This window comes from Brachyhypopomus gauderio, chromosome 18 (assembly GCF_052324685.1).
Source record: "Brachyhypopomus gauderio isolate BG-103 chromosome 18, BGAUD_0.2, whole genome shotgun sequence".
Taxonomy (NCBI): domain Eukaryota; kingdom Metazoa; phylum Chordata; class Actinopteri; order Gymnotiformes; family Hypopomidae; genus Brachyhypopomus; species Brachyhypopomus gauderio.
The window spans coordinates 16,017,098-16,078,045 of record NC_135228.1 but is presented as its reverse complement, the minus strand read 5'-3'; the positions used below and the strand labels follow the sequence as shown (position 1 = coordinate 16,078,045).

The window sequence follows — 60,948 nt, the reverse complement described above, 5'->3', positions numbered from 1 at the left end:
GGTGAAAGAAACTCATTTCAAAATTTGTCATAACTTTTATCCAGTTGCAGATTTTCTACAAAGACGGTTTAAATTCGAAGTGGAAGGTTGTTCTTTTTGTGATAGTCCAGGTGAATCCTTAGAACATCTTTTCTTCACTTGCCCCATCACTAAAATTTTTTGGAGTGACATGAGAAATTGGTTATCATTAAAACTTGAGAACATTCCGGTCTTTAATCTTAATCATGTGTTGTACTTTTTCAGCGATCTTGATCACAAAATATCTGATTTGGTGAATATTGTTTTCTTGCTTGCTAAATACCACATACACTGCTGTAAATGGAGACGCTCAGCCCCATGCTTTGCAGGCTTCCTAGTTGACTTTAAGCGGTACTTCTCCTCATTAAAATGTGTAAGATCTGAGTATGCCAAAAAAGTGGCTCTTGATGTTTCTAAATTTCTTTTGTTTTAGTGTTTTTAGTGTTTAGAGTTTTTTTTCTTGGCCCCCTAGTCCCTCTTTGTTTTCTTGACGTTTCTGTACCTTGTTTTCTCCTACCTTTACGAGTGATGTGTATGTACTTGTTATTCTTCAATAATAAAAAAAAATAATAATAAAATTTAAAAAAAAAAAAAAAAAAAAGTTTATACTTTCGCGAACGTCGCGAGCGTCGCTGCAGTGTTCTCCGAAACGATAGGTGGCGATAGGTGGCAGTGGAGAATAAAAAACCCCTGCAAAACCGGGGAAAGAACATTTTTACCTGACCAGAGACCGTATTTAATAGTGATGGGATTTTCGGCTCTATTTTGAGATGCGGCTCTAATGGCTCTTCTTACTGTGGAGAGCCGGCTCTTTCGGCTCCCAAACGGCTCCCCATATATATTTTTTACATTATTAATTAATAGCTTAAACCTTAATTTTTTAACATTTTGTTTCATTATTGACATTGTTAAGCACTTCACTTGTGATGAGTAAAAATGCTGCATAACAATGCTTTATAAATAAAACTTTTATTATAACCAATTATTAAATGATCACAAAATAGAACGCAATACAGCTTGGCCAATTGCCTGCCGTTTCCACAAAAAAAGTGGAGACTTTTTTTTTCTTCAGTGTTTCCCCACCACATTATTAACTGAAAGATGTGTGATTGGTCAGATGTGTGGAGCACACGTTTGACATGCGGGCAGTGGAGACATTCTTTGCAGTGTTGTCCGAAACGATATGTAGTAGTATAAAGAAACACCCCTCAAAACAGGGGAAGGAACAATTACCTGACGAAAATTAATGTTGCATTGTGTTCCAGGTTTGGAAAGTGCTAAAGTAGGCTAAAGTATTTGAAAATGTAACTGTATTTTGTTTCACAACAAATAGATGTCTGACTGAATCGATGTGATAAAAAAGCGAATTATTTCGAGTATATGTATAAATATTTAAGTTTAAGGTGCTGGGAAATATTGAAAATGGCCTTTTTCAATATTGAAAAGTGACGTACAAGTGCTTGAATTCCACCTTGTAAAGGTGTATGAACACGGCATACATAACTTTGTTCATTGCGCTGAAGATGTGCACGACCTCGCTTCGCACGGGGGTCCTCACGCAGGGGCGGAGCCACCGCGATTGCGTCATTTTCGGCGCACGGACCCTCACGCTGAGGAAATAAACTCTCCGCTCTCTACCACTGGCAGAAGCAGAGGAGGGAGAGGGAGAGACAGCGAGGCACCGAAGGACAAATAAAAACGATGTTGGAAAAAAACTGTGGCACTTGCAGAGCACAAGCGCAATACTGAAGGAAAAGGCGGCTCCCAAATAGGATCCTAAAACGGCTCCCATTGCGGAGCCGGTTCCAATCGTTCACTTCAAAGAGCCGGCTCTTAGAACCGGATCGTTCGCGAACGACACATCACTAGTATTTAAACACATCAGGCATCAAACGTAAATATGGCTTTGCAGTGTTGTCCGAAACGATACGTTAACAAATACGAGCCTCTTGTAATTCCAGGGCGAAACATGAGAAAACGTGAAGACGTTAAGATTGGGCGTTTTGAAAATAAACAATCATAAACTAATGTGATAAAAAAAGCGAATTATTTCGATTCATTTAGAGTATATGTATAAATATTTAACTTAATTAAGTTTAACGTGCTGGGAAATATTGAAATGGACCTTTAAAGTGACCAAGTGCTTTAATTCCACCTTATAAAGGTGTATGAACCCGGCAAACATGACTTTGTCCATCGCGCTGAAGCGCGGCGCGCGCGCGAAGTTTATACTCGACGCGGCGCGAGGGTCCGCGCGGCGAAAATGACGTAATCGCTGTGGCTCCGCCCGTGCGCGAGGGCCTCGCGCGCTGTCGCGGCGCGAGGTCGTGCACCTCTCGAATTTTGTAACTTCGCGCGCGCGCCGCGCTTCAGCGCGATGGACAAAGTCATGTTTGCCGGGTTCATACACCTATACAAGGTGGAATTAAAGCACTTGTACGTCACTTTAAAGGTCCATTTCAATATTTCCCAGCACGTTAAACTTAATTAAGTTAAATATTTATACATATACTCGAAATGAATCGAAATAATTCGCTTTTTTATCACATTATTTAATGGTTGTTTATTTTCAAAACGCCCAGACGTCTAACGTCTTCACGTTCTCTCATGTTTCGTCCTGGAATTACAAGAGGCTCGTATTTGTTAACGTATCGTTTCGGACAACACTGCAAAGCCATAATTACGTTTGATGCCTGATGTGTGTATATATACGGTCTCTGGTCAGGTAAAAATGTTCTTTCGCCGGTTTTGCATGGGTTTTTATTCTCCACTGCCACCTATCGCCACCTATCGTTTCGGAGAACACTGCAGCGACGCTCGCGACGTTCGCGAAAGTATAAACGCCTACACCGCTCGCGCAGGGTCGCGCGAGGTGGGCGGAGCCGCGCGACCCTGCGCGAGCGGTGTAGGTGTTTATACTTTCGCGAACGTCGCGAGCGTCGCTGCAGTGTTCTCCGAAACGATAGGTCACCAGGCAGTATTAAAGTTGTTGAGGGGGTGGCGAACGTATACTTGAGGCGCCGCGAGCGGCGCGAGGGTCCGCGCGGCGAAAATGACGTAATCGCTGTGGCTCCGCCCGTGCGCGAGGGCCTCGCGCGCTGTCGCGGCGCGAGGTCGTGCACCTCTCGAATTCTGTAACTTCGCGCGCGCGCCGCGCTTCAGCGCGATGGACAAAGTCATGTTTGCCGGGTTCATACACCTTTACAAGGTGGAATTAAAGCACTTGTACGTCACTTTAAAGGTCCATTTCAATATTTCCCAGCACGTTAATCTTAATTAAGTTAAATATTTATACATATACTCGAAATGAATCGAAATAATTCGCCTTTTTATCACATTATTTAATGGTTGTTTATTTTCAAAACGCCCAATCTTAACGTCTTCACGTTCTCTCATGTTTCGTCCTGGAATTACAAGAGGCTCGTATTTGTTAACGTAATTTCAACATTTTAATGTACTTTAGCCTAAATTCCAGCACTTTTCAAACCTGAAACACAAAGCAACATTAAAATGCGTCAGGTAAATGTTCATTCCCTTTTTTTTGAGGGGTGTTTCTTTATACTACCACATATAGTTTCGGACAACATTGCAAAGTCATATTTACGTTTGATGCCTGATGTGTATATATACGGTCTCTGGTCAGGTAAAATGTTCTTTCACCGGTTTTGCAGGGATTTTTTATTCTCCACTGCCTCCTATCGCCACCTATCGTTTCGGAGAACACTGCAGCGACGCTCGCGACGTTCGCGAAAGTATGCCTGGTATATTTAATAAATACATAAGAAAATTTCAAGTACTAAATCTAATTAATTCAATTCATATTAGGATTGCGGGCGGGGGCGACAGAAATGTGTATGTGGTGGGCGGGTGCGGCTTTAAAACAAGCGATTTTTTGGCCGGTGCGGGCGGGAGCGGGATTAAAACAAGCAGGTGCGGGCGGGAGCGGGATTAAAACAAGCGATTTTTTGGCGGGAGCGGGATTAAAAAAGCAGTCCCGCGCAGACCTCTACCGCGAGCGGCGCGAGGGTCCGCGGCGAAAATGACGTAATCGCCTCGCGCGCTGTCTGTTCGCGAGGTCGTGCACCTCTCGAATTTTGTAACTTCGCGCGCGCGCCGCGCTTCAGCGTGATGGACAAAGTCATGTTTGCCGGGTTCATACACCTTTACAAGGTGGAATTAAAGCACTTGTACGTCACTTTCAAGGTCCAGTTCAATATTTCCCAGCACGATAAACATAATTAAGTTAAATAATAATACATATACTCGAAATGATTCGAAATAATTCGCTTTTTTATCACATTATCACATTATTTAATGGTTGTTTATTTTCAAAACGCCCAATCTTAACGTCTTCACGTTCTCTCATGTTTTTTTTTTTTTTTTTTTTTTTTTTATTATTATTATTATTTTTTTATTTATTAAATCACACTTCACAGAGGTAAGTATACAACGAACAGTATACAAAAACATAACATACAAATGAGCCAGACGAGCCAGGGGTTATCTACATTAAACAAACAGGTTATAAGTGGAACATACATTCAAAGTTCTGATCGCCTTCTTGTTTGTTGAATCAGCAAGCAATTTGAAATAATATTCCATTTCCTTTCTGAATACTAAAAAACAAGGGGTTTTCTTACCAAACTTACTTTTATGAATAAAAAATTTAGCTTGAAGCAAAATCAGGTTTAGTGAAAAATAGCATTTCCCCTCCTTCTTGGCATACTTATGAAAGCCAAAGACAACATTTTCCCAGTATAAAACAAAATCTTTGAGGAGATGATCAATGAAGAATCTGCTGAGGTCTCCCCAAAATTGTTTGCTCTGCGAACAATGCCAGAATAAATGAACCACTGTTTCTGGATGGGAGTTACAAAAAGAGCAATTTGTGTTGATGTTTTTCTTGAATTTTTGCATATAATGGTTGGCAGGGTAGCATTTATGTAAAATCTTATATGATACCTCCTTAACTTTGTTTGTAATTAAAAATTTATGTGGGAGCATCCAAACTTTTTCCCAATCAATGTTGTTGCTGAGGCGACTCCAATATGCAGTTATGTAAGGGACGTTCTCTCATGTTTCGTCCTGGAATTACAAGAGGCTCGTATTTGTTAACGTATCGTTTCGGACAACACCGCAAAGCCATATTTACGTTTGATGCCTGATGTGTGTATATATACGGTCTCTGGTCAGGTAAAAATGTTCTTTCACCGGTTTTGCAGAGGTTTTTTATTCTCCACTGCCACCTATCGCCACCTATCGTTTCGGAGAACACTGCAGTGACGCTCGCGAAAGTATCTACACCGCTCGCGCAGGGGCGCGCGAGGTGGGCGGAGTCGCGCGCTACGGTCGCTCGCGAAAGTATAAACCAGTCTTTAGACTGATTGGTCAATGGTGGTCACGGTTTTAGATCAGTTATACATAATTTATATTGTATACTAAGGATGGGTTGAAGAATCTACTAGCAAAAGTAGGTTTTGCAGCTTGTGTAAATTAATTACTTGTGTAGCTGGACCGCATCCAGGAATGCAGTGCAAGTGGAATCTTGTCCTTACGCCTTACGTGGGAGAAGATACTGATACTGGTACTTTCATTTGAGTCTCTTGACGCCTGCTGCATCTTCTCGCCAAGTTTGGTGTTTCTGGGCCTTACGGTCTGCTGCACATTATGCACTACGCGCTCGAACCCTAATACAATTTGTTAGTTATATAATTACTTATAACATGACTTTTCGGCAATTTGTAAGTGAAGCTATTTTTCACCACGAGGTGGCAGCATTGTCCTACTTTTGAGGATGTTGATCTATTGTTGATGAGTACTGATCAAACGCTGAAGAAGTTTTTTTTTTCTCCAGCGTCGGAAAGTTCGTTGTAAACTCCACGCATATCTGTCATGAACTGTTGAGTTCTTGAAACGGACTAATAAACGTTGAGAAGTCGGAGGAAAATACGTTTTAGCCAGATTTCTGGGAGCCTGTTGCATTTTGCTTTGAGTAAAGTGCGAGACGGCGGTATTGGACGCTTATTGCTGGATGCGGGTTTTCCAGTATCTTTGGGTGATTCAAGATAGGAGAATGTGATCAGTAAAACGGTTTTTGAAGATAGTTTAATCATTGTTAAAACCTTAAAGCCTCCGGATTTCAAGTAAACAGTTGATTCAGTCGCATCCTCCATCAATGGAACGCAGTCACTGTCATCTAAAAAGTCATTTCGTGTAGGCTACATGTGATGAAAAAAACGAGGCTCTTACAGGAAACGGTAAGTTCTCGAAACGATTTAGATACGTTTATTAGTTTATTATTTCCACTGTTGCAGCAACCATCTTTTCCAAATAGTGAGAATTGCAAGTGAATTAGCCCATTAGACTTAATACGTAACTTTGGCGTCTCAACAAAGCTGCGTTATGCACTGGCGTTAACTTCCTCGAATGGTGCGGCAAAACGTGGTCTTGTTTTAAGTTTCCCCCCTTATTTTTTATGTTAAGGTCAACATGGATTCAGTAAGTCTTGCTTGCTTATGCATCGTATGCCTTTGCTTCTTGAGGAGTGCAGCAGACCATCCAAGATTGAAAGACTTACGGTCTGCCAACGGACTATCAGGTGAGACATTTCTGCCTGTCTCTCCACGCGAAGTGCGAAGACTAAACATGTACTAAACATTGTTTTGAACATTACAAAAGCGCGTATGTTCACAATGGTATGACAGACTACACAACAAAAGTTAGATTTTTAAAATATAACTAAGTCGTTGCATCCATGCATCTGACTAATAAAATTCCTTGCTATGCCACCGTGCCCTGACCTGTGTAGCTACTGTCAAATACGTAAATTGTGGTGTAGGCTAATGCCAAATAACTAATCGATATTTTGTGATTTAAAATTAATCTTAAAATTAAGCAATCTCAGGCTTCTTTCTTTACAGGCCAGATGCTAAGAGAGTGGTAGGGTTATAGTATATTGAGTATAGTAGCGAGCAATATAGAGTATAGAGAGATTGCCCAATGTATATAACTGTGTTGGGTGGACTCTAGTAAGTGTTAACTAGTTTTGAATTTAAAGTTTGTATGGCAGTTTTGTCAATTAACCTTTGACTGACCAACAAAACATCATTCAAGGCAGAATGAAAAGTATTTTCAACAGAGGGCTCATTCAAGTCCAGTGTATGAAATTTTTACCTTAGTTTTTCCCATGCAGTTTAGTCATACCAACTGATCCACAGGTATGTGATCTTGAAGGTGTTGTATTAGCCTTGTTCTCCATATGGCTCGTTCTGATGAAGGACATGGATAAGTGTTATAGACCTTAAAGCCTTTCCTACCAGACTTATGCTAATAATCACAATGGTCCAGCTGAATCTACTACTACTGTTTGACAGCAAAGAAAAAAAGAAAAACATTTCGGACAGAGATCCTTCATCAGTTATGCAAGCTGATAGAAGCATATTAATGCAGCAGTTTTTTTCCTTTGAGTTTCATTACCGCAATATCAACAATTGTCGATGCAAAAATGCCTTAACCCCTGAAAACAACAGCTCTTTCATTCTGATGGTCGTCTTCTCTGGAAACTCTAATGGTCCTCTGGTTCTCTGGAAACTGTGATGGACCTCTGGTTATCTGGAAGCTGTGTGTACTTAACTACAGTTTTGAATATCTACATCTCCCATTACAGTCACTCACCTGGAATATAATCTAATAGGCTATATGTATTAAACATGTACCAATATAGAATTTCTTGGGCCTATACAATAACCGATAAAGCACATTGTTGTGCATATTAATAACTGATAACTTTTACATTTAGCCTATGCATTTATGCATTTTAAAGGAAGGTCCATAGTCTGTATGAAGTGCAGTGGGTGTGAGACATGTTAAACTCTATGGATGAAATTTAAACTTTCTCAGATGTTAAGGGCCATTTTAGGACTTCAACTGGTGCTGGTGCAAAGAAAACCGATGATTGGAAAGCACACAGAACAAAAACACGACTGCACCACTCCAGAGTTACCCACAGAACAAAAACACAACTCCACAGTCACCCATAGAACAAAACCACAGGACTGCACAACTCCACAGTCACCAACAGAGCAAAAACACAGCACTGCACAACTCCACAGTCACCAACATCAGGTACTTTGCTTAATGAGTAAACAGCAAAATAAAATAAAAAATATCTGATGTGAAAATTGTTCCAAACACAGGGTGAACTTTACAAAAGAAAACTAACCTATGATTATTAGCATGTTATGATTACTAGTAATATACAAACAAGACATAAATTAAACAGAAAGCCTAATCTGTTGGGTAGATGATAATGTGGTAATTATGGCCCAAAATCTCAATATCAAGGCAACAATGATAATGTAACGTGGAGGTGTGTAAGGCAGGACGAGAGCAGCTTGAAGCACTTGGCTATCTTTATTAGCTAGCTTGTTAGCGCATTCGCGCATAAACACACACAAGTCAAAACAAACCAACAACTGACAACTAACAACAAGACACACACTTAAATACCAAGACGACAACAAGGGACAGGTGACAGGTGTGAGACACACACGCACATACGCACACAAAAACATTAACGTCATCATGACTTCACACTTTAGGGTGCTATTTGACTAACCCAGAGTGGGAACACACACGGAAGTACATTTATGGATATGGAAAGACGCGCCAGCAAACGCACAGACACACCCGAGGGGAGGAGACAGGGGCTGCACCCTTACAGATAAATTCGAAGTTGTCCATATCAGCAAATAATAAACTGGCTTCCAATAGGTTTCCAGTTGTGGACCTCTAATACAGACACAATACTAATACTCACACAAACATATGTGTGATATATGTATATTTTGAAATTCTATATAACCCCTTTCTTTATTTTGAGTGTTGGATTTTATGTTTAGATAAAAAAAATTAAATTAGCTGAGCATAAACAATAATTTCTCAGTATCCTCAAATGTCACCTGCAGCATTTCAAAATTGCACAGATGTTAGTTTCAGTGTGGACGTTTTTAGAGGGTCCTGTGTACTGTGTGTGTAAGTGTGATTTGCATGTGTTGGCAGGTTGCATGCATGTTTCAACTCTGTTTTTACCAGGACATGTACTGCTTGCTATCACTGGCTAGTCCTTGCATTGAACAAGGAAATGTGTAAATTTGCCTTGCTGCTGTCAGACATCCTTATAGAAACACATGGTGCATGGATCACAGCATGCAGGACTGGAAACACCACTGATGCCAATAATGAAAAAAAACATGCATCTTTCATATAATATTTACCCTGTTTTCTGTGTATGTGGGCTGTAGTCAATTCTGTTTTCACAACAGCTCCAAGCTGAGAGAGTGATGATTAGCAGGTATTTTGTAGAATATGAAGTCAGTTCCTGTGTCTCTCTGAACTAGACAACTGTCTGCTGCTTTCTTGGAAGATTGGAAGAGAGAGCTAGCTTAATTCCATCTACATAACCTTACTAAACACCAGATTGACTAACAACTGTGTGTGTATCAACTGAGGTGCTTGATCTTATGATCCTACTCTAAATTGTAGGTACTGTGTTATAGGTTGCTGCAAAAGGATCGTTCAGGTTTTTTCAGTGGCCTACATTTTTTATGTTGTTTCTTATCCACCTCATTCACAGTCAGGAACTCTAAAGTAAATTATTACAGGTTTAGGTTTTTTTCCCCACCACATTGCATTTAAGATGTCAACATATCATCAGACACATCTGACATCAGAAAGCAACTTTCATAAGGTGCTGTAATGGGCACTAAACTGGCATGAAACATCTGAGTGGTGGTGCTGGGAGATTGCATTGTAGTGAACTGCTACATAATCTTAGCATTCACATATTACATTGAGCCTCCAGAATGTGTCTGTCTGATCATAACAAAAGCGACAGATACACAGCAAACAGGAATAACAGTGGACAAGTTTTATGGTACAATAAAAATCCAGTTCTTGTTCAAATAGAGTAGACCTGATCAAAGACTGTGGCATTCTCACCTGCTGAACTTACTTATTGGATCGAGGTTCTGTGGTGTATCAGCTGGAATATCTGCCATGTTTTCGTATCTTTAAGAGATAATAGCTTTGTCAGCAGTTGGAACAGGATTTTGGTCTTGTACTAACAACATAGTTAGACACTCTGGGATGCTGCTGAAAAATTAGTTCTTTATCCCTTACAACATTCTCTGTTCTCTCTTCTCTTCTGTATTCTTTGTGTAAATTGCTATTATCAGCTTGTAGTTAGCAGTCAGCTAGGTGAACCCTTGCAACATAATTAAAAACTGACCTGCATAACTTTCACCAAAATTATTTTTGTTTTTTAATGCATGCATTGATTCATCCAACTACTCATAAGATTGGTCAGGATGTTTGCAGCTCACAAGAGAATCTGTAATCTTTAAAGTCTGGTGATTTGTTAGGTGTTGTGATTTATTGGGATGTCTGTTTTACATGTTGCAGCCTTTCATTGATGTAGATATTGTATACACCATTATAAAATATGTGCAATTTGTTTCCCTGTGCTCTGAGCATGGCCTCCTTCTCTCATCAGTAGGCGAGAACTGTGTGATCTCGCCAGCACATGTGCTTTTTTCCACCAGATGGGTCAGAGGGCAGTGCTGAAGGGGCCTGTCAGAGCCGCATGCCCTGTAAATCCTAGCGGCTCCACGCGGCCCAGCTGTGTCCTCAGATCCTGTTCAAAGGCACTGGCTTCCTGTGCAGCGTACCAAACTCTTCTTGATTCCCCCCGTCTCTCCCTCTTAAACTCTTATCTCACGACATGGACCTCAGCCACAAAGGCTTTACTACTGAGACTGTGAGAAACGTGGCTTTGCTATTAGAAAACAAAGAGTGTCCCCTGATCAGTTTCCTTGATGAAATGAATGACTTCCCATGCATATAGCCACCCTTAATTACCATTGCATTCACAGGTTTCCATACAAACCAAATGTAAATGCAGTGTTCCCCTAATACAGTATATTAGCAACCTGAGGTGGTTTCGTAAAGATCCGAACTCTGGACAGCAGTAACAGAAAGGTGCCATGTTTGGTGCATGTTCTAAATAACAGTGGCAGTCATGTTATTTTCAGTGGTTATGCATTTGAAACGCTGTTTTCCTTTAGCAGTTCAAGTGGTTCTGCAAAATGTCATCAAAAAACACGTTCACACCTGTGCGGTGTGTAAATGTCACAGTACAGCCTTTGCAGACATGTTCGATTTGATGTATTTCTCTTACAGAGGTGACTTTGGCATGCCTACCTTCAGGATCTCTACTCATTGCTTCAGTAATCCAGCAGCTGTGTTGTTTCTGTCTATAAATAGCATTAAAAGTCTCTCTGTGGTTTTCGCAAGCTACATCAGTAACCGTACTGACTTTATCTTCCTGGGTTTTAGTGCAGTCCTTTTGCAGTAGGTTCTGTCAATACACTTTTACACAGACTGTAGATTCTATTTTTACAAGTACACCAGGCTTCCTCTTGTTATAATTAGTAGTGTAGGCAACAGTTAGAAATGTTAGAAAGTTAGGAACTCCTTAAAAATTTATTGAAAGCAGCATGTAGAATTAAATGATAAATAGATCAAACATTTTATATCAAAAGATCAGTTACAAAAGAGTGTAAAAAAATTATCATGTATTATTAGTTTGAAGTATTTCTGCTTTAAACAAATGCATTATAAAAAACAGAGGCTTCTTTAGATTGTGCGTGTATGATAGAGTAGTTTGTGTTTGATCATTTTATTTTTATAGTTTGCAATAGTTTGCAACTTCAGCTAGTCTACCCCGTTAGTATAATATTTGAATTGCGAAGTGGTTGGTTTAGAGGGTGTGAGCAGAAGGTGTTGGTTCAGCAGACCTACTCAAATACATATTCGGAGAGGCATGAAGTCTCATTGTTTTCCCTCTGCTTGATTTTTCTCTCTCGTTCAGAGCTGTGTGAGATCGACAAAGTCCTGTGTGAGGATGAGAATGCGGTGCTGAGTTTCGAGGCCATCCGTAGCATCCACAAAGTCATGGACGACGATGCAGACGGAAGTGTGGATGTGACAGAGACGGACGGGGTGAGGGGAGAAGCTTCTCGCCTGCTTCAGAAGAGTGTTCTCGCACTGTTCCAGTGAAGCATCTCACCTGCTTCAGAAGAGTGTTCTCGCACTGTTCCAATGAAGCATCGAATTCACACCACTCACTTTTTTTTTTTCCAAAATAGTGCAGACTAGTTCATGGCATATATGGTATTTTGCTCAGCTGTAGCTATGCAGTATATTCCTATGAGAAGACTCAGGAAGAGGGTCTTTCTACTACTGAGAACCTTATTTTCTTAAAATGACGATGTAGTCTAACATCATGTGTTCATAAACACTGTGTCTAGAAAAAAAACTGCCTAGCTAGGGTTTTCTCTGAGTGGCATTTTAACGAACTCTAATAACTAAATGATCATGGTATAATCAAGGCTATGGATTTGAAGCAACTCAGTCTTTCCTCAGCATGTTGTGTTGAGGGTGTTGTGGGTGAATGTAGGTCATGGCACCAAAATGTTTGTCTGCTCGTCCACAGTCGTTTTGCTGTTCATTTGGCAAGTTCAATAACTTCTCCTGCAGTCTCTGACCATATGTGCGTATTTCACTTAATTTTGCATTCACTTCACTCTGCTGAGAATCTCAGACCTACACAGATCAGCAAAAAGCACTTTATTTAGTTAATGTGCAAAAAAAAGACAGTGCTTTTTTGTGCTCATGTAAACACACTATATTAAGAGCATTTGATCTCATGCCCAAAATTACAGGATGTAAATGTTTTTTTCTCTCTGTTCAACAGACTAAACTAGAATGACATACTAAAAAACATGAAACATGAAAATGTTCATGATGTGTTCCTGTGTGCCTGGAGAGAGTAACACATTTCAGACCCATATGCCCAATGTGGGTCCTGTGCACCCTGGTGGTTGTGAGCTCTGTGATTGTAGCTCAGTGTAGACCAGTAAAACACACTGGGAATCTCGAGGACTGCAGTATCAGGATATAAAATGATAGAGATTTTAAAAAATACAAAGGCCAAAAAAATCTTAAATGTTGAAAACTGAGTTGTTTTTGTTGTTATTATTTGGATAATGCTGAAAGCCATTCTGTTTCATTCTTATACATGCATTATCCTAACAGGTAAAATCTCTAGATTAGGATGCTTAGGTTCTTGAAATGTGCTATATAAATTCCAATTTTTGTTTTTCTATTTGATGTTATTGTTGTTTTTAATGCTATTATTACATTTTGTGTTTTCCTAAAGTTTCTCAGAGAGGATCTGAAGTATCATGACCCCAAGGCAAAACACAGAAGTTTCCATGGAGCAGACCTGCTGATTACTGTGGAAGACATGTGGAACACCTGGAGGTCCTCTGAAGGTCTGCATAAACACACACACACACACACACACACACACACACACACACACACACACACACATACAGCATCACCCATACACAGTGCAAGATGGATACTGCTCATAGTGCTTCTACACACACAGCCAAACACTACAGAATCCTTCCTACCACAAATAACCAAATGTGCTAAATGTGTTCTTGAAGTCCTTTGTTAACTTCTGATGTCAAATGATAGCACACTGCACCTTGTGTGAGCTATACCAGCACTGTATCAGATCTGTATCTATACATGAGTGGAGCTTTGTAATATGACGACAGCCCCTAGTCCACCAGACCTGTTTTACCATAAAGATATTTGCCTGATAGTTATTAGCGTAGAGATTTGAAAAGGAAATTATGTCACAATTTTCTTACACGCATATTTTCCAGCAGTTAAGCGTGGCAGCAGTTATGTGGATGTTTAGACTGATCTGAGAGCAGCATTCTTACTATGAGGCCATTGATGAATATGACCCAGTGACTTCGGTGTAAATGTCTCTGTTAGTGTATAACTGGACCGTGGAGCAGGTGGAGCAGTGGCTCATTTGCTATGTGGAGCTGCCCTCATATGTCGAATCCTTTAAGAAGAATGAGATCAGTGGCAAAGCCCTGCCAAGGTAATGTACAGAACCACCTTTACACCATCACCTCTTTACATTTACTGAGTACAGGACCACCACCTTTACACCATCACCTCTTTACATTTACTGAGTACAGGACCACCACCTTTACACCATCACCTCTTTACATTTACTGAGTACAGGACCACCACCTTTACACCATCACCTCTTTACATTTACTGAGTACAGGACCACCACCTTTACACCATCACCTCTTTACATTTACTGAGTACAGGACCACCACCTTTACACCATCACCTCTTTACATTTACAGAGTACAGAACCACCACCTTTACACCATCACCTCTTTACATTTACTGAGTACAGGACCACCACCTTTACACCATCACCTCTTTACATTTACTGAGTACAGGACCACCATCTCTTTACATTTACTGAGTGTCCCAAAGTCTAGTACTCTGGGTTTTTAGCAGTGAGTTTTTTTTTCTTTGTCTGTATAACTCCAATTAGTCCTCAAGATGTTGATCCACAGTGTGGCGTTTACCTTTGAAGTCTGGCACAGGGCCTGGTGGGATGGGTAGTGTTTCTTTTTAAACAGTACATGGTGTCCTCTCTCCACTGTGCTACAGGCTGGCCGTGAAGAATGCCACCCTGACACTGTCTGTGCTCAAGATCCTGGACCGCAGTCATGCTCAGAAGCTGCAGCTGAAAGCTCTGGACACGGTGCTGTTTGGCCCTCCACTGAGTAAGAACCCTGGGGCCCCTCTGAGACACAGGAGAAAGGATGCGAGACAGATGGAGGAAACATCTAAACTTAAACATAAACACTGATTAGACAAAGAAAATAATCTACAACTAATCAGTATTAATGAGAAGGTTATGCAATATGTTTAATTTGTAGAGGAATATTGCAGCTGTATTAAAAAACACCCTGGCTTTTCAACTGCTATTATTGATTCAGACATAGTTACCAATACCTTTAACATAAGTAACAGGCCACTGACATTTACCATAGAGTCTTTTGCAGTGTTATAGTATTTTACAGTACTGTAGTGGTGTAGATTAGCCTACAGTGGGGTTAGTAAAGCAAACCCTCCAGAGAGGGATTTATGTAAACCATGTAGACCAAAGGGAACAAGAGGTTTGCAGCTTCAGCCAGGCATAACCCGATTCTATTTTTGTGCTCAGAGAAAACATGTTCAGTGGTGTTTTTGCACATGAGTGAATTTTTTCAAGCTGTTTGAAAATAGCCAGGAGTTGTTCAGGGAAAGAATTGGGAGGACAAAGATGTGCTTCATTGTCATCACTCAATTCAGTGCGACACTCCAACACAAAGACGTGGATGAAGGCAGAAATGGGTGGAATTTGTGGTGTATGGCCAATTACCATGGACTGTCACATTTGTACACAGAAATTAATGTAAAAACCTACCGATGTCAAGTATACCTATAATGCAAAGCTAAAGGTCTTAGACATCCATTAGTCCATTAGTCCATGAGTCAAAATATTCCACTGTTCTTTTCTAAACCAGCGTTAATATTATTGTCCATCTTAATTAACTATACACTACAGGTGTGACAGAGCTTGAATAACAGTGGAATATTCCGTTAATATGTTTTGGCTGAAGTCTATATTGTTGTTTGAGACGAGGCACAGTGTACTGAATACACAGCAGCCTGTTCAGGCCATTGCTCATATATGTAATGGGATCACCATGCTGAGGGACTAATGAAGGCCATAGTAGTTTCAGCAGCCAGAAAGCACCTTAAAGGAGGAACATCTTGTGAAATATCAAATGGGCATGCTTGACGTAACCTGTTTGAGAGGTCCGAGCTGTCCATGTCGGTGTTGTAGTGGGCAGTGCGGCCGCCTAGAACAGTTTGTTAACGGTCAGGAATTTCAGTCGTGTATGCTATCCTGTCACATTATTGGACTCTTTGCAGAAGACACATGCTCCAAAGTAAATCTCACTTAGTCCCTGGTCCTCACATTTCCCCTGAGCATATATTTGTCAGTCCAGAGTGTTTTCATGTTCCCATGTCATTTCTTGGTCATTCTTTTCGAAACTTAATAATAAAGAATGTCCTTTGTAAACACTCACACATAGAAGGGCCTGAGTTTATTTTACCGGTAGGAGCATAATTGAAGATGAAATCCAAATAGGATTCATGCATGAATGGCAGAGCAAGTATGTGCACCATGCTGCCAAACTCCCACTTGCTTCCTCACAGAGAGCAGTGAGTTCAGGGCTCCCTGGTGGACCGTATGGGCCGCGGACAGGACACGTAGTCGAAGCACACGTAGCCCTGTATTAATCTGTACATCTTAACTCCACCCTTATGCAGTCACCAGAAATCCCAGAGTGCACGTTGGGACACACTTCCTTAGCCACAAACTGCATTTGAAGTAAAGCTCTAATACTGTATGCAAGAAAGTACACAGAGAACACAATATAAATTCTGCATGCCTTAATCAAAAACTAAATTTCTAAAATGTACAGTGGATTTTTGAATTGTTTAGGCTATGTTCCCTGCTTTTCAGATGTCAAAGCTGCACCGTTAACACAAGCATACCAAGTAAACATTGGTATTTTAAGCAACTGTAAACAATTTAGACAGCTGTCAGCATCGTTATGGTCTATCACTTAAGACCACTACGAATTTCAGCAATGTCTGCCTATGTTTCCAAATTCCCTTCCTGCCCTTTACTTTGTATATATGCTCACCAGGTAGTTAAGTGATTAACATGCATGTCTTTGGAGAGGGATGGAGTGAATTTCACTAAGCTTAGCAGAAGCCAGCAATGACCAAAATCATTTATAACAGCCTTAATGTTTTTTCAGAATCAGTTTGCTCCTGACTGATTCTGATTGGTTATGTATGGGCAGGTTTGCTTTTCTCAAAAGAACCATGTCAAAGAGTTGCATTATTGAATTATGATCTGTTCTTTTTTTTTTTTACAGCAAGCAGGCACAACCCCTTGAAGGACTTTGTACTGGTGGTGTCCATCATCATTGGTGTGGCAGGGTGCTGGTTTGCCTACATGCAGAACCGTAACTCGAAGGATCACATGGGGAAGATGATGAAGGACCTGGAGGGTCTTCACAAAGCTGAGCAGAGCCTCCTTGACCTCCAGCAAAAGTGAGGGTCTCATTCAGACTCATGACATGAACCATATTACTTCCTCAAATATATACAGGACCTTTCTGCAATTGTTAACTATTGAGAAGTGAGCCCGAAGCTGATGGCATTCCCCTTTCAGCTCTTCCTCAATGGATGAATGCTTTGTTTTTAAAGATTGCCCTTTGTGCAATGTTTGTGGTGGAGGGAGCGTCCTGTTCGTATCCTTGTCTTTCATACAGTGTGACGTGTGTTGTACGTGTTTCCCTATGACGCAGAAAAGCGTCACAGCATGGCTGGGAGCCTGTCCACATGGCTGTCTCTACACAGCTGCCAAAACCATGGGAACACATACATGGGAGTGCACCCCAGGGAATAAGCTGAGTGGTGTGTTGTATTTCTGGCTGCTCTCTCTCTCTTGTTCACAGACACACTTAAATGTACAGCTGAATTATTCTGGGGACAACCGTTGCTTGTGCATTCAGCTGTTGTTAATAAGATAAAAAACTTAAGGTTCCACGTGCAGGAGACCCACTGCACTGCACCCTTGGGTCCCAGCTCTGTTTAAAGAGGTGTGAAATGCTTGGCGCTGTAGTTATTTTCAGTACAGTAAATTGCACTAAAGTCTGTTTATTTCCTTGTAGTCATGCTTAATTTGCTCACCCACTGGTGCTGATAGAGTCAGCAGTCTCTGGCTCGCATGTAAGCCTCCTTCACAAGTCCTTAAATGGCCAAAAGGACAGAAGGCTCTGCTGTGAATCTGGTCTGTTTGTCTCAGACAATCACGAAGTCTTGTTTTACTGCTCATTGTGTCCAGCTGAATGTTTCTGTAGGGCGGGCTAAGCCTTTTATCAGGGGTCACAGATCCTTTAAAATCTATGACGCGAACATCCCTTCCTCTGTGCTCTAAAAGTGCTCTAACTTAAACTACCACCCTTATAGGGCACAGAACTTGTTCCCAAGACACTAGATAGTGTACAATCTTAATTCCGTTGTAGGCCAACGTGTTCCTGTCAGCCATGTTGTTTAATTTCAGCAAATTCTTTTTGCAGTTTTGCTCAAGATGAGAACGCATGAAACAAACATACACCATGAAATATTTCTGTTGTTCATGTAACATCGACTCTAGTTAGTCAGATTTTCTTAATACAGAAAGATTTCTGCGAGTCATGATGGGCCATTTGAGCCCAGCCCTGTCTGGAACGGAGCCTTAACCGCTCATGTGCTCTGACCTTCACCCAGTGCTGCCGGGGTAAAAAAGCTTTTGTGGTTTGTAGGGGAAAGTACTTGCACCCACACTCTCTTTACTGCCATCTGCCTTTCACTCTTCCCCTTTACCCGTCATTCTTTCTCTCTTTGAGTGAAATACTTGGCATTGTCTAGTGCCGTGGAGCTGTCAGTTTGATGTACGCCTCACTTCCTGTTCTCACTGTGACCACATCAGCACTGTGAGATGACAGAGCAGCACTCCTGTGCTGTACATTATTTTTGTTGTCTCATATACTCTCTCTCTCTCTCTCTCTCTCTCTCTCTCTCTCTCTCTCTCTCTCTCTCTCTCTCTCTCTCTCTCTCTCTCTCTGCTGCCATCTCAGTAGAACTGTAGATCCTGCATAGTGAACCTTTTACACATACTCATAAGAGTAACATTTGGAGTTGGTGTTTTTGTTATGTTGTGAGATCGACAGGCCAGCTGGTTGCTAGCCACAACCTTCCGTAGCAGGAGTAGCAGGAGTTAAACCAGTTGCTACAATGAACAGGTCTCAGCTTGTTTAGACAGAGTTGTTCTGCTCTCTTTCACTTTCTAACCATGAGGCAAAAAGAGGAAAGATTTTGAAGTTTGTTTACTATATATCTTGTAGAACTTGTAATTCGAAACCTGACAAGCATTTGCTTTATTGTACAGCTTTCACTAGGGTCCCCTCTTTTGGTAGACCTATGTACTGCAGGCATTCCTTTACAGAGAAATAGCTCAACCTTTCAGTGTATGAAGTATAATCATATACTCGGTGTCCTCATAATCAAAACAAGTTTTTTGGTCTATTAATGAACTCATATCATTCATGGCATATGGCATTATTTTTATGGTTTCCCCTACATTGTCTATTTTTTTAAATGATTTCCCACTCTAGGTTAGTCAAATAGCAGCCTAAAAAATGAAGTCATTATGATGTTAACATTTGTGTGTGTGTGTGTGTGTGTGTGTGTGTGTGTGTGTGTGTGTGTGTGTGTGTGTGTGCGCGCGCAGGCTGCAGAGAGCGCAGGATGAGCACCGCTCAGTTGAAGTGGAAAAGGTGAATCTGGAACAGAAGCTGAGAAATGAGATCAGTGCGGCCAAGCAGGAGGCTCAGAGACTACGGGAGCTTCGCGAGGGCACCGAGAACGAACTGAGCCGGCAGACGTACGCTGAAGAGGAGCTGGAGCAGGTGTCACATGACACACCAGCACACTCGCACACAGGGCCCTGTCTCTACATGGCTGTCTGATTGGCTCCACCAGTGTAAACATCCCAGGTTTAGACCGTTTGGCATAATTGATTTGAAATAATTGAAACTAATCTCATCTTAACACTGAAATTAAAATCCCATGTTCATTCATGTAATTCATGTTCATTCATGTAATTCTTTTTTTTCTGTAACTGTAATGGAATACAGATAATTTTCCTGTGTCCTGACTACCACTGAGTTCTGTTACTACTCAATCCTGTGCACTCGTATACACACACATGCATGACATTCGCACACACACACGTACACCTTAAATACCAGCAGTTCATAGGGCATAGGTTGTTTGCATATTATTAACCACAGAATACAGTTATTCACTGAGCACTCTCAGTAAACAAACAAAATACACAAACACGATTAATGCATTTTTCGTGTGTGTGTCTGTGTGCGTGTGTGCATGCGTGCTTGTAGGTGCGCACAGCTCTGAAAAAGGCGGAGAAGGAACTGGAGATGAGAAGAAGCTGGTGTCCTCCTGAACCTTTGCAGAAGTGGCTCCAGGTTACACACGAGGTGGAGGTACAGTACTACAACATAAAGAAACAGAGTGCCGAGAGACAACTCCTGTCAGCTAAAGAAGGGGTGAGACCATCGTGCATCGCAACTACGCTCATTCATTCACAAGCATGTTTACATTTCTCGGCACACACAGTGGAAAATATCGCTGCCCTCTCCAGTCCGAAGTGTTAATGTATGTGTGGCTCTGTTGTCATGGTAGGCAGAGAAGATTAAGAAGAAGAGAGGCACGCTCTTTGGGACCTTCCATGTGGCTCACAGCTCCTCTCTGGATGATGTCGATCACAAAATATTATCAGCCAAGTAAGTCCTTCATTGGTGGGTGCATTCTGGGTAGGCTCAGGGATTTTCCTGTCAGAAAGATGCTAAAAGAATTGTCTACGTTGTTTTCCCTTTGTATTTCTTTGTATTGTTATTTACGACGAGAAAGTATACAATGAGTGTAAAAGTAAGTGTAAAAAAGGAAAGATGATATTTTAACTCCCTTTATCTAGATGCTTTCAGTCATTAATGCAGCCTCTGGGATAATTCAGGAGACTTTCATTTCAGGAGACAAGTGAACTCTACACGTCTGCGTGTGTTTTCCTGTCTCACTCTGCTGTCTGCAGACAGGCTCTGGGGGAGGTGACTGCAGCCCTGAGGGAGAAGCTCCATCGCTGGCAGCAGATTGAGACTCTCACGAGCTTGACCATTGTGAATAACCCAGGCCTGCCTTCCCTGGCTTCATCGCTCAACCTGGACCCCGTCTTCCTGGGGATCCGGCCCGCCACCCCACAGCACCTGTTGCTGTCGGACGACCTGGATGACATGGACGAGGATATACTGTCCCCTGGAACCCTACGATGTGAGCTTCCCCAGCACATTTATCCTCATCGTGGGATTTGAATAGAGTTTGAATAATTTAAATGCCTGAGTCTTTTAAGTCTTTTAGGGAAGAAGTTTGTTTAAAAAACAATCCACATTCTGACCGGCTCATGTCTACAGATGCCGCCTGGCAGATGGAGCGGCGGGTGAGCGACCTTTGGCCTGTAGCCACTGACAGCCAATCCCTGTGGAAGCATTCTGGTTGGCACCGCCCTTCTTATTTTCTCGAGCAATCCTAACAGCTTCATCCGCATCCCTTCTGCTGCCCTTTTTGTTGACCGTCTTCCTTGATCTTCTCTGTTGCACTACTAACCCTGAAGCAGGCAGAACGATATTGGAGTGCTTTTTTATTATTAGTAGAGGCATTAAAGGCATCCACCTCATGGTCTTCTGACACACTATGCCAGATCCAGATGTCCTGGAATTCATAACTGCAGGAACAAAGACTACATGACTCCATTTCATGGGAGCTCAGTTGTACATCATCATTCAGAGACACTAGAAGGGGGGGGGGGGGGGGGGGGCAGTGGAGGAAGTATGACTTGGCCTACTAGTCTTAATTTCAAGCAAAAATAAAAATACTGAAGTGCTGATCCTAGGCCTGCTCTCATAACGACACCCCCACCGTCAAAGCACAATGGCCACACAAATTAGTGACCATTTATGCCTCATGGAAATACTAGTGTCTTCCATCTTCTGAGGAGACTTTAGTGTGTATGTATCAGTTCCGCTAACAAATGCTTTGATTCTCCTCAGTCCTTCACATAGCACTACAGCACTAGTCCAGTCAGAACACTAACTTCTACTTTTTCCACAGCAACTAAGTCATAGCTAGAGCAGCAGCTGATCACTGAGGACAGTTGGACTCCCACCTGCCTTCGAAAAAGCAATATTTGTGTGTGTGTATATATATATATATATACACATACATACACACACACACATACATGTGTGTATACATGTGTGTGTGTGCATATATATATATATATATATATATATATATATATATATATATATATATATATATACATACATACACACACACACACGCACACACACACACACACACACACACACACACACATCTATACCTACTGAATTTTGCAATTTCAGTGCTTCAGTATTGTGGTGCAGTGTTGCTGCTACATTATGCAGCATTGGGTTAGTACAGAGCACTTCCTCTTTGTCAATAACGTTTTCCTTCCTGTAACATTTCATTTTTTCACAGACAAACCTTTGTGACTCACTGCAAGAATCACACCTATGGCCTTCCAAAGTAACCATGTCTTCAGCTGAAATATTTGTATCATACAGTGGGAGGCTGGTCAAAGTTATACTTACAGCACAGATATAATGCGCTCATAAACATTCCAATGTGGGTACAATTCTTGAGTGTCTCAAAAAGGTGTTGTAAAAATCACTCATGATGATGTTGTCTTTGTGTATCGCTCTCTGTAGCTCCCAATCTGATGTCCCTGCGTCCACGCCATGGAGACCCCGTGCTGAGCCTCAGTCCTCAGAGGTTGGTAAAGGACAGTCAGGGTGAGGCGGGATCCCAGGTTGCCCCTCAGCCCCCTCGCCACCCCTGTGCACGACGGGCTCGCAGCCACTCCATAGGCCAGCTGGAGTCCCTGCCCACGCCCTCTCTTTTTTCTTCGCTCTCTCATCCTGCCATCGCCTCTACCTTCCCTCCTCCTTACTGGCAGTCGCCCTCTTCTTCCTCTGCCTCTCATGTCGTTGGCCTGCTCTACTGCTCTACCACTGGGTCTAGCACTGCTCAGCCGTGCCACAAAGTGCAAAGCATCGGGTACCTCACAGTTCGCCCACACTCGGAGTGTGTAACTCGCCTGTTGTGGGTGATTAACACCTAGCACTATGGTTGTTTTGCTGTACTCAACCACACAAAGTGACAACACTCTGTCCTTGCCCCATTGTCTTTGTTAATGTATGTCACGTGTCATGGTTTTATACATATCCAGTTAATGATACCACTTTCTATAAGACTTCATGTGTCTTGCTTCAACACTGCTTCAGATCTACATATCCCCAGTCACGCTGTCTCAAACCCTGTGTGCTGTCGAAATTCACCTGGGCTTTCCACCACTTCAGCCCTTTATACTCAACACTTTTGTACACATTAATTCTGTGGACTGTTTGTGCTCTCATGAATAAACTAAACTAGATATTTTTTACATTATTTCTACTGGCATCTAAAATGTGTTAATAATAGTTCCAAACTTCTTGAAACGTAGAGATTCACGAATGTACATGGAACAGTGTAATAAAACACAACACTCTTCTGTCTCATCTGTCCAGAGATCTGAACCTGTCCGACTCCGATTCCTCCCTGTCTGCGTCTCAGCATGGCGAGAGCCAGCGCTCCTCCTCCATCCTGTGGAGCAGCAAGGTCCCACCCTCCAGGTCCAACGGGGCGGGCGCCAGCTCCTCTGACAGCTCCCTCTTCCAGAAGAGGCCCTTCGGCATGGAGAAGTGCTCCAGCCTGGGGGAGATCCGCACCCAGAGCGGTGGCTTAACCACAGCCATGTCCACCAGCTCCCTCAGTCCTTCCAGCGGTGACGTAGACGGGATGTCACCAGCAGGAGGAAGAGGCCGCCTCCCCCAGCTCTCGGGCAAGAGGAGCCCGGGTGATGAGGACAGTGGCTCCCCAGGAGAGGACACAGAGACCTCCAGCACCGGCCGAAGAAAGCACGCCTTCCCTAAAATCTTCAACAAGCAAAAACATAAGAAATAGCAAAACGGAAACTTGGCTTCACCTGGGAAAAGTGGCTTGTAAAAGTAATAGGAAATAAATAAACAGTAACTATACAGTCACACTCAGAAGGTCAATTTCTTTCAAACACGTTGGTACTATTTGAATACATCTAGGGGAGCATCGACTGTATTGTGGTTTGATTTATAGAACATTTTCAAAAGACCAGAAATATTATTTTGGAAAAATGTGTGAATGTGATTTTTATGTAAAATTATTTATTCTGCAAATAGGGGCACTTTTAGGTATCTCATTTTTAGCTTAAATTATTGTTTATATTCTAATACCAACTTTACAGGCCCAGTTACATTGAAGAGATTTAATGTTAAAAAATATTAAAACTATGTATAAGGAGCATGTTATCCTAAACAGGGGAGGTACAATAAACGGTTTCTGATCTCAATTTTATTCTGATTGCCCTATTCAATGCCATGTCAGACCTGTATCCATACTGGGCATTAAATGTTTGTTTGATCTATTGAAACTGGGCACCTTGTGTATAAATATCAATGTGTCTTCTTGTCCATGCAAAAAAGTCTTGTTGGACAGTCTACATGCCTTTATTGTAATGATTTCTATTGCTGATATCTGTAAATTAAGTCAACCTCAGTATTCAGTAAGTTAAAAAAATGAATATGCGACAGATGCTTTTAAACATGCGTATGTGAAAGCCCCACCCATTCATTGTGCGTTAGGGGTGTAGTCAGGATGCTTTAAACAAGCTGTGTCTTGTTATTATCGCCTTTTTTGGACACTGTCAAAACCTAAGTGACTTACAGCAGGTGTGCCCGACACCATTACCATTCTGGAGAATTTTGTTCTGCCACACCTGCGTGTAAAACTCAGTTCCTACTGAAGGTCTTCATTAACTGGATCTGCTGTGTTAGATTAGGCTGGAACTCAGTGGTGGTGGTGGTAGATATGGATACTCAGTTGTTACTGGATTATTTTAGTTTAGTAATGTAGTCTTATCCCACAAGTTGCCCAGTTTCATTACGTTCAATCTTCTTTTTTTTTTTCAAAACACCAACACAATTATATAACAATATAAAGTTATATGATGAATATTTCAGTGATGTATTAATGTCAAAACACCAAACTGAACAGAATTAGTGCAAAGTTCAAGATACACTTGTGCATTTTCTTCAGTGGAGCTTTGCAGTTCCACTCAGTTGCTGTGGTATTCAAAATCCCTGATTAAGGAAATTCCATTCATTCAGATTATGTTGGAATGAAAGAGACTGAACCACAGGTATTAAAGGGAATGCTTCATATTTCTCTGGTACTTTGAATACAGTCTGCAACAAGACTGATGTTACATTGTAGTGAACAGCAAAGCACCATCTTGGCATGATCACATGGGTTGAGAGAGAAGCACTGAAGAGAGTTCCACGTCAGCATTCTACTGGCAGAGCCACGTTTAGAGACGTTTCCATGGAGCTCAGAGTAAACATACATAATCTCCCCTGAATCTTGTGTTGTCTCAGAGGAGGAAGGGCCACCTACCTCATGGCATCTGAATATCACACTTGCATTTTAGAATTATGAAATCATTAAAACCCTGTGCTCATAGGTTTACAATAAAAAGGCAACTCTAAATAAAAAGTATTCCTTAGTAACTGAAATTTTTGGATAGCATTCTGTAACATTCATCTCCATGACAGAGGTTGCTTAAAAATAGACCTAATAAACATAAATCTATAATTAAATTAAAATCATTCTTCATGTATTGAACTCTAACATACACAACCAAAACAAGACGCATCACTAGACTATGTACACCTCTATAATGTTTTGGTCAATTTTAAAGAGGTTTCTGTCTGAACATCTTAGTAAAAGTATCGTTACATTTTATTACATAAAATGTAAATGATCATAAATAACAGCATATGTATGGGAACCATTTAAGCAATAACTGCAACTTTGAAAAATCCCCATTGGGGAAGAGTCCTAGCTGCTCTCCACAGACTGGATGAGGGCAAAAATTATACAACCAATGGACCATTATATCGAGATTTTTGAGAACAGTAGACCGAGTCCCCCCAAAAGGAAAATACCAGAAATTGCACTCACTTCCATTTAGTCAAGTACAACTCTGACAACCTCTCAGAGAATATGCACTATTACTGCACTCCAGAAGTCCATAGTGCAGTTAGTATGGAGTACATATTTTTAGTCATCACAAGGCAGTGTGCTGTTGCCTGTGGCCATGAAACTGGGAGAGCCTTCTACTCTTCACCAAGACAAAGGTGCAGTTCACCCTCCCAACACTAGAGGCTGTAGGAGGGCAGTGTTATGCCTCACTACTCTCCCAGGCTATGCCGGTGAAGTCCATGTCAGTCAGGTTGACAGTGAAGGGTCCTTCAATCCTCTCGGGCTCCACACGCTGTTCTTGACTGCCGTTGTTCAGATTATTGACGCGCCAGGAGTTTAGCGGACGGATGGCTTTCTGAAAGCGCTGGGGAAGCACACACAGAAACGACAGTAACAGACTCATTCCTGCTTTGGCTGTGTGTGTGTGTGTGTGTGTGTGTGTGTGTGTGTGTGTGTGTGGTTAGATTTTGTTCGCTTGTTTGTGGGTGGGGGGGGTGTCATTAAGACTATTATAAAATAATAGGGAAAGAAGGTATACTATTCATATGAACACTTGGCTTGTTTGTTGTATAAGCTAGTAAAATGAAAGGTTAAGCAACTCACGTCTTTCAGAGTGCCGGACTCCTTACAGACAGCCACAGTGGCCCAGATAGGGATCTGAATGCAGCAGATAACTCCAATACACACTCCCAGTGTCTTCCCCCACAGCGGGTACACATAGGAGCCGTAATGGAGTGAGGTTCTGTACATCTCCAAGAAGATGTAGGTCAAGATAAACTACACAAAGAAAAATCATAACTCTTCTTAGGACATGCTATCACTAGGACACACAGAAAGATAGGATTTCATGGGAACATTGAATTATTAATGCTGCACGATACATAGACATGGTGTTACTTTCAAGTCTCAGCAAGAGGCACTCATTTATTATGGTTTCTGCTTACGTTCAAAAGGATATGACCCCTGTACAGTTTTTCTCAGGTTTGCAGTTTAACAAATAAAGGGGACAATTTTTAACTACACTCGTAACGGAGTGTTTTTTTCAATAGCGCTGAAATAAATGCTCCGGTTTAAAATTAATTCTCCCGTCAAAATTAAGAAATATTTTAAACAATTTATTCTGGGTCCAGATGGGATGGCATTTCGGTCCGTATTCAGTTAATCAGGAATGAGATTGGGTCCGGGCAGGACTGCGTTCGGGTCCGGATCCGGACCGCGGTCCGCCTGTTGGTGACCTCTGGGCTAGGCCATATGTGAAACTCTAACATGGCACAGGCTATTTGACATCTTATCCAGTGTATAATTATAGCCATAAGTTAGCAGGAAATGATAACGTAAAGCTATGGTCATTATAAAAGACTTTTACAGTGACATCAGGCACAGACATCAAATGTCTAACCACAGACACTATACTCACCAGTAACAGGAAGGGTGTGCAGAATACCCAGCATGCTTTGAAATAGAGCAGCAACTTGGTGCACCATGGTGGACAGAGACAGATCATGTCCACTATATCCTGGCAGAACTGGTTCACGCCTTCATCAAAATAGAATCACATGCAAATACCCAGACATGCATAGGAAAACATTAACATATTTCATAAACATACATGTTCATGTTGAACATGTCTTACTCTGTCAAATACAAAGTAATCCATCATGATCACTAATCCACAATAATTATGGAACGTTATGACCTCTGCTACAGTGTTGGCATGAGATGAAGAGTGATGAAGAGCGCACCATAAAAGAATGAGATGCCCAGACACATGAAGAGAGCGATAATGATGAGACCAAAACTGGTGCTGAATGAATCTATCAGGGTGAACCAGTATATCCCTCCCTGTTAAGAACACATGCACATGCAAATATGAGGACAGATACACCCGTGTAACAGCAAAATGTACAGAATCAACACGTTATACATTAAGAACAATGCACATGTTGCGTAGTGTCTCCCAACAAATGCTACTGCCATACATCAAATGAAGAATCTCAGCTAATCACTCACATTAGTGACCAACAACAAGCCCAGCAGGTAGAAGGCAAAGCAGAGCAGAGCCAGGAACAGAGTCTTGTGCTTCATATTGGCCCTGAGCTGAGGGAACTCATCCAGTACTGCTGTGGTAATCCCCTCCATGTTGCCAAACTATGCAGGTGAGCAATGGGACAGAATTCGAACAACAGGGAAGACATTTAGTTAACTTTGTGTTGCATAAGCAGTTAATTGCATGTAGTAGTTAATTGCTGTTAACTGTGTCATGATGATACGATATTGGTAAACATAGCAGGCCATTAAGTGACACAAAAAGTATGAAGAAACATTTAGCAGAAATGCATGCTGCAATGAAGAATGTCACAATATGATGTGATCATACGATTGCTGCTTGCAAACCTAGCAAGTCACAGGTTTACCACAGACTACCAGTGGCATTCTGACAAATTTGGTTAGACAAAAGAACATATTTGAAGGACTCTTACCAGTGTGTCAACTCCTAGCATAAAGAGCATGAGGAAAAAAATTATGGACCAGAAAACAGAGCCAGGCAGAAGAGCCAGGGCTTCTGGGTAGGCCACGAATGCCAATCCTGGACCTGATAGAGGAACAAAGACGCGATCAGTGCAGAAAACAGCACAGAATCAGCGCACCACTCTTAATGCTATTCTCCATGCCGTGCTTCAGACAAGTCCCATTCTGAACTTTAAGAATCTTATGCTGGCATATATAAAAGACAAGCTGGACTAAATTTACCTGTGTCTGCAACCTGCTCCACAGGCACACCCTTCCTCCATGCCATGTGACCGAGGATGGAGAAGATAGCAAAACCTGCAAAGAAGCTGGTCCCACAGTTCCCTAGGGTGATCACTAGAGTGTCCCTGGTAGAGGAAATTGGCGTTTAGGATTTAGACATTAAACCTGTCCATAATATTCCTAATTAAGAAATAGTGCAACACAAAGATAACAGTTATTAACAAAGAATTAACCTGATGACATTATTGTCGAATTGGTTGTAGGAGGCCATAGACAGAAGGCCTCCTACTCCAATGCCCAGTGAGTAGAAGATCTGCGATGCTGCGTCATTCCATACCTGCACAAGCCAGATCACATCATCTCACAGATCCATGCACGGTTCAGAAGCAAAGCTCAACATGCAGTTTCTGGATGCATCTGCACCACTCCTGTACCTGTGCGTTAGCCAGGCGGCTCCAGACTGGAGTGAGATAGAAGGTCACCCCTTGGAGAGAGCCCTCCAAAGTCGCCCCTCTGATGATCAGAACGATCAGCACGATGTACGGGAAGGTGGCAGTCACATATACCACCTGAGGGTTAAGAAAGGGATGCAATCATCAGATTATTGCCCGAGCATTATACAACCGACTGGCTGAGAAGTTACAGCTATAATTGCACTGCTGCATTGTGAATGTTTAATAATGTTTCTATTGCTGATCGACATGAAAACCAGTTTAACTAACAAGTACAGGATTATTTGAATTTATACAGGATTCAGCCTTCCAGTCATCAATTTGTACTGTCTGCAGACTCTGTATAGTACTAACTGCTGGTAAATATTAGATCTTACATTAATCCTGCTTCACTAAATCATCCCTATCCTAAATGAGCTGGAACTGTTGTGTACACATTACTTTTCCTGAGCTGCGAATCCCCTTCAACATGCAGAGGAAAATGATGAACCAGGCAGCTAGTAAACACAGAGCAAGCTGCCATCTGACTGGCCCAGGGTCATGCAACCCGTCACTGTTCACCACACCCAGGACACGCTCACTGCAAGACAGACAGATGAACACACACACGCGCATTTCAACCACTATTTCCTGCAACGCATTAACATCTAAAAATATCATGTGGCCTGGGCCAGCTATGCACTTGAGTGAAGAATGAGTCTGTGCTTCTATGACCTGAAACATCCTTTGTGTTTACATTAGTTTGCATTATTTTGAATAGCAGGAGCACAAACAAACTAATTTGTGTATAGTATGTAGACTTCAATTTAGTTTACAGTTTAATGAGTGGTTTATTGCACATACATTTTAACTTGTTAAATGTTTCACAATATGGTAGACATGTTACATTTCAGTCAGTTACTCTGAGAAAAACTGAAAAGGTACATCAAAACAGCATGCTTACTTCCAGAACACCTCGGGGGGACTGAGGTGGTTTGTCCTATTGGTGGAGTTCTGTGAATTAAAGGACAAACCATATCATACAGAATTTATTGTCTATAGATTCGTCCCTGCAGATCTCTGCTATTTTCATTATTCATTAGTGAAATGAGGTGGTAACTGTTTATGGTAAACAATAGCAAACAAGTGCAACGTATTCAAACAAGTACAGTGTGTTCAAAACATCCCGTTAAGTAGTTTGATATAAATATCTTATTGACCGGTGATTCTGCTGCACTCGTGTCATGCTCGGTCACAACAAACCCGACATGCAAAGTCACTTCGTGATTGCGTAACACTTACACACAGTGGAGCATTAGCAGGAGCATCGCAGGACCATGGCAGTGGGCTCTGGAAGGAGCTGCCCAGGTAATAAAAGGTCCAAGCAATGATTACATTGTAGTAGAGACACACTAATATGGACACACAGAGCATTCCTATGCCAATACCTGAAGACACAGAGAGGAGGAAATAGGTGAGATTCGCATTGTTTTAAACACTCGTCTCATCCCAGCCACACAGGTGCTGGTTTACTGCACATTATGGTGGTTTACTGCACAGGTGCTGGTTTACTGCACATTATATTGACTCTTTAACACATGCATGTCAGAACATCAAACAGAGGACCCTTACTTACACAAAACCTAAGAGGTACTTAAAAGGTAAATAAACCATGAACACTATACAAGAACCCAAAACAAACACTGTAAAATGAATGGATGCCCTGCAGCATGCTGGTACCTTTAAGCAGCGGGCAGCATTTCCAGACGGTGATTGGACCTGCAGATCCATACTGACCCAGACTGAGCTCCATGAGGAAGAGGGGCATGCCCGTGAAGAAGAGCATGATGAAGTACGGGATGAGGAACACACCTGTGGCACCACAAATGACACTACTCTCTCACCAGCATTCACACCATCATGCAGCAACCACTCCGGTTGCAATGTACATGTAGCGTCAAGAGATCAACAGGGACAAATACCTTCCACAGAATCTTTACTGTTATACAGTTATCAAGAAAACATTAGCTGATGCACAGTTCAAGAATCCTCATTGATGACGCTGTACCTCAGACTATTCAATATTCACTGTATCAGATGTATCATCAAACTGTACTGCTGTAAAGAAACATTTAATTCCTCAGATTCAGCCCACAGAATTTCTGAATGAGTAGTGTGCGTGTTTCTTTTTCAATTAGTGCAAATTCAACAGGGCACCACGAAAATCATTTAAAAGTAAAACCGCAAAGGAAATGTGACTTAGGATCAATGCTTCTTTGATCAGTGAAGGGGCATCTCCATTACATGTGAGAGGCTCACACCCAACACATACCAAAGGAGAACTAGAACTTTATATAACTAGAAGCTGCCAAAACCTTTTCAAAGGATTAGAGCTACACAGCTGTAGGTGAGTACTGCATATGGGTGTGTGTGTGTGTGTGTGTGTGTGTGTGTGTGTGTGTGTGTGTGTGTGTGTGTGTGTGTGTGTGTAGCTGACTATAGTCTTAGGATCTGCTTTCACACACTTCAGGCTATCATTAACTTACTTTGGTTTCAAATCTGGTACTTTCACACAGCCTGTTAGTCATATTAGCTTTATAACCGTTAGTTTAAAAAAATTGGCATATATTTTTAATAACAAAAGCACTGTTTTGGCATGAAAATAAAATGTACATAAAATGCAAAAGCGCTGTTTTCACATGAAGATAAAATTTACATAAAATGTTACAACCACTATTTTGGTATATGTATTTTCCACAGTGTTAATGCATCCTGTAATATAATTTTAGACACCTAGTAAACCATATACCTTTTGGTGTTTAAAAACCTGGCTACAGCAAATTCTTTTCTTGTGTGGGCACAGCTGTGTAAGATTTTATAATGATATTGATATCACATACTACTTATGTCACTTTCCACTTGCACTTCGAGATATGGAGCTCACTGCCCTGCAAATGTATTTACTGCACACCATTGCAGAGTACTGCTTTATTTGTGGGCACTCCACTCTCATTGGTAATAACTCTCTCCATCTCACACACACACACACACACACACACACACACACACACACACACACACACCACTTTGTCTCTCTCTCCGCTCAGATACAATTTCACCCCTGCTGGCAATAACTCACCTCCACCGTTGCGGTAGCACAGGTAAGGGAACCTCCAGACATTTCCCAGTCCAACACAGTAGCCGATGCAGGACAGCAGAAATTCATTCTTGCTACCCCATTGCTCCCTGGGAAGTTGGGATTGTTGTGGAAGGACTGGAGAAGGGGGGCGAGACCCAGTCTGTGACTGGGAGGCCACACTGCTGGGACTCTGTGGGACAGTGAACCCATTGGGCTGGGTTGCATTCTGCTGAAGACAACATAAGGAATTCAGTCAGATACATTTCCATATTAGCTGGTTTTCAAACCTTTCTCTCCTCCTGAGGGTTAAATGCTTTTAAGATTTTGCTTAAAAATATCAATCAATACTAGCACATCATCACACAAGTCATCCTTTTTTAGTCTTTCATGAGTCACCTAAAATACTACCAAGCATGTTGAGAAGAGAAATGTATTTTTGACATGTGAACTTCTGACACAAACTAGGAATCACATATGAAAATGTTTAAACTGATTGCGCAGGTTGAATTAAATGTTATAAATATTACACTTATCCATTCAAAAATTATAACTTTAGAAACTTAAAACAGTAGCCTATTGCCTAATGGCATGAAAAAATCCTTGTTTTAAAATGAACAAGAATGATCCTTGACATTAGCAAACGATTTACATGGCTATGGCGAGCCACTCAGGGTTTGGTTCAGCTCTGTAATGAAAAGGAAGTAATTCTGGTTGCTAGGAATATTGATGAGGACAGATTACAATGAGAAGAGGAAGCTTGTTACAGTCATTTCATACTGGACACACGTAGACCTGCAAACTGGTACACCAAACCAAAAGCAAAAACAACTGTCATCACTATAGATTTGTATAAAGTTGTAGGTTTAAGATTTTGGAAACATTGCACAGTAAGAGGAAGAATCAAAAATCCTTTGTATGTCATTACGGGATTCTTCCAAAGGTTTTTAATACAAGCTGATGACACGTCTGTGTCATACACTAGGTAAACAATAGCCACAAAAGTGTGTGGGCGGCTTCAAGCTTATTTGACAAGGTTTGAATTGCTAAGGGAATTGCAGTTTGAAACGATTGTTGATGAAGTGATATTATAAATAGCTTATATTAATGCTACAGTCTGCAATTACAGTCCCTTGTCATTAAAATAACTTTACATTTTTGAGTTTGCAACTTTACTGTTTACCAAAATGCAAACCCCAATTGTGGCGCCAATAGGTAGGCTTTTTTCTAGAAGTTATAATAATTGCCGAAGATAACAGCCTTAAAATTATTTTATCTTCCGAGGAATGTGGACAAACAGGTTTAGTTACTATATTAACAAACCTGCTAGGCAGGGTTAAGAACATGGAGAGAATATAGCTCGCCGATTAAACTGACTTTTCAAAAATGAAACCGCAAATGGTTTGGAAAAAGCAGCAGTTCGTATTAACGTTTGATTTAAACTCAGTTTCCACCTAAACCTAAACCTACCTCTCCTTTGGCTCTCGCGTTCGTCCTCCCAGGTACTGCCTGCTCATTCGGCATCTCCCCAAGAGATGAGTCGAAGCTTTTCTTCTGATGCTCGTTACATAGTTCCGGTAAAGGTTTCATCGAAACGTCCGACGGTGCAAAACACTCGCCAATATTTTAAACGTTCTGGTTATTTTAAGGAAGGAATATACAGGTTACATGAGACTACAGTGAAAAAACGCATCAACAGAAGCAGCGCAGGTGTACTTCAGATCGCCATGTTGTCCAAAAGGTGAGGGGGGAATGTAATGGGCGGTTGTGTTCTCGTTTCAGTCAGCTTACCTATGTATAACTCGCCTCGCCTGAAGTACAGCCACTCCTCCTGGATCTCTTTGTCTTTCTCTGTATGTCTGTCTAGCTGTTTATATCCTACATCGTGTCGTGGGCTGTGTTTCAGTGAATTGAAGTGGGATTTCATTGTGACCTTTATAAACTATTTATCTGTGTAATATATATCCTAAATATAAACCGAAAAAGAAAAACTCAACTGACCCAATGTAAAAATGTAAAATTCCAGGTTGTCTGTTTAAACTTTCACATTAAAGAAAGGCTCTTTAAATTTGCTCTTATTTCAACAGGAAACCACAGGAAGGAAACTGCTATGTAACATGTCCTTACAAGAGGACCATATGAGAACACAATTTTTGACTCAGCTCTTAGTTTTTATCTTATAGTATTTTCTGGCAGTAAAAAGATCAATAATTAGTTTTATCATGTTTGCAATTGTAAACGATTGCTGCACATGTAAAAGCACTGGCCTATGTGCACATGCACACAATATGCCCACCCAAAAACACAAAAATATTTTTATGCCCATTTAACTTCTAGGGCATCGGCCATTACATTGTCCACTCTGTTCTTATGTTGTATGTCAAGATTGAAATCCTGTAAAAACAAAAACCATCTCATGAGTCTTTTGTTGTGGTTATACATCATTGACAAAAACACAGTTTGATTGTGGTCAGAATAAATTACAGCTGGGGACTACAAGGGACTAGAACCAACATAAACCTCAAAAAACTTCAAGGCTAAAAGCAGACAGTTCGGCAGCTCTAGGAATCAGGGGAACTTGCCAGTAACCTTTTAAATTATCTAGACACAAAAAACGTGCTGACATTATCAGTGCAATCATCAATGTGTGGTAGAGGATATAAACCGGGTACTGTGTTGGCATTTAATCGATGGTAATCTGTGAACAACCCATCAAGTGTCATCAAGCTTTGGTACCAACAAGCATGGTGAACTCCATGGGCTGTTACTAGGTAATGCTAAACCATGTTTCAGCAAGTATTCTACTTCTCTCTTCATGATCTCCCGTTTTTGAGCATTCACACGGTATGCATGACGTTTCAAAGGCAGTAACTACTTTGATGTCATGTTGACCAAAAGTTTGTTGAGGTACATCACCAATTATGGTTGGAAACTGTCGAATCAGAGCCATAATATCTGCACGTTGTAAGACAGGTAAATATGGATGACATAGACAAGGTAGGAGAAAGTAGAAGGAATAAAACTATCCCCAGGACCAAAATGGCGAGCAGCCGTCTTTAAAAAAAAAAAAAAAACACTGGAGGAACAAGCTGCTTTGATTTGCCAAGTTTATCTTTTGACAAGTATCGCAGGAACAACATCTTTACGCAAACCAGGACAAACGAAATGCAATCCTTGCATTAGTAATTCCCAAATGACCCGACCAATGATGATCATGAGCAACACCTAAAACCAATGAATGAAAGTCAGATGGTACTATAACTTGAAACACAGCATTTTCACAGCTGGTGGTACAGGTCCATTTACACATCAACAGGCTATTCTCCAAAAAGAATGCAACCCGTTTATCTCTCGGTTCATCAAGGCTACACGCAGACTGAAAATAATTGTTTAAACTGGCATCACTGGTAAAGTTATCTTGATTTTCAACTAACTTATATAACCTTTTTTCCACTTCTAAAGTAGGTAGTTTTGAAGAAGACACCACTGGGACTTCTGCTAGAAATGTATCTGATAAACCAATTGGCTCATTGTCACTTCTAGACAACTTTTGGGACTTAGTTACTACACAAGCAGGAAATATACTGCTATCAGTGACACACTGGGCTTCTGGCTGTCCTGAAACTACCTACTACCGACACAGGAATAACTCTTCCTCCTGCCATTTCCCAAAATTACATCAACGGCCTTTACAGGCAGTTCATTTCTAACACCTATCTTGAAATAACCACATACCAGATCTGACTGTAAAGAAATATTATGCAAGGGTACCTGCACATAACTCATTCCAATCTCTTGGCAAAGTGCATAAGACCACTAAAAGACTTATCAGTTAGGAGCAATACACCTTCTCGAATAAAAGACTGTGCTGTGCTAGTGTCACATACCATGACAACAGGGTGGACTACATCAGAGTCTAACACAGAGTCTAACTCTGTGCCAGGCTTCTGGCTCCCCCTCCCTATCTGAATGAATCGCGCCTTTCACTGCTTGACTGTCTGTGTTATCAGTACTTATATGTGCTATGGGGATTCTTTGCGTGCACAAAGACTGTTGTCCTGTTGTGAGAATAATCTGTGATCATATATTTGTTTGTCTCCTCCTAATGTTTATCTCTCTATGTTTCTCCCCCATTCTGTGGAGGCGGCGCAATACGTTGCTGCGGCCGCTCTGGGTTCCCCGTGCTTTAACACACCTGGGCCCCAGGGAAACAGCATTTCATCTTGTACTTGTACAATGTATGACAAATAAATTCTTTCTGACTTCTTTTCTGACTTCTGACAGAAACTGAGTTAGAATAAAATAAAATAATTACAATAATAAAAGGATGGCAACATTCATCAGGTGAGCTTACAGAGTCAGCAGGACCTTATTTGGTTTACCTTGTTTTTCCTGTCTCTCTTGCTTTCACTTGACTAAAAACAGCTTTATGACCCAAATTGTGGCAATCATAACACTCCAGCTGCTCAGATCTCCCCTTTTCTCTGCTATTATGTGTAGGGGACCCAGGCCCGTTGACAGTCTTGCTGGGGCCCGGGACAAGAAAGATTCATGTGCCCCCCCAGCGCCAGCGGCGCAAGGGTTCGCGCGAAAATGACGTAATCGCAGTGGCTCCGCCCGTGCGCGAGGGTCTCGCGCGCTGTCGGTTCGCGAGGTCGAGCACCTCTCGAATTTTGTAACTTCGCGCGCCGCGCTTCAGCGCAATGAACAAAGTCCTGTTTGCACGGTTCATACACCTTTATAAGGTGGAATTAAAGCACGTGTACGTCACTTTAAAGGTCCATTTCAATATTTTCCAGCACGTTAAACTTAATTAAGTTAAATATTTATACATATACTCGAAATGATTCGAAATAATTCGCTTTTTATCACATTATTTAATGGTTGTTTATTTTCAAAACGCCCAATCTTAACGTCTTCACGAGAACTGTTCAGTCAGACAGCTATTTGTTGTGAAACGAAGTAGTTACAATTTCAAGCATTTTCAAGTACTTTACCCTAAATTCCAGCACTTTTCAAACCTGGAACACAATGCAACTTTAAAATTCGTCAGGTAAATGTTTTTCCTTTCTTTTCTGCGCTCCAGATTTCTGTATTTACTTTAACTATCCACCACTGTATTTACCGCTGTTGGGCGGATACCGGCCGGCTACAGTCGGTGCTGGATCAAACCATTTTCCAGTGGGAGGCGGGGGTGTATGCACTTAATGGAAAATATGCAGATAGGTAAAAAAAACATATATATTTGAGCCATTGAGCTTATTATGAGTACATAATTTTATATTAATGAAATATTTCAAGATTATTTAAAAATTATAGACTTTAAGTAAAAAATAAATTGCTGGGCTCTTTGATGGGCCCCCCTGGCCCTAGGGCCCGGGACAACAGACCCGGTTGTCCCCCCCTGTCGACGGGGCTGAGGGGACCTGTGAACATGCTTTTGCACACCGGATGGGCAAACTATAAAGTTGTTCTTACGAGTTAAAACAAACTCATCTGCTAGAACAGCAGTTTGAGACAAAGAACTCACCTTGTTCTCATTTAAATATATGCAGATTTGATCTGGCAAACAATCTTTAAAATCCTCCAACATCATGAGTTCCCTCGACGACTCCAGATCGGAAACCTGATGTGCGGCAACCCACTTATCAAACAGGAGAGATCTTGCAAACTCCACATAAGAGATTTCAGATGATTTTTTAAAATACTCAGCTAATAGGAATCTGAGAGAATGTAAATGGCTCAAGCCCAGTAGGACGAGCTGGAAAAAGATCCGACTGGATCCTCGGGTAAAAATCCTTTTCTCTCTGTTCCACCTCAAGCAGTTGAATTTCTCTCTCCAGTTCTATTTCCATCAAAGCGAGCCACATCTTCAAAAGAGATTTATCTCTAGACCCAGATGAGAAAGAAAGGGCCTCACACCTAGGCAATGTTGTCTGCACTTTAGGAACTGTACCGACACCCTCCTTCACAGACACAACTGGAGTACCCATGTCTCTCTCATGCTCCTTAACTGTGATACCAACAGAAGTGGTAAATATTTCTTGTTCAGAGTGACAAAGTACATAACTCCATCAATTGATCAAGCACAAGTTGTCATATTACTCCTTTTCTTACCTGTAGTAGCTATAACCCCAAAATGTTCACAAATGCTCAGCAATTCCACCTTACAAAAACTAATCTAATTGTAGCAAAAAAATGCCTGTATATCAAAATGAGCCACGATAAAAACTGCATCACAAACACCACAAACTGAATCACAAACTGGCATCAACCAACAATGGGACCATAAAAACAATCCCAGACGAGCCCCCATATGTTACAAACACTTCAAGCTTTGTCTTGAGGGGGGGGATAAGAGGAGTATATAACAAGTGGAGGTGGGCAAGCAGGTGAAATAGGTGAAGGTGAGACTCTGAGATGGTGGGGAAGAGAAAACAACCACAAAAATACCTTTTTACTATGGAATATTTAACACGTATATAGATAGATATAAATATTCACAAAAAAATGAAATATTTTTGATGACAAAGCAAAGAACATAACAAATCAAACTAGAACTCTAGAAAAGAATATCTAAATCTAAGAAAACAAAAATAATACTCTGATAATCAAAATATACAAAGGTTGGTGTCCGCCCCTTACCTAATGTTCTGTTCTGCCCCAAAACCATTAAAAACAACATAATTGTAGAAGAACACCAGTTATAACTAAAGTCTAAAACTAATTTCCACAGAATCAGAATATAGCTGACAAATCAACCCCCACCATAGGTATCTCTCTCTCTCTCTCTATCTCTCTCTCTCTCTCTCTCTCCCTCCCTCCCTCCCCGCCCTCTAGTGGTATCCGTTTAAAAATGCAAGGCTCCACACACAGGTCGCACCTGTAAAAACACTGGCCAATGTGCACATGCACGTAACAAACGTGATAATAATGTGAAAGTAGTTCACATTTGGCTCGAACATCTGATTGGTAGATGAGGAGAGAAGAATTATTTACAAACATTTTTTGGAAAGTGATGTACGACAGAGTCCAGAGATTTTACTGAATGCAAAAAAAACCTTTTTGGAAAGCACTTATAATTGCAAAGTTGTTTGGAATATTACAAAGAATCACATTAATTTAATGTTATAAATGATAATAAATAAATAAATAAATAAATAAATAAACAATAATGAATACACGTCATAAATGAAAATATGTAGTTTATACTGTTTTTTATGAATACCACCACCTAGTGGCCATTTTAAGAATCTCAGAGAATCTTTATTACTCATTGCATATAAATTTCATCATGATTGATTGGTCAATGCTAAGCCTACCGAACACTTATTGTCCAGTGGCGTTCAGATTTAAACATATCAGGTAACCTGATATTACTACAGCTCAACCATGCAACATGCAAAGTTTCAGTTTATGGTGGTAAAAGTCATGGTCTGGTGGTAGGGAACTGGTCTTGTGACCAGAGGGTCGTGGGTTCCATTCCCAGACCTGAAGCCATGACTGAGGTGCCCTTGAGCAAGGCACCTAACCCCAGCTAGGGCTGCCCACCGCTCTGGGCATGTGTGCCTACAATCACTAGTGTGTGTGTTTGTGTGTGTGTTCTAATTGCACAGATGGGTAAATGCAGAGGACAAATTTCGATTGCGGTGAAAAATCACAATTGACAAAATATGGCACATTACATTAAAAACATTGCAAAACTTGAGAGCTTGAAGAACCTGATTTGAGAACTTGTAAACCAATATCTGTACTTGTATTATTAATCTGAGAACTTGTAAGCTAAAACTCGCACTTGCATTTTTGATGTGAGAACGTGTCAACTAAAATTTGCACTTGTATTTTTGAAGCGAGAACTTGAATAAAAACCAGAGTGTGAATGCTAAAAAGTCACTCACAAAAAATCTGAGGTGAATATTCCAGGTTTTTTACTCACGCGTGCTGGATTTTCTAATTAGTGCAAGCCAGGTAAAATTAGTGGAATCTACACAATCCAGGAAGCCTGAGCAACATCTCGATGAGGATTTTTACTTTCTGAACCTGGAATGTCCACTTCTGGAGAAAATTCAGTGCAACTTTGACTTTTATATCATATGGGGAGACCGGGTATGGTTGTAACATGGGGAGAGTTGTAACACCATCAGTTCCACCAATCACGGATAAGATAGGAGTCATATGATCATTCCAGTATTTACCCAATTCCTCCCTGATCCCACATGGTGAATATCAAGGCTGGAAACAGGTACATGCAGATTCCATTACGAAAAAACTGATTTTGAGGTGAGAAAGTAAATTTTTGAATCAAGACGATATATTGTTTAGTACTTATACTATTGCAGATAAAACCATATGAATTATATTACATTAAACTGTAGTTTCTCAGGTAAATTGTGATGCATTTTCCACTGTTAATTTCAAATCACCTTGCTAATACAGCTAGTTAAACTATGGCTGACAGGGGTGGGTTGTAACACAGCTTTAAAAAGTTACAACCATCACCTTACATACAACTAAGAAAACTTTCTTGATTTTAATAATTTTAAAGAATGTATAGGCAGTGGAAAAGAAAGACTGACAGAGGTTTGCCTGATGAGGTCACAGCATCTGATGAGGTCACAAAGAATGGCGAGTCAGTCAGATCAGTTGCAAAGGCACATGGTATCTGTCATGTAACACACACACACACACACACACACAGACATTGTTTATTATTTGACCTACATGCTCTTTACACAGGTACATTGTAACATTGTATTAGTGTTCCTTAAGCATAAATATTGTTAAATAAGTTTGTTCTAGTACACTAATTTACACACACACACACACACACACACACACACACACACACACACACACACACACACACACACACACACACATTGTCATTGTTTATTATTTGACCTAAGTTCTTTACACAAGTACATTGTATTAGTGTTCATTAAGCATAAATATTGTTAAATATGTTTGTTCTAGTACACTAATTTACACACACACTCACACACACACACACACACACACACACACACACACACACACACACACACACATTGTCATTGTTTATTATTTGACCTAAGTTCTTTACACAAGTACATTGTATTAGTGTTCATTAAGCACCACCAACTCTGCCCTTTATCAACGAAAGTGCCCTTTTGAAACTTCGTTTTTTTTTTTGTTTTTTTTTTTTATTATTATCATTTTACTGAGGTCGGTTTGAAATGATCTTTTGAAAACCTGAGCGATTAAAAACAATGCCCTGAAATGCCACCTTGCACACACCCGACCTCTCTCTTCCTTTAACATCAGATGCGCTGCAGCAGCAGTTCAGTTCAGCGAGTGGAAGGAAGCGTCTTCAGCACAGCACGCACGGTCACAGATAGACTTCTTCTCCCGTGCCACACCAGCCAGGTCACATACACATCAAGTAAAATCGTACCGTTTGCCCTCTAAGCCCAACGTGAAATCATTTTCTTGTGCAGTAAAATGTCTCATACAGCACCAAACTACTAAAGCCCGGTTCACACTACACGATTTTAGGCTGGTCTTTCCGTCGCCGACTGATCGCCGACAAAAACTGTGGTCGGAGGCTAATCGGCGATCACTCGTCGCTCGCTCAGTCGTGTAGTGTGAACTGCTGAAAGACGCTCGCTGAGCCGTCGCCGACTGGTCGCAGACGACTGGCAGATATCTAGCATGTTTAATATCTAGCAGTCGGCGACTGAAAGTCGGCAGCAGCGTCTAGCTACAGCCAATGGGAACGCGGAGAGAGAACCGCGGCACCGCTGAAGATATCTCTGAAGAATGTAAAAAACTTTCAAGAATGCTTTCAAAACAGTAACCCAGCAAACACACAAAATCCTCACCTTTCTTACAACTTTACTACAACACTGTGTTTAAGTTATTGTGACAGCACTGGAGAAATAGTGCGATTGATTACATGTTCACTGCAACGGAGAGATGAAATAGTTCTGGCAACTTGGGACTATGGAGTGTATAAACGGTAAAAAAATAACAATAACGAAAATGTGGAGTACATGTACATTGTTTTTTTCTTCTACGTGGTGTTGCTGGTTCTGGGAGAGTTTCGTTTTCGTGTTCTCATGTTTTTGGACGGCAGCCAGATGAGTCGGCGATTCCCCAGTCGTTCCCCAGTCGTGTAATTCGTGAGCCCGCGTCGCCGATCAGTCATGTAGTGTGAACGCCACAACAACTGAAAGACTCGCGATTACAGCACGACCAGTCGTGTAGTGCGGACGGCACAAAAACCTGACGACTGAAAAGTCGTGTAGTGTGAACCAGGCTTAAGCATTTTTAGCCGACTGGTCGCTTTAGCCCAAATCAATGAAAGATAACGTGAGGACGACCACATACAAATAATTAAGGTAGAGTTTGCAAATCTATGTATTAATGTCTTCTGTTGTATAGGTTTTGTTAGGCAACATAAATTAACACATACATTTGTGAAAGAAGAAACGGGAAGTTCCCCATTACCTGTGAAAAATACCCATCTGCATTCATGTAATGACAACTCTCAGTAGCCTATAACTCTTTCTCGTACTTTTTGGTCTTTTTACTGTTTTAATTGTAGGCCTATATTGATTTACTAATTGCAAAATATATGCAACAAGGCCTGCAGACAGTGGAGGGTAAACAAGTTAACTGAAGGACATGACTGTATAGTTAATATTGGATATGAATTTTATCAGTTGGCTGCCTGACTTTTTTCCATTGAAAACTCACAGAGAATGTGACAAATAAAAGTCAAATTTAATTCAACATGTGCTTGTAATTTGTAATTTTTTTATAATGAAGTGTTCCACGTGCGCTAAAAAGTGCCCCCCCCCTCCCCGGAGCACTTGCCCCCCAAAATGTCTGTGCACGCCACTGTTCTGGATTGTTATTTTACTTCAATTAACCACTTTTTGAAGCATATTGCATGGTGTGCCCTGTTTTTGCTTCTTTTGTCTAATTGTTACAACTTACCCCAGCATGTGTTACAACCTACCCCAGTAGTGGGGTAGGTTGTAACAAAGGAACACCATGTATTTGACATCAACTCACGAGGGCTGTGATATTTGAATTGGGGTTTGAATTGGTGCCATTTGTAGTAAACAAATGTGTGTACTTTGTATAAAAGTTTGAGAACTCTAGCTCAAGCTCAGTTACAGGTGCTGAAGCAAAAGTGTTACAACCATACATGGTCTCCCCCTATCTCGTTGGACTTGTTACAACACTGATTTGAGCACTTGTAGGGATCCGAAGTGGGCGGGGTAGTGGGGTGTGGGCCTTAAAATCATGACTCATCAGAAATGCTTTTAAAAAAATCTTGATGCAGATAAATGAACCCTGATCAACCATCAATGATGGCAAACCAATATGACTGTACATTTGTTTCATGTGCACTGTTTGCTAATACCGTAAACATGGCAAACGGCTGGTTCAAGCTGATAGAGCAGCAACCAGACTGGATTGAGCTGATAGAACACTAACTCAAATAACCAGTTGTTACAACCGAGGCATGCAGAAGAATATGTCTGAATGCACAACACATCAAACCTTGAGGCAGCTAGGCTACAGCAGCATACGACCATTAGTACCAACTGAGCATCATGTCAAAGCCACAGCCTACCTGAATATTGTTGCTGACCATGTCCATCCCTTTATGACCACGGTGTACCCACAGCCATCTTCTGTTGGCTGCTTCCAGCAGGATAACGCGCCATGTCATAAAACGCAAATCCTCTCAGACTGGTTTTATAAACACAACAATGAGTTCACTGTACTCAAATGGCCTCCACAGTCACCAAATCTTTTGGAATGTGGTGGAACGGGAGATTTGCGTTATGAATGTGTAGCTGACAAATCTGCAGCAACTGCGTGATGCTATCATGTCAATATGGACCAGACTCTCTGAGGAATGTTTCCAATACCTTGTTGAATCTGTGCCATGAAGGATTAAGGCAGTTCTGAAGGCAAAAGGGGGTCCAACCCAGTTGCAACTAGCAAGGTGTACCTAATAAAGTTGTGAGTGTAGATTGCCCAGACCACATTGCCCACATTATAATGTAGTTGGCCTGTCTAACAAAATGTGAAGGGTAACTAACCAGCTGGCAAAGATAACAAACTAGCTAGCTAACTATAGCTAAAAAAAACCTGCTAGCACAAATTGATAGAACAATCCCATGGCAATATCTCATTACACGCATTTGTATGCTATGTATATTTAAAGATAGATTTATATAGATAGATTCAGTGACTTGGAAATAGTTTCATATCAATCCCCTGACTTTTCGATAACCTTCTCCTCAGAGTTGTGTGGTGTGCTTTTGTGTTGATGTCAAGGTGTATTTGTAGTTAGGTCAGGGGGTAAATATTCACTAATTATAAATGTTTAATGGTTTTTTTTTATTTCTTATAAAAATTATACATACATACCAGTGGCGATTGCTCTAAGACTGCAAGGGAAGCTCAGCTTCCCCTAAAATGTCAAAAAATAAGTGATCAAACATATACTGTTGTGTGTACATGTCATTGACTAAATATGCGCTACAACACGCTCAACTTTTGTTCAGAATCAGCTTCTTGTCATTGGTAACGACGCGGCTTTCCTCTCACTCAGTCCCGCAGCTTCACGGTGCTTTAAACGGTGTGGACGCTGAGCGCCTACAGAGTTCAATAGCGAAGCAAAGAGTGCAGCAAAACGAAACGAGCCATTGGATAAATGCTGGGCTTTGTCCCGCCCATCGGACGCTCAGCGTCTCTGGGGGTCTATGGGGCAGTGGGCTGGCCTCGGCTGGCCCGGACGCTCAGAATCCCTTTTTGATTGACAGCGAAATGAGCGAATCAGCGATCTGAGAATAGAATAGAATAGAATAGAATAGAATAGAACTTTAATGATCCCACGACGGGGAAATTCACGTGTTACCGCAGTGTTACAGGAAAGGGAATTTTTACATATAGTTTATATCTATATACACATATACATGAAAAATAACACTTATGTGGCAGTGACAAATAAATAAATGTATGTTTCTGTGTGTAAAAAAGTGCCCTGTGTGCATACTGATGGTGGTGAGGTAGAGTGTCCAAGTGACTCATAACATCATGGTGTGTTATGGAGTCTAACTGCAGTTGGGATGAAGGACCTGCGAAAGCACTCCTTCTTGCAGCGAGGATGTATTAGTCTCTGACTGAAGGAGCTGCTCAGCGCACCCACGGTCTCATGCAGAGGGTGGTGGGGGTTGTCCATGATGGATGATAGTTTTGTTAGCATCCTCCTCTCACCCACCACCACTACTGACTCCAGAGGACATCCCAGCACAGAGCTTGACCGCCGCACCAGTTTGTCGATCCTGCACCTGTCCCTTTCAGTGCATCCACCCCCCCCAGCAGGCCACAGCATAGAAAAGTGCAGATGCTACCACTGAGTCATAAAATGTCTTTAGCAGAGTCCTGCAGACCCCAAAGCACCTCAGTCTCCTCAGCAGGTGGAGTCAACTCTGGCCCTTCTTATACAGGACATCTGTGTTTGTGGTCCAGTCCAGCCTGTTGTTGAGGTGAACACCCAGGTATTTGTAAGACACCACTGTCTCAATGTCCCTTCCCTGGATGCTCACCGATGTTGTAGGGGGTGACTTCCTCCTGAAGTCCATGACCATCTATTTCGTCTTGCTGGTGTTGATTTGGAGAGTGTTGGTCTCACACCAGCTGACAAAGTGGCTGATGACCCCCCTGTATTCCTTGTCGTTCCCGTCCGATAAGCATCCGATGATGGCTGTATCATCCGAGAACTTCTGTAGGTGGCAGTGGTCTGAGTTGTATCTGAAGTCTGATGTGTACAGACTGAACAGAAAGGATTATAGGACCGTACCCTGTGGCGCCCCCGTGCTACAGACTACCACATCAGAGACACAGTCATGGAGCCTCACATACTGTGGTCTATTTGTGAGGTAGTCGATGGTCCATGTAGTCAGCTGCCTATCCACACCTGCTGCCTCCAGCTTCCCTCTCAACAGTGCAGGCTGGATGGTGTTGAAAGCACTGGAGAAGTCAAAGAACATGACTCTCACAGTGTTCCCCGCCTGCTCCAGGTGAGAGAGGGATCTGTGCAGCAGGTAGATGACAGCATCATCCACACCAATACCAGGCTGGTAGGCAAACTCCTTTGTGTTTGCAAACAGCAGGTCTAAAGTTTTATTGTCCCTTGTGTGGCAATCAACATACTGGCTGAAGTTTGGGAGAGTGGACGATGGAGAAGCATGGTTGAAGTCTCCCGAGATGATAATCAGGGACTGTGGATGTGCCGTTTGCAACTGAGAGACGGTGGTGTGAATGCCCTCACAGGCTGCTGTAGCGTCGGCCGAGGGTGGGATGTAAACAACTAGCACAATAGCATGTGAAAACTCTCGGGCCAGGTGGTATGGCCAGATGCTAACCGCTAACAGTTCAAAGTCTTTGGTGCAGCGCTGCTCCTTCACAGTCAGTGGCGCAAAAAGGGGGCATGCAGCGTATGCGATGCATAGGGGCGCTGCACTAGAGGGGGCGCCAAATCGATGAGATATAATACTTAATTTGTGTCCATCTTAAGCCTGGTTAATTATACTTGACGCGTCGCGAGCGGCGCGAGGGTCCGCGCGGCGAAAATGACGTAATCGCTGTGGCTCTGCCCGTGCGCGAGGGCCTCACGCGCTGTCGGTTCGCGAGGTTGTGCACCTCTCGAATTTTGTAACTTTGCGCGCGCCGCGCGTCAGCGCAATGAACAAAGTCACGTTTGCAGGGTTCATACACCTTTACAAGGTGGAATTAAAGCACTTGTATGTCACTTTCAAGGTCCATTTCAATATTCCCCAGCATGTTAAACTTAATTAGTTTAATATTTATACCTATAAGGGCGGCATGGTGGTGTGGTGGTTAGCACTGTCGCCTCGCAGCAAGGCGGTCTGGGTTCGATTCTCGGTCTGGGCTGCTCTGTGTGGAGTTTGCATGTTCTCCCTGTGCCTGCGTGGGTTTCCTCCAGGTACTCCGGTTTCCTCCCACAGTCCAAAGACATGCGTGTTAGGTTGATTGATCATGCTAAATTGCCCGTAGGTGTGAGTGCGTGCGTGTGTGTTGGCCATGTGGTGGACTGGCAACCTGCCCATGGTGTACCCTGCCTTCGCCCGGAGATGTTGGGATTGGCTCCAGCCCCCCCGTGACCCCGGCTAGCGGGATTAAGCAGTTCAGATAATGGATGGATGGATGGATTTATACCTATACTCGAAATGATTCAAAATAATTTGCTTTTTATCACATTATTTAATGGTAGTTTATTTTAAAAACACCCAATCTTCAGTCTTCACGTTCTCATGTTTCGTCCTGGAATTACAAGTTCTACTGTTCAGTCAGACAGCTATTTGTTGTGAAACGAAGTAGTTACAATTTCAAGCATTTTAAAGTACTTTAGCCTAAATTCCAGCACTTTTCAAACCTGAAACACACTGAAACACAAAGCAACATTAAAATTGGTCAGGTAAATGTTCATTCCCCTGTTTTGAGGGGTGTTTCTACCACATATCGTTTCGGAGAACACTGCAGTGACGCTAGCGAAAGTATAAACGCCTCCACCGTTTGCGCAGGGTCGCGCGAGCTGGGCGGAGTCACGCGCTACAGTCACTCGCGAAAGTATAAACCAGGCTTTACGTTCGCCACCCCCCACCCCCCCCCCCGGTCAACAACTTTCGTTTGGGGGGCACCGATAGTATGTTTGCATACACCTCAGAAAGTAAGTAATTGCACCCCTGTTCACAGTGATGTGTCCTGGGTTACACCATCTCTCGTTAACATACATCGCCAGTCCCCCACCTCTCCCCTTACCACTCTCCGTGCTCCGGCCCGCTCTCACCAGTTGAAAGCCATCCAAATTTACGACGGAGTCCGGTGTGTAATCTGTGAGCCAAGTCTGCGTGAACAGCAGGACTCTGCTGGTACTCCCACTGCAGTCTGGTTAGCGCCGTTAGCTCTTCCATCTTGTTCGGTAAAGATCTTACGTTACCCATGAGAACAGATGGAATGCTCGGTTTGTACAGTCTCCTCCTCTCCCGGTACTTTGCTCCAGCTCTGCATCCTCTCCTCCGACGCCGTAATTCCTTCGGAATCTCAGTTCGCTGCTCTTTTGGTGTAAACCTCCGCGGGAGCATTTCATTTTAATTTTTTTAATTTTCATTCTGTTCCGAGTTGAACCGGAGATTTTCCTAATCCTCTTAGCGGCATTTTCTTCATTAAAAGAAACGAAAAAAGAAACGTTTCTTGTTGGTACGACAGGGTCACAGATCATTTTCTTGAAAAGGAACGGAGGGTAGAATTTACGTATAAATAAACCGATACATTTTATGATGTTGGCCGAAATTGAGCTTCCCCTCCTTGAAAGACCAGCATCCGCCACTGATACATACATACATATATAATATATATAAATAGGCTACATTATATATATATATCAATGTTTTCCAAATATATTGCTCATAATTTCAGTTATTAAAAGGGGAAAACATTTTAGAAAGGCACTGTACATGTTCATGCTGACGTTCTAAATAATTTCTCCATCATTTTAAAGAGAATAAAGCCTACATGATGTATAGAATAAGAAAACATCTGTTTACCTACCACTGTATTGTGCTGCATTGTTATGCGAGACATTGTGACTCAAATGCAGTGCAATTAAGTAACTACAAATATTGCGGAATGGCTGTGGTATGAAAGTATCTCCGTACACTTAGTGAATGTTGAGAGACAGTTAAAGGTGTCTCGGTACACTTCCTTAATGTCGCCCGCCGGAGGTCCAGATTCAGATACATAATTTAGATGGAAAAAAAATAACGCTATAAATTAAAAGACGTTTAAATTCCAAAATCTAATGAGACAGATTTGCTTCCATAATTGCTTAGCAAATTGGATACAGTCCTTGCAAGTGAAATTAAATACACTTTAGGATTTAGGATGGTTTATTTTATAGTGTACTTTAACAAAAAAAAATCGTACTCTTGTTTCTTTTTCATACATCGTTGTTTTGGTAATAATGAAGAATTAAAAACCCGCCGCAAGACGGTTACCATCGTGGAACCGGAAGAAATCCCTCCAGCTAGGGATGTAAAATTTGAAGCGATGCCTCGGAGCCTGTATCGAGCAAAAAGGGGCGTGCCAAATGAAGCCCCGGTTCGCATATATGTAATGCTGCAGCCCGGAGCCCCGGTGGGCGTGAGTAAAGGGCGGAGCATGTGTCAATCATTTTCGAATGCAGCCAATCAGATACTAGACTTTCGTTGTCAATCAATTTTTACTAAGCCAATTATCAGCCAGAGTTAGTTGTCAATCATTTTTTACTGCAGCCAATCATCTTAACAGATCTGCCAAAAGAAGGCGGAAACTGCACGGATAAGCTCTTTAAACAGAAGTATATGCCATTCTTGCACAAAAGTAGCTGAATAAAAACGTTAGAAGAGCCATGACTTTAGACATTTTTAAATAAAAGTTTAAAATACTTCTCACTTGTTATTCTGGAAAGGCACTTTAATGTTTTTTTTCCTTTATTGCACGTATTGCATCATTTGTACATCATATATATGTGGCAAGTGTAAATTGTTAGCGGAGGGGAGGCGTAAATGGACACAAATTAAGTATTATATTGCGATCGATCGCCAAGTATAAACGCCTCCGCTGAGCAGGGCGTTGAGGAGCGATTTCGATTGGAGGATCGTGCTCTATTTTTTATTATAAATTTTTTTGCTGATGCTGGTCCAGCGTGTCGCGTGCCACTGATTATGCCTCGGCGTGCCAACGGTGGCCCGCGTGCCATAGGTTGCCGACCCCTGCTGTAGAGCCTTTGAATATTAAAACCATTGTTGAAATATTAAAACCATTGTCGAAACCCTTCTCCCGGTTCGAGGCATGTGTCATTACCGTAAAAATCACGTGACTGTACGTCATCGTTTCATTTTGAGTGTCACAACCACATAAAGCGGGTTTGAGCCAGAGACCTGCACGGGTCCGTTTTTTGAGACCAGCACCCACCCACCCGCGAACCCGTGGCTATTCCAAAGTTAAATCCGTACCTGGCCGGACCCGTTAATATTCTACCCGTTACCCACCCGTGTCCGTGAAAAATCACACATATCGAAAGTATTCCTATAGAGCACTTTATTTTTCAATGCGCCTCTGAAAAAACGTCAGTACAACACAAAATAAAATCTAAGGTTGCTGTGCAGGAACAGTATTCCTATCTAAAAGTAGCAACTGGTAAAACGCAAGACAATTTATGTAGCCAACCGGTGCCATAACACAATGCAAAACGAGAGGGAACAAATGCCAATATAACAACTAAATAAAATCGCATAGGTTCACAAATCTATCCTAGGTTACTGTGCAGGAACAGTATGTCGTCCACAGTCCCAGGTTTGAGCCGCGTTCTGCGCTCTTAGATCACAAAACCAGCGGAGGAAAAATCTCTCACTCGCAGCACTGGATGCGGGGATTGAGACGACACTTCGGGCAGTTGTTGCCAGGTTGGGGAAATCGTCTTGGTGTTCTTTCCACCACAAAAGAACATCGAACGATTCGTCCTTAGGTGGCCCGTATTTAACTTACCCGCCCGCATACCCACCTGTTAAATTGCGGTATGTGTAAAACCCACCCGTTTCAGCATCTATTTGCCTGTACCCGTACCCGACCCGGTGCAGGACTCTAGTATGAGACTTGCGGCCCTTTGTGGGTTTTGAGTTGGTGTTGTGAGTGGTGTGCATTGGTTAACTAGTTAGAGTTAGTGGTTAAAGTTCTGTTATAAAATAGATTAGATCAGATTAGATCCTGTGACGACACTCCTGTTTCACCGGCGCACGGCAGCACGCTCGCACGCAAACGCGGATTCACGTATCACATTAGCATAGCTTAGCTATAGCCTAATACACTTACATTAAACACTACAATTCTAAATCAGTATAATACACTTACCGACATCTGATTATTTTATCTCGTTTCTGTTTTCTCCCCGTCTCTTTCTTTCTCCCTCTGTTTTGTCTTCCCTGTTTTTCATGGCTACCGCGGAGGAACGGGCTCTCGTCAAGCTCGGCTCGGAGCTGGACAAGTTGGGTCGGCAGATCCAGCGTCTTCTGGAGAAGCAAGCGGAGCTCACCCAGGAGAAGACCAGGCTCGAGGCCGCCCGCGACGCTGCCTACTCGGCCGTCTCCACTCCCTCGTCACGGCGGCTCAGCGCAACCGCCATCTTGACCCGGGCACCAGGCTGGGAGCGCCAGCGAGGACGCGGAAGGCAGCCGGCGTCGTCACCCCTACCTCAGCCGGACTTCTCCTCTGCAAATCCGTTCGAGGTGCTCAGCTCCAGGTCCTCCGCCTCGCCCTCACCCCTGCGTCCGACACCACCCTCACCAGCGCCGGCACCGAAGAAGAATAAGGGCGGTATCCTTGTTATCGGCGACTCGATAACACGACACGTAAAGATTAGCCTGCCAGGCGCTAAAAGAACCCCCACTGTGTCATGTTTTCCAGGCGCTCGTGTCCTGGACGTGGCCAGGCGGCTTCCCTCGGCGCTGAAGCAGCGAGACGACTTCGGCACCGTCGTCCTTCACGTGGGGGCTGTCGACACCTTCGCCCGGCGCAGCGAGATCCTGAAGGAGCACTACCGATCGCTTCTGGACACCGTGCGGAAGAAGACGTCGGCCAGGCTTGTTGTCTCCGGTCCGCTTCCAACGTTCCGGCGAGGGTGCGAGTTATTTAGCCGTCTTTTCTGTCTCCACAGCTGGCTCCGGGACACCTGTAGCAGCGCCGGCGTGGACTACATCGACCACTGGGAGAGTTTCCGAGAGCGTCCATCACTCTACCGCCGAGATGGACTTCACCCCAGTCGCCTAGGCTCGGCAGTCCTCTCCAGGAACATCGAGGACGTGCTACGCCAGGCCTGACCAGCCACAACAAACCACACAAATCAGCTAAGTAGAACTTACTTCCCTAACTACCAAACCATTGAGACTGTGTCTGTTAAGCCTGGTTCACACTACACGACTTTTCAGTCGTCAGGTTTTTGTGCCGTCCGCACTACACGACTGGTTGTACTGTAATCGCGAGTCTTTCAGTTGTTGTGGCTTTCACACTACATGACTGATCGGCGACGCGGGCTCACGAATTACACAACTGGGGAATCGCCGACTCATCTGGCTGCCGTCCAAAAACACGAGAACACGAAAACGAAACTCTCCCAGGACCAGCAACACCACGTAGAAGAAAAAAACAATTTACATGTACTCCACATTTTCGTTATTATTATTATTATTTTTTACCATTTAAACACTACATAGTCCCAAGTTGCCAGAATTATTTCATCTCTCCATTGCAGTGAACATAGATATAATCAATCGCTGTAAGGAATGCCGTCTGATATGTCCCTCCCAGCTACACCTGCTACTAATTACCACGCCCCCTTTTCAGTCACATATATACACCTTCCCACCACTTCCTCGTCGCGAAGTATTGCCGTTCCCATGCAGCATACCAAGCGTTTCCATTGCCTGTTCGATCTCCTGTGCTTTGACCCTTGCTTTCTCTCCAGACCTCGCCTCCTGCCTAGCCCTCCTGTACCTCCCGGATTCTGCCCCCCCCGTTATGACCCTGGACCGTCCTGACCATCCCACGAAAACGCTGCTGTTATTACTGCACCTAGCGCTAGTGATACTCGTGCCGTTTCTTGTAAACGTAACTCATATGAATAAAAGCGGTGTACTTCCGCAGTTGGATCCCTCTCTATCTGGTCAATACATTACAATCGCACTATTTCTCAAGTGCTGTCACAATAACTTAAACACAGTGTTGTAGTAAAGTTGTAAGAAATGTGAGGATTTTGTGTGGTTACTGTTTTGAAATCATTCTTCAAAGTTTTTTACATTCTTCAGAGATATCTTCAGCGGTGCCGCGGTTCTCTCTCCGCGTTCCCATTGGCTGTAGCTAGACGCTGCTGCCGACTTTCAGTCGCCGACTGCTAGATAATAAACATGCTAGATATCTGCCTGTCGTCTGCGACCAGTCGGCGACGGCTCGGCGAGCGTCTTTCAGCGTCTTTCAGCAGTTCACACTACACGACTGAGCGAGCGACGAGTGATCGCCGATTAGCCTCCGACAACAGTTTTTGTCGGCGATCAGTCGGCGACTGAAAGAGCAGCCTAAAATCGTGTAGTGTGAACCGGGCTTTAGCCGTGGCAGGTATAAGAATAACAGGGCGATATGTTTTAAAAATCTAATTAAAATTAAATTAAATAATCAACATGAAGTGAGCAGCAATATTAAGCTAAGGCTAGGACTTTTAAACATTAGATCGCTTGCATCAAAAGCTGTGATAGTAAACGAAATAATCTCAGATAACAGACTAAATGCACTCTGTTTAACAGAAACATGGGCTAGAGTAGACGAATATGTAAGTTTTAATGAAGCAGCTCCTCCTGGATACAGTTATGTTCATCAGCCCCGTATCACAGGGTGTGGAGGTGGAGTAGCCACAATATATGACACAGATATAGGTTTTACTGTAAAACCAACCACCTCTATTAACTCATTCGAGGCTTTGATAGGTGAAATAGGCAATAACCATATAGGCAATAAAACAAAGCTTAAATTAGTGACCATCTATCGACCGCCGGGTCCCTACTCAGAATTTCTTCAGGAATTTGCTGAGTTTCTTTCGGAACTAGTCTTAACCATCGAGAGATTTGTAATTGTGGGTGATTTCAACATTCATTATGAAAATGAATCAGACCCACTGAAAATTGCATTCGACTCCATACTAGATTCAGTAGGTATAGCCCAAAATGTGACAGGGCCTACCCACCGCTGTAAACACACCTTAGACTTAATACTTACTTAAACATAGAACATTTGGCAGTCATCCCCCAAAATGACGCTATTTCAGATCATTCCTTACTAATATATGAAATGACTTTATACAATGTACATCAGATGCGCCATACAAAAACCACGCGCACTATCACATCCGACACTGCAGCAACATTTATAAACTTACTGCCGGAGCTACCGAACACTATGCCACTGCAGCCCAATGAATTGGAACAGGCAACACAACAGTTTTATTCCACACTCAACAATACCTTAGACAGTGTAGCTCCAATTAAAACAAAATTAATTAGGGAGAAAAAGCTTGCACCATGGTATGACGAACACACTCGTCTTCTAAAACAGGCAGCTCGAGCAGCGGAGCGAAAATGGAAATCCACCTCACTAGAAGTGTTTAGAATCACATGGAAAGACGCCATAGTCAAATATAAACATGCCCTAATAAAAGCTAGAGCCGCATACTATTCGACACTAACAGAAAACAACAAGAATTACCCTAGATTTCTCTTCGCGACGGTATCTAAACTAACAAGAAATATCAACGAACTAGTTCTAACAGCACTTACACACACTAGCGATGAATTTTTAAACTTTTTCAATAATAAAATAGATAATATCCGACTACAGAGTCATAATACATCGCAGCCTAACCTCCAATCCAACCCCAGTAGTTTAGTTATTAGTAACTATGCATCCAAAAATATTACTGAGCTAAATATCTTCGATCCTATATCGCAAAAAGTGCTCACAACACTGATTAATTCGTCTAAGCCTACATCATGTATATTTGACCCAGTTCCAACCCGTCTATTTAAAGACCTACTCCCAGCCATTGCAGGGCCCTTACTTAATATGATTAACTCCTCCCTTAACCTAGGTTACATGCCCAAACTGCACCGTAAAAAATGCACCGTAATTAGACCCTTGATTAAAAAACAGAATCTCGATCCGCAGATTCTAGCTAACTATAGACCCATTTCTAATCTCCCATTTATCTCTAAAATTTTAGAAAAAGCAGTTTCCAATCAGTTAAACCACTATCTCCAATCAAATAGTATCCATGAAAAGTTCCAATCAGGATTTAGACCAAACCACAGCACTGAAACAGCTTTACTCAGGGTAGTGAATGATCTACTAATATCGGCCGATAATGGGCTTGTCTCGTTCCTTATACTGTTAGATCTTAGTGCAGCTTTTGATACTGTAGACCACAACATTTTGCTGGATAGACTAGAAAACACGGTAGGTATTAAAGGAGTCGCACTCTCCTGGTTTAGATCATATTTAACTGACCGCTTCCAATGTGTAAGTGTTAATAATAAAACCTCTAAATCTGTGCAGGTTAAATATGGTGTCCCACAAGGGACAGTCCTAGGACCACTTCTATTCACACTGTACATGTTACCCTTAGGCGAGATTATGCATAAGCATGACATCAGTTTCCATTCCTACGCAGACGACACTCAGCTATATTTATCGGCAAAACCCGATGATTTAGGCGCAAACAGTAAGATTGAGAAATGTGTAGAAGAGATAAAACATTGGATGGCATGTAACTTTCTAGCACTAAATCCCGATAAAACAGAATTAATAATAGTTGGGTCTAGGGCTGCGAGAGACAAGATACATAATGTAGCATTGAATCTACATTCTTTTACTATAACCCCCAGCGCAGAGGTAAAGAACTTGGGCGTCACAATAGACCCAGATCTCTCGTTCGAAACACATATTAATAATATAACTAGGGTAGCGTTCTTTCACTTGCACAACATTGCCAAAATTAGAAACATATTAAATATTAGTGATGCAGAAAAACTAATCCATGCATTCATATCCTCTCGTTTAGATTATTGCAACAGTCTCCTAGCTGGATGCTCTGGTAAATCGATAAATAAACTCCAGCTGGTTCAGAATGCAGCAGCACGAGTTTTAACAAAAACTAAAAAGTTTGATCACATTAGTCCCGTACTATCGTCATTACACTGGCTGCCAATTAGATTCCGTATTGACTATAAAATACTTTTATTAACATATAAAACGCTGCATGGCTTAGCTCCAGACTCTCTTAGTGAACTTATTGAACAATATAACCCAGCGCGTTTACTTCGCTCGCAGGACGCAGGGTTATTAACTGTTCCTAGGATCAAAAAGATCACAGCAGGTGGAAGAGCCTTTTCTTTTAAAGCTCCACAATTGTGGAATAATCTTCCTGCCTCTATTCGGGACTCAGACACAGTCTCAATGTTTAAAACTCGATTAAAGACTCATCTGTTTAGTTTGGCCTTTGATTAATCTGTTACATAGTTACTACATCTCGTATCTCTCAGAGGTAACATTGCAGTCGGAGCCTACAATACCAGCATCGCTGCTCCGACATGGAATGAAAGCCTGGCGTTCATCAACAGACATTTACAGTGACAATATCAAAACCCAGAACTTTCATTTTTACCTTTACTTAGTCTGTGTGATTTGTGTGTGACTTGTGTATTTGTCTGTATTTTGTGTGTTAACGGGCCGCCCAATGGAGGATGGGTTCCCTTTTGAGTCTTGGTTCTGTGGCCTACACTACGCCACCCCACTTTTATAAAGGGTAGGGGATCCCTGCAAGGCTTCTCAAATAAATGAGTTATAAGGCAGTTTAGCGAAAATATGTATAGTTTATTTAATCCAAGCAATAGATAAAAACATCTTCACCGCCCATCTCAGCGAATGCGGTACTCAGAAGGATAACACCGGTTAACAGTCAACCCTAGTCAGCACATGGAGATGGTAAATACAAATCCCACACAAGTAATAACCCCTTGTGGTCATACCCACAGGACAGAAGCAAAACAGCACAACAAACTTCGTAAAACAACCAATATAAATAACCAAATTGATAACCCCAAGAAAAAGAACCAAAGCCGCATACAAAACTCCAACCCCGGAGAACTCAAAATAATCTCACAATTGGGAGGCCTCGTAATGGGACAATTTAAATGTGCTGAACTAACACCCCCGGAGTAGTGCACTTCTGGTCCCGCCACCGGAAGGGGGCTCAATCTTATGGTCCAATATGCAACAGAATCTAAAATCAACTCTACGTAAGTGGCTCAGCAGACGTCACTATCGGGAATCTAATATAAAAAGTACTGATATGAAAAGAAAACACAAAGACGCACTTCAGAAGGAAAACAGTGGCCTACAGGCAATTACGCCTCCTGTTTGGAAGAAGCAGACCACAAGCAGATAACGTTAAATGCATTCAACTGGCTGCATTTAAATCCAACAGTACCGGCAGAGCAATCTCGTTAGTAATAAAAACATTCGCGAATGTACTAAAAACGAAAAGCACCCCCCCCCCCCCCCCAAAGCTGCAATAACATGCACTTATTGGATCTAGGAGCTGGTCAGTTGTTGCATTAAAATAAAAATATTAAAAACACAACTCACCGTTACATGTATACCTCAGCCTTAACGGCGAAGTTAGTTGCGCAGTGGCCGCAAACAACCATATGCCTTGTAGCTCCCTGAATGGGCCACCGAGCAAGCAAGGCGTGAACCGTGCTTACACTTGACGCAACTCGTTTCCACTTCAATTATAAAACACCTAAACAAATAATGATCCCACTGTCAGCATGCTTATCGACTATACATCGATTTATAAACAAACAATCTTAACCTACCAAACGCAGCTTCCACGACACTGCCGCACGCCAAACCAGCCAGCTCCCCCCTTGTTGGTTGAGAGTAGAGAAGTCAAAAGCTGCCAATGACTCCAGAGTTTTTATAACCTTAATGAGCCCGCCCCACCCATAATTTATCCCAGCTGTACATCACGTCTTATTCTCACACCCATTATTAGCCATGCCACAGTTCTCCCGAGGTTTCTTCCTAATCCCCACCATCATAGGGAGTTTTTCCTCGCCACTGTCGCCTTTGGCTTGCTCATTAGGGTTCTGGACCCATAGTATTGTTAACCTTTTAAATCCTGTAAAGCGCTTTGTGACATGTGTTGTGAAAAGCGCTATACAAATAAACTTTGATTTGATTTGATCAGCTATTATTTATTATTCGTAATTTTATAGACTTTAAGCTAGTTGTAAGCTAGGTAGACTTCTAAGGCGTCTAAGAAAAGGAATCGACCCCAACACTGTTTATATTTGTTCCATCTGTTGCAGTTTCCTGTCTTTCAGTTCCATAAGCACTCTTGTACTCCCAGTTCCACAAACATTTATTTTAAGTATTTATTTTACTTGTTCAACATCACATCACTCAAATAATAATATTTCCATGTAAAAACACACTTTTATATTCATTGGGACGTGGCAAAAATATTTTATTTTATACACAGACATTCCAGTTTTCTCTGATTCAGAATTAATTGAGTGTCATATATCCTTTTGCACAGCAGGTGTCACTAGTGAGAACGAGTCAACGAGGCTTCGGGTAATGAACCTTTTGGTGAACCTTTTAGATGGAAAGCCCCATTGGTTCATGAATCTTCGTTTTACCATCACTACCTCCAGCTGTCGGGCCATTGGTTAACTTCATATCTCGGGTTTTCTGATTGGTTACTGGTTGGTTACTTCCAGAGCCGTAGAAAGAGAGAGTTGCGACACTCCCATAGACTCCTATTGTAATTCAGGAATGCGGAAGTAAACTGCCATGGGGAGACCAATAGTTCCAAACATCCAGCATTGAACTGCGTATATTTGAAGCATTTCCGCGGCTGTTTTTCTGGTAAGTTAATGAATTATTCATCGTTTCCTATATAATCCTCCATAAATGTGATTAGTATTACTGTTATAGTTAAGTGGTCACTTGTTGTTAGTTTATTTCTGCATTTTAAATACCTTTAGCTTAAATTACACTTCGCTAGCATTACCTATGCTATTAAAAGCAGGAATCGCTTAGCGGTGATTTGCCTCAGAGTATTCCGTCATTATGATAGTTGTTAAATTCAGTAATACCTATATAGATTTGATCATATTGTAATTAATGGTAACTATCTGAAGTAGAAAAGATGGTTGGATTGTAGTGAAGTTACTCTTTGGTTGATTAATTAATTAGCTAGTGTTTCAGTGAAAGGTGATAACCAGCAGCTTGTACATGGATGACCACTATTAATACAGGATGCAACAATCAACAGGTCTATATATAATCTCAACACAATTTAGTAACACATTTTTTTTATTTAATTACGTATGATGCTTAGGATTGTCATTACCATCATAACATTTAAAATATTTTTTTTAGGCCAGTGGTGTGATGACCAGACCAGTGGAGCAATGCAGATTGGTGATTACTGCAGTAACTGGTGGAGTGGGGATGAGAAAAACAGATCCTCCATACCTACTGAAGTTTAAGTACCACTGGGTGGCAGGACATTTGTAGGAGTTAAAGACAGACCAAGCACATTCATGGTAACAATGAAAGTATTTGGTGGGGGTGTATTTCCAGGTGTTACATGGCTTTTTCTGGCCATTTTCATCGGGCTTTTACTTCCAAAATGCCCAGTTTTGGACAGTGTGTGTTTTTTCCTCTCAGCCTGGATGTGCTTTGCTGTGATTCTCAACCTCAGCCTGATGTATCTGTTAGTTATTTTTTGTTTAACATCATGGCATGAGGGAAGCCTACTGTCTAAGAGCCTAGCCTCTATCTCCATTAAATGTTTTGCATTAGGGAGTGCCATAAGTGAGGCACTGGTCCTAGTTTGAAACAATTGCTCGATTTTCCGAACTAGATCAAAAGCCTCCTGTGATGGCCGACAAAGTGCACCTGACTTGAATTCCTTCAATTTTAGTAAAATACTGTGCTCTTCTTCAGGGCTCTCGTTACTGTGCTTAATTGCAATTTGACATTCATTACAAATTTTAGAATATTTGATTACTTGATTCACAATGTAGCCTGTCAGATGATAGAGAGCACAGGTCTCCATTTTTGTGTAGTCAGGTGAGGGTGTAGTCACAGGGTTGTGCTCCAACAGGTCATCCACTCTGATGCCAGGACTGGGAAATTACTCTTTAGCATCCAGGAAGTCTGCCAGTAGGCTACTGTCATCCTCCTGATAGCTTCCTGATTGACTTGGATGACCCACATTGACCTGATGGTGGTGCTATAGTGCAGTATTTTGCGTTTTGGTCCATATCTCCTACACTGTAGGTCCTAGAAAAAAAATTCCACTTCTCATGGATTCCTTGGCTCAAGCCAAACAAAAAAGCCTCAAGAACCCTTTAGCTCCGCCCACTTAGATTTCGAATTAATTTGCATAATGTGCAAAATCACGCACATCTTTGAGCGCAAACTAGTCCCTGAATTTTTTACATACATGCACATATGTGGTATCAAAATGTTCAGAAGAGTCTGTACCCAACAAAAATGCTAATTTCTTCACTACCATGTCAGTATAAGCCAATAAAATGAGAGGGCGTAAACTGAATAGTAAATTTTGTGCATATGGAGCTCTAACTTAAGAAAACTTGCATGTAATGAGATGGTGCTTCACAGACAGCTTCCCTGTGAGGGTCTGGGGCAGCTCGCAGAGGCTGCCATACCTCACCTTCTAGGGGGGCGCTATAACATGCAAAAATTTGCCCCATGCACTCAGATTGGCCGATCCACATGAAACTTGGCAGACATCATCTATGGGCCTCTGGGAACCAGGTCCTAAAGCAGACACGCCATACTTCCAAAATGGCTGATCAGTGATCCAATCAGTGATCGGCACGCGTTTGACAGGCTTACCATTGGTCGATCTGCACGAAACCTCTTGGGTGTGGACAAGTGCACGCCCCCTATGACATAATCCAGCCGGGTGTCGATTGGCCACGGGGGGGGGGGGGGCTATTGCAAAAAAAGCAAGTATATCCCCTACATAATTCCACTTGGGAACAT

The 60,948-nt window shown here is 42.0% G+C and overlaps 4 protein-coding genes across 8 annotated transcripts in view; 3 read left to right on the top strand and 1 right to left on the bottom strand.

Annotated features, from left to right (window-relative positions):
• Positions 1–5,430: 5,430 nt before the first annotated feature.
• Positions 5,431–24,189, top strand: stim1b (stromal interaction molecule 1b). Of its 3 annotated transcripts, XM_076980711.1 has the most exons (14): positions 5,432–6,275; positions 6,502–6,616; positions 11,948–12,078; positions 13,298–13,412; positions 13,936–14,047; positions 14,641–14,756; positions 16,974–17,151; positions 19,376–19,553; positions 20,046–20,213; positions 20,350–20,450; positions 20,756–20,991; positions 21,132–21,212; positions 22,470–22,533; positions 23,328–24,189. In XM_076980711.1, exons 1-14 carry the CDS (start codon positions 6,246–6,248, stop codon positions 23,761–23,763), a joined length of 2,061 nt encoding a protein of 686 aa, XP_076836826.1. In that variant the 5' UTR covers positions 5,432–6,245; the 3' UTR covers positions 23,764–24,189. The 3 variants fall into 3 exon arrangements, with proteins under 3 accessions (XP_076836827.1, XP_076836826.1, XP_076836828.1); XM_076980712.1 differs by lacking the exon at positions 21,132–21,212 and having other exon boundaries at positions 5,431–6,275; XM_076980713.1 differs by lacking the exons at positions 21,132–21,212; positions 22,470–22,533; positions 23,328–24,189 and having other exon boundaries at positions 5,439–6,275; positions 20,760–20,915.
• Positions 24,190–25,036: 847 nt separating this feature from the next.
• slc6a7 (solute carrier family 6 member 7) lies at positions 25,037–33,798 on the bottom strand. 2 transcript variants are annotated; one of them, XM_076980715.1, is made up of 15 exons: positions 33,664–33,798; positions 32,197–32,422; positions 30,798–30,929; positions 30,360–30,505; positions 30,022–30,071; positions 29,520–29,658; positions 29,061–29,195; positions 28,860–28,963; positions 28,627–28,751; positions 28,356–28,468; positions 27,886–28,023; positions 27,618–27,717; positions 27,293–27,411; positions 26,479–26,652; positions 25,037–26,239 (listed from the first exon to the last, which is right to left on the bottom strand). In XM_076980715.1, the coding sequence occupies exons 1-15, from the start codon at positions 33,781–33,783 to the stop codon at positions 26,075–26,077; spliced, it is 1,986 nt and encodes a 661-aa protein (XP_076836830.1). In that variant the 5' UTR covers positions 33,784–33,798; the 3' UTR covers positions 25,037–26,074. The 2 variants fall into 2 exon arrangements, with proteins under 2 accessions (XP_076836830.1, XP_076836829.1); XM_076980714.1 differs by having other exon boundaries at positions 32,197–32,425; positions 33,664–33,797.
• Positions 33,799–40,413: 6,615 nt separating this feature from the next.
• On the top strand, positions 40,414–56,468 carry LOC143482368 (uncharacterized). The gene is made up of 3 exons (XM_076980716.1): positions 40,414–40,473; positions 40,739–40,851; positions 51,267–56,468. Exons 2-3 carry the CDS (start codon positions 40,783–40,785, stop codon positions 52,134–52,136), a joined length of 939 nt encoding a protein of 312 aa, XP_076836831.1. The 5' UTR covers positions 40,414–40,473; positions 40,739–40,782; the 3' UTR covers positions 52,137–56,468.
• Positions 56,469–58,666: 2,198 nt separating this feature from the next.
• The window catches only part of rrm1 (ribonucleotide reductase M1 polypeptide), a 15,483-nt gene continuing 13,201 nt past the window's right edge, over positions 58,667–60,948 (top strand). For both annotated transcript variants that reach the window (XM_076980596.1, XM_076980595.1), the window contains exons 1-2: positions 58,667–58,794; positions 59,311–59,477. The gene's annotated coding sequence lies outside the window, so the exon portion shown is untranslated. The remainder of the gene's footprint in view (positions 58,795–59,310; positions 59,478–60,948) is intronic.

Excerpts from the sequence above, each read along its gene's own strand:
- stim1b (XM_076980711.1), top strand. The coding sequence starts at position 6,246 with ATGAAAAAAACGAGGCTCTTACAGGAAACG. Across the intron at positions 6,276-6,501 it reads CGAGGCTCTTACAGGAAACG|GTCAACATGGATTCAGTAAG; the intron begins GTAAGTTCTCGA and ends TTTTATGTTAAG. Across the intron at positions 22,534-23,327 it reads CTGAGCCTCAGTCCTCAGAG|AGATCTGAACCTGTCCGACT; the intron begins GTTGGTAAAGGA and ends TCATCTGTCCAG.
- LOC143482368 (XM_076980716.1), top strand. The coding sequence starts at position 40,783 with ATGAGGTCACAGCATCTGATGAGGTCACAAAGAATGGCGAGTCAGTCA. Across the intron at positions 40,852-51,266 it reads ATCAGTTGCAAAGGCACATG|GAACGGGCTCTCGTCAAGCT; the intron begins GTATCTGTCATG and ends GCTACCGCGGAG.
- slc6a7 (XM_076980714.1), bottom strand. The coding sequence starts at position 33,783 with ATGAAACCTTTACCGGAACTATGTAACGAGCATCAGAAGAAAAGCTTC. Across the intron at positions 32,426-33,663 it reads ACGCGAGAGCCAAAGGAGAG|CAGAATGCAACCCAGCCCAA; the intron begins GTAGGTTTAGGT and ends TGTTGTCTTCAG. Across the intron at positions 28,964-29,060 it reads GCCGCCTGGCTAACGCACAG|GTATGGAATGACGCAGCATC; the intron begins GTACAGGAGTGG and ends TGGCTTGTGCAG.